At 49.1% G+C, this 71,392-nt stretch overlaps 2 protein-coding genes across 5 annotated transcripts in view; one reads left to right on the top strand and one right to left on the bottom strand.

Moving 5' to 3' along the window:
- The window catches only part of ZFAND1 (zinc finger AN1-type containing 1), a 19,342-nt gene extending 7,344 nt beyond the window's left edge, over positions 1–11,998 (bottom strand). The window contains exons 1-6 of one of the 4 annotated variants that reach the window (XR_014793255.1): positions 10,205–10,481; positions 7,909–7,951; positions 6,912–6,951; positions 1,922–2,049; positions 1,749–1,840; positions 621–742 (exon numbers count right to left, since the gene is read on the bottom strand). Coding sequence is in view for 3 of the 4 variants with exons in the window: in XM_084865032.1 (XP_084721158.1) it covers positions 621–742; positions 1,749–1,840; positions 1,922–2,049; positions 6,912–6,951; positions 7,909–7,951; positions 10,205–10,445 (666 nt within the window). In the remaining variant the exon portion in view is untranslated. Of the gene's footprint in view, positions 1–620; positions 743–1,748; positions 1,841–1,921; positions 2,050–6,911; positions 6,952–7,908; positions 7,952–10,204; positions 10,515–11,873 lie in introns of those variants that run through there. The other 3 variants (XM_084865033.1, XM_084865034.1, XM_084865032.1) reach the window with 3 other exon arrangements.
- A 16,999-nt stretch (positions 11,999–28,997) lies between these two features.
- On the top strand, positions 28,998–66,405 carry CHMP4C (charged multivesicular body protein 4C). Its single transcript, XM_084864966.1, has 5 exons — positions 28,998–29,342; positions 57,931–58,108; positions 60,252–60,366; positions 63,747–63,900; positions 64,066–66,405. The coding sequence occupies exons 1-5, from the start codon at positions 29,153–29,155 to the stop codon at positions 64,128–64,130; spliced, it is 702 nt and encodes a 233-aa protein (XP_084721092.1). The 5' UTR covers positions 28,998–29,152; the 3' UTR covers positions 64,131–66,405.
- The last annotated feature ends 4,987 nt before the right edge of the window (positions 66,406–71,392 follow it).

Below are 71,392 nucleotides of genomic sequence, written 5' to 3'. Positions count from 1 at the left end.
TGTTTCAATCTGAGGGTCTCAATCCTTCAGGGGTTATAAAATCAGTATTCTTTAAAACAAAATAGAAAACACCAGTGTAAGGTTAGGTAAAACTGTGTTAAGGTATGTATGTATGTATGTATGTATGTACTGGGTTGCTGTATAAAATGCAAATTATATTACGGCTTTTTAAAGAAACTGTCCTAGTGAGATGTTATTTATATACACACAAGGACATTCACTGTTGAACAATATATAATACCGGTAACAAAAAAACTTGGAAAAATTCTGAATATTGTTCAACACAAGAATGAATAAATGTGGTATGTTCATACTATGGGATATGCAGTTATCACAATGAACAAACTAGACTAAATGTGTCAACGTGGATAAATGCTAAAAACATGATGCCAAGTGAAAAAGAAAAAAGAGCTGAAGAAGGATACGTATGGCTCCCTGCCATTTCTATAAAGTGAAAATCCTCACAAAATGATGTACCATTTTTTATGTAGCTACACACCTGTAACACCAGGAAATACACACATCAGGTTCAGGTTAGTTGTTATGAGATGGGAGGGAGGAGCAGAGAGGGGCTTTAACCGTTTGTAAACATCTTGTTTTTCAAAGTCTCCAAGACCCACCTGGGGCAGTGACTTCTCCCCGGCAGCATGCATCTTTAACTTCATCAGTGCCACCTTGGCAGCTGTTGCGCTATTTTTTGCACCCTTCCGTCGCTTATTCGCTGTCTCTCCTGTCTTGGAATCTAAGAAATAAAAATAAACTTATAAACACATAATGTTTACATTATATTTTCTAGACTTTTATTAACTGTTAGGGGCCCAGTGCATGAATTCCTGCACCTTGAAAGGAACTGTGGGTTGCAAGGCTGCAGTGGGCACAGGGTGGGTCTTTGCCCATCCTCCACGATTAATTTTTTATGGCTCTGAAACAAACAAAAACTACATACAATGAAGCTGCATAGAGACAACATAATGTGTACGTTATTATATTTAAAATATTGACAATCTCCACATCAAAACCCTTAGCATGGTGCTGCTTTTCAACTTAAGCTGATTTAATCACTAACATTTCTACAGAGAACTTTAAGTTTTGGTTATAGAAGATTTTATTGAAGGTAGTGTCCTTAAGAAAGAATGAAAATTCTGCTGAACTAACATGTTAGCAGAGACTGGTTTACTGTATAGATATACTGGAGGAATGATGCATGAAATTCACTCAAGAGTAGATCTTCCTTCCCTGGACTGCCAGCACTAGCTTCCCTCTGTCACCTGGGAACCAGGCTTCTCTCCAGCACCGGGGACCCGGGACCTGGGCTTCCCTCTGGCTGCCAGCAGGCACCGGGACCTGGGCTTCCCTTGAAGGCCCCGCTTCATCCAGAAGGTGGTCCAGTGTAATTAGCATATTATGCTTTTTTATATAGAGAGATTCTTTCCTGGTACCTCAGACTGTAATAGCATTCTTAGGACAGTAGACTAGGCTTAGAGACTACAAACTACTACTTTAGCCCTGTGGAACCATTTCTAGCTGTGATGGTTAACCAGCTAATCTGAGTGGCCGAGCAGGAAAACATCTGGCCTTGTGAGAATACTGTTGCAAGAATATCATCAAAATAGATTGCAAGTTGCAGCCCACAGGGGCTGTTAGCAATGCCTTCCATACTGAAAAGCAGACACTAGCAGCAGGAGCTTTGGAACTAATAGGTAGATAGCAATACAGAAAGCAATGAAACAAGTTTCCTGGGTACTTGCCAATAATGTCTCTAACAAGTTTCTGAGTGGCAGCCATGCGTGGCTTAGGGAGTTCCAGTTTTTCACATTCATGATCTGACTGGTGACGGTGTCTGTGAGCAGAAGAGTGACACCAGTTCAAGTACTTGCATACAAATTAAAGCGATACAGAGTGGGATGATCTGAGTGATCACCTCAGGCAAAAGTTCTTCTCACAGTGAGGACAGGTCACTGGCACAAGCTCTTTCTCCGCACAGCCCTTGAACGCACATGGGTAAGATGCATGTGTATCTGCCTTCAGCCTCTCCTTGACTACAGACACCTGAAAATGTAAAAAGGGAGAAATTGGCATATTTCACATGGAGAATAAGTCAACAAACCTACTTTGGAAGGCAGGATTCATATTACTACTACTTTAACTTATAAGAGCAACTTAGATGCTCCCACAAAACAGATTACGTATAGCACATGTGTCAAACACAAGGCCCGCGGGCCAAATCCAGCCCGCCAGGCCTTGCAATGTGGCCCGCACCGCGCTGTCATCACTGCACTCCGCTGTCAGTTTATGACATTGTCAGTTTATGACTGTTCAGTAAACCATTCGGCCCACAATTTAGGCTGGATTTTAGATTTTGGCCCCTTCTCTGATTGAGTTCGACACCCCTAACGTATAGTAAATATTTGTGTGAGAAAAGATTGTGTTGACTGTTATACATTTTTATAAACTTCCTACTGTGGTATATTTATCTTCTAAATCAAGTTAAGGTGACTATTGAGTTACTCTTTATAATTTTAGTCTTCTACTTTGTAACGGTCCAACACAAAGATGCCCCATACTGACATGCTCAGGGAGTCACCCCAACACTAGTCCTCAATGGCAAGTTTACCTATTTTCACACCAGTTTTAAGTAGTTAAGTATATATAAATGAGCACTTAAAATTACGTTTATGGCCCTAACCGGTTTGGCTCCGTGGATAAAGCATTGGCCTGCAGACTGAAAGACCCCAGGTTTAATACCGGTGAAGGGCATGTACCTTGGTTGCAGGTACATTCCCAATAGGAGGTGTGCAGGGGGCAGCTGGCAGCCAGAGGGAAGCCCAGGTCCCGGGTTTCTCTCTCATCAATGTTTAACTCTCTATCCCTTTCCCTTCCTCTCTGTAAAAATCAATAAATTATATTTTAAAAATTATGTTTATCCATGATATAGAGGGTTAAAGACAGTTTTCATAATGATACACTGCTCGCAATGGTTTAATATTCTATTTCCAGCAAACATCACATCAGAAGAAGATGAGGTTTTATAAGATGAAAGAAAAATCCAGATCCACCAGTCTATTGACTACAGGTGTCCCCCACTATGCAAAAGTAGCTGAGCATTCCTACCTATAAAACTACATACACGGAAATGGCGCAATCACCATTAATTACATGGAAAATGTCTTCACTGTTCCCAGACCCCAAAGGGGGTCTCCCAGATGCTCAGACACGATTGAAAGCTGGAGCCCTAACGCGGAGATGCTGAGCACGGGGCCGGAGAAGGAGCTTGGCCGCCGCTCTCACAGCGCAGGGCGAGCTGCCTGCGCAGCGAACGGCTCACGGCAAAACAAGCGCCAATGCTGTTTTCACTGCTCCCCTTTTCTGGAAAAGTGAAAGCCTTTCTGGATCTCCTTAGGTTAGCACCAACAGATACTAATGTGGGTCTTTCATAAAGGCGAAGGGGCTTAAAGTGAACTTTTGAAAATGGGGAAGGGTATTAAATAACTACGTTTCTAGAGTTAATGAATTTAGAGATATATTATAATTGCTTGAAATCCACAATCAAAGACACTCTTCCATATAAACAATAGCTGCATCTTGTTGGAAATGATTCAACTATTTTTCCAAATTTGTTCCCACAGTTTCAAGGTAAATGATTTTTCTTCACTATTTTAATTGAGATCCAATTGAGAGACATTAAAAGAAAATCAAATGGATATAACGTTGCTGAGGAGAATCCAAGATGGCTGCTCGGGTAGGCACCTAGCCGCAGCCGCACGCAACAATTTCAATAAAATACAACTAAAATATAAAATGGACAGTACCCAGAACTACAGGAAAGTCAACTGACTGGAAATTCTACAACAAGAAGCAAGGAGAAAACCAGAAGGAGGCTCGGAGGAGCTGTAAAAGCCCAAGGTACGGAGACACGCGGCGCGCGGAGAGGACGGAGCCGGAGAGGAGGGAGGCCGAGTGCCTGGCTGGCGGTCCCTAGCGGAAAGGAGATAAACACTCCGACTGTGCTGGGCCCCCGACTGCTCTGAACCCCCGTTCTAGGCCAGACCCCGGGGACCCAGGCTCATCCAGAGGGAGCTGGGCTGTAAGGCGGAACCCCGGGAAGCGGCGAAAGGTCCCAGAGGCGCACACACAGCGCGCAGAGAAGGGCTGGCCGGCTGTGCCGTAGGACTGCCCTGGCGGGAAGGAGACAGGCTCCAGACTGCTCTGAACGCCATCTCCAACTCCACTTCCAACTGAACTGAACCCAGTTTCGGGCCCATTGCTAGAGAGCTTACACTGTTTGGTAGCAGGCGAAAATCGAGGGCACCTTTCTCTCAGAGGTGCTTGCAACAAGTACTGAAGGACCCGGAGTCTCAGGAGTCGCATAGGGCGGGGCTGACGGAAGCCGAGGCTGTAGGCTCCACCCTGAAACCCCGCCCCATCAGGAAAGCTGCCTTCGAAAATGCCTAAACCAAATAGATCACAAACGAAAGAAATGGAGGACAAAAAGCGACTGGATATAGAATTCAAAACCACACTTATAAGGTTTTTCAAGAGTATCCTAGAAAAGGCCGATAAAATAAATGAGACCTATGAGGATATGAAAAGGGATCAACAAGAAATAAAGAATACATTGTCTGAAATAAAAAATATTCTACAGAGTCCTAAAAACAGAATAGAAGATCGCAAGAATCAAGTCAAAGATTTGGAACATAAAGAGCCAGAAGACACTCCTCTGCAGAAGCTAGAAGGCAAGAGAATCCAGAAAATTGAAGATAATGTAAGAAACCTCTGGGACAACTTCAAACGATCCAACATCAGAATCATGGGGTCCCAGAAGATGAGAGAGAGCAAGATATCGAAAACATACTGAAAGAAATAGTGACAGAAAACTTTCTCCACCTGGGGAAAGAATTGGACTTACAAGTCCAGGAAGCACACAGAACTCCAAATAAGAGGAATCCAAAGAGGACCACACCAAGACAAATCATAATTAAGATTCCAAGAGCAAAGGACAAAGAGAGAATATTAAAAGCAGCAAGAGCTAAGCAGGTGGTTACCTATAAAGGAGCACCTATACGATTGTCAGCTGATTTCTCAACAGAAACCATGCAGGCCAGACGGGAATGGCAAGAAATATTCAAGGTGATGAATAGCAAGAACCTACAGCCAAAAATACTCTACCCAGCAAAGCTATCACTCAGAATCGAAGGTCAAATAAAGAGCTTCACTAATAAAAAAAAGCTAAAGGAGTTCATCACCACCAAACCAGAATTATATGAATTGCTGAAGGGGATTCTTTCAGAAGAGAAAGTAAATAAAGATAAAAATTATGAACAACAAATACGTAACTATCAACAAGTTAATCTAAAAACCAAGGAAATTAAAAAAAATCTGATGAACAATATTAACTGTTGAATATAATAGAATCAGAGGTATGGAAGGGGAGTGAACTGATGATTCTTGGGGAAAAGGGGGGAGGGGAATGTGGGAAGAGACTGAACATAAACTGTGCACCTATGGATGAGGACAATGGGGAGTGGGGAAAGGGCAGAGGGTGGGGTGGGAAAGGAACACTTGTAATAATATGAACAATAAAAATTTATTAAAATAAATAAATAAATAAATAAATAAATAAATAAATGAAAATAAAAGAAAATCAAATGGTATCATAAGAAAAAGGACAGCACAGGGCAGATTTACAAGTTGCATAAAAAACATCAGCATGTTTCTGTGACTTAAATGGGATTTTTCTCCCAGTTAACCCTGTGTAATACCAATAAGTTGGTTAATTTTTAGTTCCCTCAAATAAATCACTCAACTTCGCAGGGCCAGACTGTGACTGAAGCCATTTAACCTTCATTTTCTATAACGGAGAGAGCAGAGGTAAAGTCCCTGTGCTTGGCAAACAGCGGGCAAGAATCCGTGTCCCCTCAGAGTGTGAGGCAGACGCATCCTTCCAAACAGAGAGAGTTCACTTTACCTTCCCGCCTCTCCTGACCCGAGGGAGGTAGGGCACTTGTCTGACTGTCACATGTGAGAAAGTGAGCTCAGCTTTCTCTTTTTCCTCTTGGAACCGAACTTGGGAGTCCAGGAGACTGGCGGGTCCAGCACTGCTGGGACTGGCAGGCAGTGTGCCTAATCCTGGCGTTCTCTGCAGACCTACTGGGCTCTCCTCACCAAGCCTTACCATTCTCCCTGTCCTTTAGCAGTAACACAGACATTTTGGTTTCTGTCTACCAGCCACTTTTTAGCTCCCCATGTGGTCAGAATTAGACTGGAACTGGTGGGACCACAGGTTTGTTCCAGGTGGTCTAAGGCTGAGCCAGAACAATATGCTGTCACCAAATCCTCCCACCAGGCACCGGTGCAAAGGAACGAGCGGAGGACACTGGCAGGGTGCACGAGGGCGGCAATTCCGTTTCAGATCGCAAACAGGGAGCCTAGAGCTGCAAGCGGCCACCCAAACAGAACTGGAGTGTAAAGAAATAAGAATTATGAGACTAAAAAAGTATAAATACCAAGTGGACTAACTTCTTAAAAAACTGAGAAAAATAATATAAAGCAAAAACAATAATTTGCATAATTAGCTTAGTATGCCAAATTTTAATCTGCTGTACACTGGCTGGTTTGAAACCTCTTCAAAATTGGAAAAAGCCCAGCTGGTGTGGCTCAGTGGTTGAGTGTTGACCTTTGAACCAGAAGATCACAGTTCAATTCCCCAGTCAGGACACATGCCAAGGTTGAGGGCTAGATCCCCAGTAGGGGACGTGCAGGAGGCAGCCAATTAATGCTTCTCTCTCATCATTTATGTTTCTCTCTCTCTCCCTCTCCCTTCTCCTCTGAAATAAATAAAAATCCATTTTTAAAAATTGGAAGAAAAGTACATAAATACAAATGTGAGTTATGAGAGAGAACTATTAACATACCTCAGAACAGCCGTGTGACTCTTTGCTTCTGTGCTCAAGGCTTAAATAATTAAAAAAAAAAAAAAAAGTGTTTACTTAAGTGCAATTAAATAATATAAAGATAACTGCAATCTGAGATATTTCAGTTGTTAGCATCCTTAAGATTACATTTATGCTACATTAAGAACTCTACAAATAAGGATAAGCTGAAATACCAGATAAAGATAGAGCATCTGTTGCCTCAAAAGGCTTAAAACATAGTTGTTCAACTTCCATATGAGAAAAAACAGTTCGCCACTCTAAATTACCTTCACTCTGAGTGCTTTCAGGTGTGTGAACTGATAAAAAAAAATCTTTTGATTCCTTTTATTTCTTAAAGACCATCAATAATAAAAGGTCAAAAATGTGCTCTAGTTCTAATTTTAAAATATGCACTACTTTAATTTTATTAATTAAAATAAAGAGTATAATCATTAACTGGATATTTTCCACATTTCTTATATTGTGGATATGTTCTTTTCTTGTGATTAAGACACAAATACAACTTTTACATACTAAATCACAAATAGCCCAGCCAATGTGGCTCAGTGGTTGAGTGTTGATCTATGAACCAGGAGGTCCCAGTTTGATTCCGGTCCTGGTGCATGTTGGGGTTTCAGGCTCAATACCCGAGGGGGTAGAAGTGGGGAGTGCAGGAGGCAACCAATCAATTATTCTCATTATCGATATTTCTATCTCTCTCTCCCTCTCCCTTCCTCTCTGAAATCAATAAAAATATATTTTAAAAAAATCACACAGATAATGCCATCTAAGAAGTTTAAAGATTAGCTAAATATATGCACAAGAAATCAGAGCCTATGACTAGTCTATTTTTTCCAAGTGTTCATTTTACCATAATGAACATTAACTATCAATGGCTAAAGTAAGAGCTATTTTACATAATTCTGCTGTTCAGAAGTAAATCTCATATTACAAACATCGAAGTTACTTTCAAATCCTGTACAAAAACATAACTTACCAAAATGTTCCTGAACAACCATCACATACGAATGGAAGAAAATCTAAAATTGAAGGACAATGTTATAGGTACTGGTCAGTATTGGGTTTTGATTTCGTTTTCTTAAGCATAGAGAATCTGCAAGTACTGCACTACCTCCATCGGAGAACTTTCCTTTTTGCCAATATCCTAATGTAGCAGGTAAACAAACGCCATCACAACCTTATGTCCTCTGGAGAATGTTACTAGGTAATCAGGAAACAAATGTTACTTAGAGTAGCATGTTAAATCCAAAAAAATGTTCTGTTTTTTCAGTTTGTTTTTGTTTCCCAGACTTAGTAAGTGTTGCTTTTGAGGACTGCATTTTGCAAAATTCCTGAATTTTAAGGGAAAAACCTGATTTCAATTCTGATTCCACTATTTACTAATTTAGCAATACTAAGCAAGTTACTTAACAGTAGAACTTTGGAGATTTTATATATAAATATATTTTATAATATATACACACACACACACACACACACACACACACACACACACACACATACACACACAGACACACACACACAAAACCAGAGCTATTATTAGGTATGTATATAGGTCTGTATGTATATGTATCCTATCTAATAAAAGAATAATATGCAATTGACCATCACTCCAACACACAAGATGGCTGCCCCCATGTGGATACAAGATGGCCACCACAAGATGGCCAGCAGGGAAGGGCAGTGGGGGCAATCAAGCCTGCAGGGGAGGGCAGTTAGGAGTGACCAAGCTGGCAGAGGAGGGAAGTTGGGGTGACCAGTCCTGCAGGGGAGGGCAGTTAAGGGGGGACCAGGCCTGCAGGGGAGGGCAGTTAGGGGCATTCAGGCTGGCAGGGGAGTGGTTAAGGGATGATCAGGCTGGCAGGCAGAAGCAGGGGCAATCAGGAAGGCAGTCCTGGATTGTGAGAGGGATGTCCAACTGCCCTTTTACTAACTGGGCAGTCGGAAATCCCTCGAGGGGTCCCAGATTGGAGAGGGTGCAGGCTGGGCTGAAGAACAACACTCCCCCCCCCCCTTGCACAAATTTTGTGCACTGGGCCTCTAGTGTGTATGTATATCTATACCTTATGCTATATCTACTTCACAGGGTAATTATAAAGACCAAATGATATACATAAAAAGTATGAATAGTTAGAAAGCAACTATAATTCATAAGACAATTACAACACTTAATTTGTCTTGAATAGTCTCTGAGAAAAATATTGTGGTGACTAGGTGGAGATGTTTTTAAAGAAAGCCCAGGAATTCGATAGATTGATGGATTGATACTGCAAAATTTAATCCTGAATTGTGTTTTTCCTTACTGTTGAGGAACAATTAAGTTAGTATTAACTAACTAACTACATAAATAACTACATTAGGAACAGAATTTTTGTAAAGCACATGGAAGTATCCATTCCCAGATGTGACAACTATTAACCACGGATACAATCAGTTACTCTCTAGAATGTTTTCAATGTACTTCATATTAAATTACAGCTAAAGTAAGACTGGTTATATCAAATCACACCACTTTTACAAAATGAAAACAAAAGATACTGCCCTTGCTGAAACCGGTTTGGCTCAGTGGATAGAGTATCGGCCTGCAGGCTGAGGGGTCCCGGGTTCGATTCCAGTCAAGGGCATGTACCTTGGTTGCGGGCACATCCCCAGTAGGGGGTGTGCAAGAGGCAGCTGATCGATGACTCTCATCAATGTTTCTAACTCTCTATCTCTCTCCCTTCCTCTCTGTAAAAAATCAATAAAATATATTTAAAAAAAAAAAAAAGATACAGCCCTTTAGAAAAAGCTACAATTTTCTTCCAAAGATCTCTTCCTGCAGGTCATCTAATTTGAAACAGAAAGAAAGGATCTTATAACCGAAAAGGACCCTGGGTAATTGTGCTGTGGGCCAAGAGTACAGTTCTTCCTTCACCTGAGAACGGGCTCAGGGAACAGTCCCTGGGGCTCTGGCTGCATGACTCCATGAGCGTCTCATACAGGAAAGTGTGTATACATTTGTCAGTGAGACAGACACAGAAACTGCGGGTGTCTCTTTCAAATTGGAAAAAAAGTACCCATTTGCTATTTTGAGACTTCTAGTGACTATGTAAACATTAGATACAAATCCAGAGGACTCAGGGGGGAGAGTGAAATCAAGGTAATTTCCTGGTGCCTGACACCATCTTTCTATCCATCAGGAAGCTAACAAAAATTTTAATACTCACACTCCAAATTTTAACTGCTGCCCACTAGTCCAAGAGTGAGGCCTTGGCCTCACTTCAGACACTCACACTTTAGAAGACCCCTGAGGTTGGCAAGGAAGCCGAGCATCTCACAGACGGTAGATGAGGAGGACTTATGAGGGTTAATCAGGCACATAACCCAGGAAAAACCACCGGCTAAGCTTCCACATGAAAGAGTGCAAGGAGGCTGCTGGAGGGCTGGGGCCCGCAGTGGAAGGTACAGAGCCTGGAAGCAACAAGGACCCAGCGGGACGTTGTCCTTCGCCCAGCCCACAGCAGGTACACTCATCAGCGGGCACTCCCACTGATCGGGCTGAGCCTGTCCTCTCAACAGGGACTTGGTGCTGCCACCAGGGGCTGAAGCTGCAACGTGAGGACACCCATTTCCACCTCCTGCATGTGAAACCAGGGACCCAGGCCACAGGGGACAGTGCACATGCCAAACCCAGGGACCCAGGCCACAGGGGACAGTGCACATGCCAAACCCAGGGACCCAGGCCACAGGGGACAGTGCACATGTGAAACCCAGGGACCCAGGCCACAGGGGACAGTGCACATGTGAAACCCAGGGACCCAGGCCACAGGGGACAGTGCACATGCCAAACCCAGGGACCCAGGCCACAGGGGACAGTGCACATGCCAAACCCAGGGACCCAGGCCACAGGGGACAGTGCACATGCCAAACCAGGGACCCAGGCCACAGGTGACAGCGCACATGTGAAACCCAGGGACCCAGGCCACAGGGGACAGCGCACATGTGAAACCCAGGGACCCAGGCCACAGGGGACAGTGCACATGTGAAACCAGGGACCCAGGCCACAGTGCACATGTGAAACCCAGGGCCCCAGGCCACAGGGGACAGTGCACATGCCAAACCAGGGCCCCAGGCCACGTGTGACAGCGCACATGCGAAACCCAGGGACCCAGGCCACAGGTGAGGGCGCACATGCCAAACCCAGGGACCCAGGCCACAGGGGACAGCGCACATGCCAAACCCAGGGACCCAGGCCACAGGGGACAGTGCACATGCCAAACCCAGGGACCCAGGCCACAGGGGACAGTGCACATGCCAAACCCAGGGACCCAGGCCACAGGGGACAGTGCACATGCCAAACCAGGGGCCAGGACGGAGCCTGCGGTGCGCTGTCTGTTTCAGGAACTCGCTACGGCCGGGCCACCCCCTGCACGGCTGCGGTGGGCTCTGCGGTGGGCTGTGCGGCCACGGGCCTCGGCTCAGGGGACAGGGCTCCATTGTTATTAATGCTCTGAAGTGCCGCTAACTCCAGTATGAACGCGGTCCTAGCCAACCAGCTGCTTGTAGGTGGTGGCGGCTGGTGACAGTCGGAGTACAGGGGACCGAGCTGGGAGACCACCACCCGGGGGCAGCCGGAGGGCAGAGCCCCCTGGGGAAGCCGGTAACCGAAGGGCCTTCGCCCAGAACTCCTCGGGAGGGGCCCAGGGACCCAGGCTAGCACTCACTCCCCGCGGCCTCCGCCGGCAGCAGCGGGCTACGCTGAAGTTGGGGCACGAGAAGCAGTGCCAGGGCCGGAGGGGAGCGGCGAGCGCCCTGAAACCCAGGTGCACGCCCAGGGGTGCCCGGGTTCCCATGGGTTCCATGCCACGGAGGCCACGCGTCTGCCTCCCACAGAGACGCTCCGCCCAGGCCGCCCTCCCGCCGCCCCGGTCCGTGGGGCAGAGCTGGGGACTCCGCCATCACCTCGCTGCCGGCAGTGCTCCACCTGACAGTGCTGCCCGATGTCCAGCTCCGCCATCGCTCCCGCCGCTGGGGCGGGGCGGGGCCACGGGCGCGGCGCCTGCTGGGAACGTGGGGAGCCCAGGGGCGGAGCCTGCAGGTGTGTGGGGCGGGGCCAGGATCTGGGGGCGGGGCCACGGGCGCGGCGCCTGCTGGGAACGTGGGAATCTCAGGGGCGGAGCCTGCAGGTGGGGCGGAGCCAGGATCGGGGGCGAAGCAGGGCCTGCAACTGGAGGCAGGGCCTGCAGCTGGGGCGGAGCCAGGGCCGGAAGTGGCGCAGCTGCTCTGTTTAGGGCAGTGTTTCCCAACCTTCTCTCATGATGAGAATCACCTGGTGGAGTTGTTAAAACACAGATTCCTGAATCCCAACTAAGAAGTGCTAAACTAGGATTTTTGGGAACATATAGGTAAAATTGTATACTTAACTAGTGCTCTAAGACAGATTTTATATACAGAGCACTAAGTTAGGTATGCAATTTTACCTATATGTTCTCAAAAATCCTAGTTTAGCACTTCTTAGTTGGGATTCAGGAATCTGTGTTTTAACAACGCCACCAGGTGATTCTCATCATGAGAGAAGTTTGGGAAACACTGGTTTAGGGTGTCGGAGTGTTTGCGGTTTGTCCCCGAGTCTACCCAAAGAGGGCAGGTGCCCGTCCTTTTCCAGGACCGGAATCATCAGTCTTTAAGGGAATGCTCAGCTCCCGCCCTGAGGATCACGGAAGGTCTCCCTAGGGTTGTCTGTCACTGTCCTTGTCACTGGGACTAGCGCAGCGCCTGGCACAGGTGTTTGCAAGAGTGAGTCAGTGACGGAGACAACGCGGCTTGTGCGATTCCCGACTCGTCCTACACCAGTGTTACTTGATTATATAGTTTAAAGTAAATGCCCTTTGAAAGGGAGACATTAGGCTTTTTTATAAATAAAGGTTTCTTTTTCTTTTTATTTTGCCTTTTTAAAAATTCTGGTAGAAAAAAAAGTCTCTGGCTCCCTAATGCATAGGGCACCGTAAAGGCCCTTCGATAGAGAGTCCAAACTCGCCGCACAGCCCCTGCAGCGGTGGATACCTTTGGGATGCAGGAGGGAAGGATGCCTTTGGGATGCAGGAGTTGGCTGCTTGATGAGCCACTTCAAAGGCACAGAGGAAGGAGAGGCTGGCTAGATGAGGTACAGATGGATGCCATTCCCAGTGACGTGACACGAGACGCCAGTCAGAGTGCATCAATGACGAATCAAACTACTCATGACAGGGACTGGAAAAGTAGCCAGCGCCTCCTTTGTGACCTTGGGCATTCCAGTGCCCGCTGTATGACCTTGGATTGTCCCTAGTCAGTATTCATTAGGAAATAGGTATCATTACTTCAGGGCTTGCTCTTGAGTAACTCTATTTAAGAAATCCATCTCTCACTGTCTTGGATCTCTGAAAACACCTTAGATTAGAGCTGGAAGCAAGTTAAGGTATCATCTAGCTACCTCAGCCTCCTTACCTGGATTTTGTTTGTTTATTTTAGCTCGTGGGTCAATCAATCAGTGGTTAAGTTTTCTAGAATTTTACTGTTCATTACAATTTACTAAGTAAATTCTAAGTAAATTCTAATTTACTAGAATGCTCTAGATAGGTGGCAAATATATATTTTATCTGTCCTATCATAATGAAAAAAATGTTTTATTGTCTAAAGTTTTACATATGTCTCCTTTTTCCCCAATTGAACCCCTCCCCCATTCCTTCCCAGCCTGGGCAAGCCCCCACCGCCCCAGTGTCTGTGGTTATGCTAATATGCATGCATACAAGTCCTATGGTTGCTTTCTAACCCCCCCCCCCCACCACCACCTTTTGTCTCTAGATCAATCTATTCTTGTTCATCAGTTTATGTTGATCATTATATCCCACATATGAGTGAGATAATGTGATAATTATCTTTCTCAGACTGGCTTATTTTGCTTAGCATAATGCTCTCCATTTCCATCCATGGTATTGAAAATGTTAAAAGTTCCTACTTTTTTACTGCAGGGTAGTATTCCATTGTGTAGATGTACCACAGTTTTTCAATCCACTCATCTGCTGATGGGCACTTAGGCTGTTTCCAAATCTTAGCTATGGTAAATTGTGCTGCTATGAACATAGGGGTGCATATATCCTTTCTGATAGGTGCTTCTGAAAATACTTTTTATTTTTTCGGTTCACTTAGCCTGGGGGTATAGGTATTAAATAATTAGAATAGCCCAGATTGCAGTTGCTAGCTTTTCCATCTCTGCTTAGTCTCCTTTTCTGACTTCTCTCTAGGTGCTGCTTAAACATGCCCGATTCCCCAAAATGTTGTCCTTGGTCCCTTTATCAGCTTCCATCCTCATACAAAGAAAACCCCCATGCTTCTGGAGGCAGCTAGAGAGGCATGAGCAGAGCAAGGACGATGGGCCAGGTACAAAGGTCACCAGGGTGGAAAGCCCCTGGTGCCTAGCAGTGGGTGAAACTGGGAAAAGAAGGACCTCACCCCAAGTGACCTTTCCTCCCCTCGCATGTTGCTAATCATGTGGGTTAGACCCCCCCCCCCAATCCCTTAGAGGGGGGATGAAAAGGGAGCCAAAGAATAGCCCTTAAGCATTAAGCCCCCAGGGCAATGTGGTTCTGACCCACATTAATGCATTTAGGCCTCAGTTGTGTTTCAGCTCAGGACCTGGAAAAACAGCACAACCAGACAAGCCTGACCTCAGGGCCAGCTCAGTGACCCAGGACTCCTGCCCTGGTGCTGACCAGTCCGTGGAGACCGAGATCCTGAGAGGGCATGCCTGGAAAGCTGACACGGAGTCTATGGAGATGCTCCCCTGGGACCGCTCCTAAAATACCCTCCCTGGAACCATTAGGATGGAGGACCCAGCGCTCTCCCTCCAGGAGTGCACCCAGCCCTTTCCCATTCCTCTCTCCTTCCCCCTCCTCCCCTGCCCCCACCCCTGCCCAGGCAGATTAGCAATACCTTCCTCTCTCCTAAGCTCCATGGCCTCTCCTTTTGCCTCTAACTTGTTTCCTGAGCCCATTTCCCTACCACTCACTCTATTTACCTCTGCGGCTTTCTAAATAGACTTTCTCTTTTAGCTTGAGTCTTGGCTCTGAATTCTTTCCTAGCCAGAACTCAAGTACTGAGGTTGTTGAACCCCGCCCGGCCTGACCCCACAAGTCTAATGCCTGGTGCCCCTCTCCCTGTTGCCAACAGCTCCAGAGACTCCCACCCCCATATTCCCAGCCCCACTAACCTTCTCCCAGCCTGGAGGTCTGGGTTTCCATCCGTCGGAGAGGTTCGGCTAAGGGAGGTACGTGGCGTCCTTTGTCAAATGGCATGCTTTCCTGCCCTATCACCCCTCCCTGAGGAAAGCAGTCCCCACCACCTCTCCTTTCTCACTTCTCCCAGGAAGCACCCACTGGACTGTCAGTTGTGCCATGGAAATGTCTCTCACACCTGCACTCTCCAATTCTCCTGCTACTTCCCCCGAAGCACTCCCTTCCTTCCTCCACTGGTTTCCATTATTGATAGGACTCCTTCGCTCAGAGAGGAACTGCTTTATCGGCAGCCCTTCCCACAGGCTGCGGCACTCACTTCCCACTCTCCCACCACCTTCCTACCATACCTCCCAGCTTGGTTCCCTGAATGTTCTCTTTACCATAATTTCCCACTTCCTTGAGCATGACAGTCGGGTGGAGTGTTTGTTAATACAGCTGCCTCTGCCCGACTCCAGGTCTGATGTACAGGGTCTGGGATGGGTCCAGGCAAGCTACATTTAAAAACCCAACTTTAAATTGATTCTTATCATCATATCAGTTTGGAACCAGATTTTCCTCTTGTCCCACCTTCAGAGTGTGATTTGTTATCCTTTTGTCTGGAAAGTCCTAAGGCATCGGCAATACCAGGTGCCTGCTCTGGTAGCACTGCCATGCTCTTTCCTTACCAGCGCTAACCAGAGCGCACCACTGATCTGACCCGAAGTCTCCAGTGGCTTCCATTAGCGTCTGTGCCGCGTCAATGCAGCAGGTGTTTGGGCATCTGTTGCATGTCAGGTACTTGTCTAGGTCTGCTACAGAAGACATGACCCCCAACCTCCAGGAGCTCACATAGTCTATAGAGCAACGTCTCTACTTGGCACTTAAAGTCTTTCAAATCTTGGCCCAACCTACCTTTCCATCACTCACTATCTCCCACATGCCTCCTTCTATTCTGTGCTCCCTATGGCCACAGGCCCTTTGCATCTGCTGTTCCTTCTACTTGGAATGCTCTCCCCCCCACTCCCCCCAATCTCATTTGTTTCTGGTTTTCCTTTAGCTGCCACCTCAAGTATCTCTTCCTTAGCAGTCTCTGTTCTCCCTTTACTTGCACAATCAGCTGTTACTATAGTCTCTTCCTATCTCCTTCAAGCATTTCTCCCAGACAGGACTTGGTATTTGTTTGTATGATTTTTTTAAGTTTGTTTCCCTTCTAAGATGTAAGCTCCATGAGGATAGGGACCATGTCTGCTTTTGCTGTCAATTGTAGTATAATTTGCCCAAGTCTACTTTTTAGATATCCAATTTTTATTGTTTAAATGATTTTTCTTAATTCTATGCATGAGCCAAATTGAATCATTACAGGTTTACTATAGATGCCCTTGGCTTTCCCACCTTTGGGTCTCCTGCTGCCTCCTCAACCATGGAATGTCCTTTCTTTCATCTACACAAATCAAATTCCTACCCAAGCTGAGGACCAAATTCACATTTCACCTCCTCTCCGGGACTTTCCCTGACTCTTCCCACTGTGAAGTAGCCACTCCTTCTTTTGGACTCTCAGGAGTTGCTGGGAAGCAAGAGCAACAGTAATTAATATAAATGGGACAATCAGAAGGCTGAATGGGCTCTTTGATATTCACAGGGTGAATGTCTGCATTTTATTACCTACTGCTGATGACTCAATGGCCTAAAGCAAACTCCCCAACCTAATAATCTTGCTGTTTACCAATCATCACCTTTGGCATCTCTGTTTGCATTCCTAAAAGGCAATTGTGTATTCTAGTAAATAAAAGATGGAAACAGAGACTCAGTGGAACTTAGTCCCTGGTACCATGATCATAACTGTCTTCCCCCATAGTTTCCAAATTTATATTTCTTGTCTTGTGTATTAATTTGTGCCGTCAGCTCTTTCTCTCGAGGCCACGTGGACCGTGGCTTCACACTCAGTAATTTCTAAATTTTATTATAATTGGGGAAACCAAGATGGTGTCCTAGTTAAGCACCTAAGCTGCTGCCTCGCACAACAATTTCAAAACACAACTAAAAGACAGAACAGACATCATCCAAAACTGCAGGAAAGCTATTGGAGTGGGAAATCTACAACTGAAAGAAGGAGAGAGGCTCACGGATCAGGGGAGCCACAAAGTGCTGAGGTAGGGAGATGCTTATGTGCAGAGAGGAAGGGCGGCGAGTGCCTGGCTGGTGGGAGGGGAAAGGAAGCCCCGACTGCACTGAACCCCAGTTCCGACTGCACTAAACCCCAACCCCGGCCGAAACCCCATGGACCCAGGCTCATACGGGTGGAATCTGGACTGTAGAGAAAAGCACCCGGAGACTTGGAGACTGAGAGACTTGGGGGAGCTGGGAGCCACAGCGGGAAGGGTCTACAGTCGAGCGCGAGTGAGTGCATACAGAGAGGCCTGAACGCGAATTGCCACAACCGCTCCATAGTGGAAGGAGTCGGAAGCTCCAGACTACAGAGACCCAATCCAATTCCAGGCGAACCCCTGGGGCACCCACGCTCTTACAAGGGGAATCTGGACTGTGAGGCAGAAACTCAGGGGAGCTGCAGAAGGCAGAGGTCTGAGGCGCGTGAACAAGGGCAGGACTGACGGGAAGCCAAGACTGTCAGCTCAGCTCTGAGACTCCACCCCATCCAAGCTGAGCACAGAGGCTTTTGCAATTTTACAAGTCTGATTCTATAAGACTTTCCAATACAGAAGGTATCCCAGTGAAGACACAGCTGATACTCACATCCAATTGGCCTGGAGGTCAATTCCTCCCAGTGATACCAACAACAATCAAGACTTAACACAGAACCCCAAACACAAGACTTAACACAGAACCCCAAACAAGAGGAAACCAAAGAGGACCACACCAAGACACATCATAATTAAAACGCCATGGGCAAAAAACAAAGAGAAAATCTTACAAACAGCCAGAGAAAGTTAGTTACCTATAAGGGAGCACCCATATGACTATCAGCTGATTTCTCAACAGAAACTATGTAGGCCAGATGGGAATGGCAAGAAATATTCAAAGTGATGAATAGCAAGAACCTACAACCAAGATTACTCTACCCAGAAAAGTTATTATTCAGAATGGAAGGGCAGATAAAGAGCTTCACAGATAAGAAAAAGTTAAAGGAGTTCACAGTATTATATGAAATGCTGGAAGGTATTCTTTAAGAAGAGGAAGAAGAAGAAAAAAGATAAAAATTATGATCAACAAATACATATATATCAACAAGTGAATCTAAAGATCAAGTGAATTAAAAATCTGAAGAACAGAATAAACTGGTGAAAATAATAGAATCAGGGGCAAAGAAAGGGAGTGGATTGATAATTATCAATGGTTAAAGCAATATGTTCAGCAAGGCTCCACAGGAGGACACTGTCATTTTAGGCCTGTGCCACAGCTGTGAGAATGTCTCTTTTGGTTCGGACCATGTGATGTTCCTGAGAGAGAAAGACAGTCATTCTACGGAACAGTCCCCACTCCCTTGGTGCTGTTAGCAGGGATATATGAATAAACACCCCACATATCAGAAACCAACCAGCCAACAGCTTAGTATGTCTATTAGTATAAAGGGGGTGAGGGGGTAAATGTGAAATTATCAAAACAACTCATATTGTAGATATTAGATACTGAAAGACAATAGTCAAAACACCCCAGTAAAAGTCAGACATTTGCCACTGGGAACTACTGCAGCAAACTTTAGAGAAAACATCCCTGTCAGTATCCTTTTTCCCAGACAGTGGGTCCTGGTATGTGACTTTCTTCCCAAAACGAATGGAATAATCTATATATATAAAAGGCTAAGTGATTGACCGTATGTTAAGTCTGACAGTCCAAGCAACCAGTTGGTACATATGACACACACTGGCAATTTAAAAATAAATGTTGACTTGCACATGCATGATACATATAAAGCTTTCACTGGCACCAATCACATGCATGTGTTTCAATCTGTCATTGTCAATCATGAATTCAGTTGACACTTCTATTATAGAGAAAGGGCAAACAGCACTATTAAAATATTTCTTCTAATTAATTTCCTTTCAATGTGCACGAATCCGTGCACCAGGTCACTAGTTCTCTGTATTAGCAATAAATGTCTCAACTCCTACTAGGCAAAATGTAAAGATCCGTTCCACATAGATTCCTCCCCTGCCAGCTTCAGAGCAGTTGAGGGATGAGAAGCATGTCTCAGGGTCCCATCCATTTCTCCTCTGGTTGGTCCATCGTCCCTGCTCTGCTCATGTCTGTCTAACTGCCACCACATCCCCCCTCAAGGAGCTTGGCTCTGAATTCTCTCAGAGAAAAGGGATGCAGTGTCACTTCTGTAGATGCTTTAGCTGAGAAGGGATGAAATTTTCTTTCAGAGCCAAGAGATCCTTGCTTTCTGTCAGAGGGACATTGAAGCCTGGGCACAGAAGGAGGTGGCAATGGTGCCTAGAGGTGGTATTCCCTGAGTATGAGTAGGGCTTGTAACCTAGTGGAGACAAACTTTACAATAAATGTTAGTTTTATTAGGGTAAAAGCTAGAGATAAATTTGGGATCTAGTTCAATTCACAGATGAAAAAAAAATAAAGTTTTGAGTTTAATATTCACAACTGTGTGTTATAGAGTCTACTGAAACACAATTTCCCCCCTAAAATCACCATCATTTTTATGAAGGAGATAAATTAAGACCAATTTATATTTTGTATTATGTCTAGTTTTAATTTGGCCTGATTGTTTGCATGAACATAATAAGAATAGCAACTGGTCATATAGGCTTTTTTTTTTTTTTTTTAATTGCTTTGCTGGAATCTCATTATTGAGCTTTAATTGGCTCCCCAGAGCAATGAAGCTGAGCCACCTAATTGCCATCAGGTTTTCCTGCAATACCCATAGAATTAGGCAAATTCCTCACATTCTTGAGGTTCCAAAAATGTCTTGGGGTTCTTCCCTTGCCATGTCTTAGGAAAGCAACCTTTGTTCTTTACCTGGAAAAACTGCGATGACCCACTGACCAAGCAAGGTACCAGCCTATTTCTTCAAGGTGCTCTTATTGGCTTCAAAGTCAGTCTTCATTCCTTAAAGCTTTCTGGTGACATCCAGAGTCAGGGCATGTCTCTTTCAGACATGACATTCCAGTCTTGGTTAATAAAACCACAATTGGAAACTGGTCTTATTGAATTCATGCAAAGAAAGTATTACCATGACTCACTCATTAAGTATTGCCAAAGACTGGAGGTGTAGGGTAAGGAGAAAAATAGGTAATTTACCAAATAGCTTTAAGAAAAGAAACAAGTTTCCTTATGTCTGAAAAACAAAAATTAAAAATCAGGAGTACCCTCAACAAAAGTACAAAAACTACATAATAATTTTTAGTTAATTCAGTCCCATAATCAATTCTTTGTTTCTCCTGATTTTTCCTGCCAGTACTTCTATAGACCCAGATACTCTACAGAGTTCTAATAATTTTCATCCAGTTCGAAGGGGATGATCTGAAAATATCAGTCTTTCCTTGGATCCCTCAGAAGTCATAACATTTTCCCAAATGCATTATGACAAAACAGTGACTATCTCTAAATAACAAGAAGAAATTTAAAAGGACAGGGTTATGGATTTTATTAAAATGCAAATTACATGGAATTTTGTCCTTTCTACAAAACACAATATTCCAGAATAACAATTAGAGCATATCAAAATCTATTTTAATAATGTGCATATAAGTAGAATATAGTTATTATTTATTTAGATGACAAAGTTTCCCATGTACCTTAAGCAGAAAATTTTCTTCATAAAGAGAAAACAATTCTTGAGGCATTCCAGGGCCTATTGGAATGGCCTAAAGTCAACTCTATGTCAAAAATAGTTTCTTAAAATTCAAACCCTGGGAAGGTTGTCAAACTTTTTTGACCAAAACATTACATATCATCATTATTATTATGAAACAGTATTAGACTATTTATTCATTCAAAGTGACAAAAGGGTGTTAAACGCAAACATAGGCTAGCAAAACTTCAGTTCCCACAATTAAGATCACCTTTTATAAGTAATTAAGTACCTGATTAATATAACATAATATATAACGATTTTAATAATTTATAGAACTTTTGCTTCCTGTGCAAAATCTGGAAAAATTTTTCTGCTTAAGGTACATGGGAAACTTTGTCAAATAAATAAATACTAACTATTAAAATAGATTCTTGGAATCTATTATACAAGATGGAATCTTGTATATAAGAAGAAATATTATCTTCTTTCAAAATAGAAACAGGACACCCCCTAAAGTAAATAAATGAGTACTCACAAAAGGAGGGACTGGGACATTAGCCTTAGAAGCTTACTTTCACTAACCCAGCACAGCAAGTGAGCTTTGCTTCTGAGAGGCACGAAGTCCAAACAGCAGAGACAGAGGATTCCCTGTGTCCATAAAACAGCAAAGAGTAAACTAAGTCCCCAAAAGATAAGAAAGGAAGCAAAGAACATTTTTATTTTATTGATTCTTTTACAGAGAGGAAGGGAGAAGGATAGAGTTAGAAACATCAATCAGCTGCCTCCTCCACGCCCCCTACTGGGGATGTGCCCACAACCAAGGTACATGCCCTTGACCGGAATCAAACCTGGGACCCTTCAGTCTGCAGACCAATGCTCTATCCACTGAGCCAAACCGGTTTGGGCACAAAGAACATCTTTAACCAAAGTTACATCACAGACAGACCAAACTCTCACTAGCTAAGCATTTCAGGCGTCTGATGCCTTGAGAAGGAGAGCAGGGAGGGTCCCCCAAGATTAAGAATTCTTGACAGCTGCTGGAAGTTCCTGCGGTCAATGCTATGGGGTAAGCCTGCTACAAGCAGGCCCCCCCCCCGCCCCCCCCCCCCCCCCCGCACAGAGTGAGATATGCCCCGTCTTTAAATAATTAAACCAAACAACAAGGAGACACAGAACAACAATCAACAGACACCCTTATTTATGATATTTATAGGTGTGCACAACTTACAGCAAGAGCCTCACACCATGTGTTCCCAAACACTAATCTCTGCTCCCAGGTGAGGATAATTAAGAGGGAGGCCAAGCAGCATTGCAGTAAAACACCTTCTCTCCCCCATGCCCCTCCTGCCCCCCCTCCCATCGGTGGATAAGCATAAGGACCCAATCTTTTGAGATCAGGCCACCAGCACCCATCATTGAACAATTTAAGCAAGCTCACAGGCTAAGTTACATCAGGCAAAAACCGCTCTAATATACTAGTACAATGTTTACAACTGTGCAAACCCCACAGACAAGAGCTTCACACCATGCTCCTTGTCTGTCCAGCCACAGACATCTCAGGATGCTCTGCGTTTAAAGAACCACCAGAGCAGAGCAATGTCTCTATCCCAGAGGGGACCAGACTAAGGGGAGGAGACCAGGCAAGGACCTCTGGATGCCCCGTGCCACCAGTTCTTAATCAGGCTCACCCAGTAAATGCACGCCTTCAGCCAGATGAGAGGCAGCAAATGCTTCTCGGGCCGTATAAATGTGCTCGATTCCTCCCCCTGCACCCCGGGACCAGATTACAGGCAGTAGGGACTGATGGGCCGAAACCGGTTTGGCTCAGTGGATAGAGCGTCGGTCTGCGGACTGAAGGGTCCTCGGTTCGATTCCAGTCAAGGCCATGTATCTTGGTTGTGGGCACATCCCCAGTAAGGGGTGTGCAGGAGGCAGCTGATCGATGTTTCTAACTCTCTATCTCTCTCTCTTTCTCTCTGTAAAAAAATCAATAAAATATAATAAAAAATAAAATAAAATAGGGGCTGGGTGTTGTAAAGAACAGATGCCTCCTGGACTAGATTATTTTAGCCAATAGATTGTAAATCTTTCCATAATGATTGGCAGTTCTCTGAAGAAGGATGGACTGCATTCTGATGGAGCTCCCAGGTCTAAGGAAGTACAACTCTCAGTGAGGCTAGAATGTGCTTTCTCTAATCAGAACAGAGCCATCATGTTTAACAGATGATTAAAATCCTATATAATAAAACCCTAATATGCAAATCGACCCAACAATGGGCATGACCAGTCACTATGATGCGCGCTGACCACCTGGGGGCAGACGCTCAACACAGGAGCTTCCCCCTAGTGGTCAGCGTGCTCCCACGGGGGAGTGCCGCCCAGCCAGAAGCCAGGCTCAGGGGTGATGAGCACAGTGGCAGTGGCAGTGGTGGGAGCCTCTCCTGCTTAGGACACCCCCCAAGGCATCCGGGACTGCTTGAGGGCGCAGACCGGGCTGAGGGGCCTCTCATTTATTATAATTATAGTTAATTTCCAATATTCTACGTCTGCCCTTAACAATGTGAGGATGGGTGGGTGGTCGGTAGCATTTCATGAAGGGGCTTGAAAAGTCGGCGGGGGGTGGGAGGTGGGGTGGAGGAGAGGAGGAAGGTGTTGAGCCTGGCTTACTCTGCAGAGAGACAGCAGCAAGGTCAAGGTGATCCTGGGAGGGCGGGTGGAAGTGGACTGTGATGTCTAGCAGAGAGCAGAGCGAGTGGGCGCAGGTGCTAGCAGTGGTGGTGGTGGCCAGGGGTCAGGTTTTGCAGTAGTGAGAGCCCATGGGCTTGCTGATGGGTTGGATATGGAGTGTGAGAGGAAAAGAGGGGTCAAGGGTAACTCCTAGGCCTCTGGCAAAAGGAAAGCTATAATTATTTTTTTAAAAATATATATTTTATTGATTTTTCACAGAGAGAAAGAGAGAGGGATAGAGAGTTAGAAACATCGATGAGAGAGAATCATCCATCAGCTGCCTCCTGCACACCCCCTACTGGGGATGTGCCCACAACAAATGTACATGCCCTTGACCAGAATCGAACCCGGGACCCTTCAATCCCCAGGCCGAAGCTCTATCCACTGAGCCAAACAGGTCCCCGTGGACAGCTATAATTATTAACTGAGAGATAAACTATGTCTTCCTTAATTAAGTCCAAAATTACATGGGATTGTATTCAGACATAATGAAACTCTGGAGGGAAAGGATGGTGTAAGAATCAGCTTTGAGTAGGTTATGCTCAGTAAGGTGACATTACAGCAGAGCTGCATCTCATTTTATATCCTTTAAGTAGTTGGCTTAAAAAGCTTTTTACAGCCAAATCTGTTCCCCCTTTTTTAACCAGTTTAACTTTTTTTTTTTAGTCTTCACTGTATTATAGATGTCCCCCTTTTCATCCTTACCCCCATTCCCACCCCCACCCCCAACCCACCCCCTGTTCCTGCCCTGCTCCAGGCCTTCACTATCCTATTGTCTGTGGTCTTGAATTAGGCAGATATGCAAACAAAACCTATGGTTAGCCAAAACCGGTTTGGCTCAGTGGATAAAGCATCAGCCTGTGGACTGAAGGGTGCCAGGTTCGATTCTGGTCAAGGCCATGTACCTTGGTTGCGGCACATCCTCTGAGGGGTTTGTGCAGGAGGCAGCTGACTGATGTTTCTAACTCTCTCTTCCTCTCTGTAGGTGAATCAATAAAATGTATTTTAAAAAACAAACAAAAAAAAAACCTTTGGTTAGTCTCTTCCTGCCCCTTCCCTCTGAGATTCACGAATCAGTTCTGTTTCCATGCCTCTGGTCCTGCTTTATTCACCATTTTATTGTGCTCATTAGATTCTGTCTCTGTCTGTCTGGTCAGGGAGGGACAGAGGTAGAAACCACAGGAAGAGCTCTGCAGGAAAACGCAGTCCCAGGCACCACAAACCTTCATTACCGAGTAGGGCAACCCACCTTTTATTTTGGAAAAAATTATTATTTTTCATAATAACTACCTTTGTACTCATTATCGTGATTCAGTATTATATATGATGAATATCTGGTTCTAAGAAACAGAACTGCTGATGGAAAGAATGTGTACATTCTTGTTGAGCTGCTTAATAAATAACTACTTGATGATCGTTCTGCAGTGTGTTTAAGGGGCAATTCTTCGGTTGCCTCAGAGAGTTCACGTGGCATCCTAAAAATGGATGTAATTACAAGGGGTGGTCAAAATGTATCAATTAGCCTGACGCTATGGTCTTTTTAACCGATCTATAAATTTCCAATTTCCTTCACCATCTTAAGGCGGTAAATCACCCTGAACAAGACCATTCTTCTGCACAACAGCCTCCTCATTAGCTGAGATCAATTGAGACCAGAAAATGAAAAATGTACCAGATGCTGAGAACTCTTTATGAAACCACATTTCTGGGGTGAGTATTGAATGAAGATTAATGTGTTAGTTTTCAGCTTCTACATCATTGATTTAAAAATTTATTCTCTATATCTTATTGTTGGATTAAGCACTGATATATATTTGGAGGGTTTGCTTGCATGCAAATATTATCTTTTCCCTCCTGAAGTTATGCACTAATGGAAGGGAATGGTTTTTAATTCAAATGTATCTCACTTTGCATACCACATGCATCTCTGAAAGTAGTAACCATTAAATTCGGAAAAACTGATTCCTTTTTCTGTTGAATTATAAATTAATGATTAAACACTTGTTTCAGTCTCTGATTGGTTTTCATTTGCTCTACAGCTAAAATACAGGATCCCATTGGCACATCATGTGGACCCTGGACTCTGTTGGCCTCTGGAGGCCTCTCACAGCCCAGCTTCCGGCCTTCCTTTGAACCATAGGACTTCAAACTCAAGATTTTGGCATATGTTGTCTAAAACTTAAATTCGCGGACACTCCAAGCTTTATTGTTTTCCTTTACATAACACCTATAATACATTGCTTCCTTCCTTCACTGTCTGTCTTCCCCTAACTGAAGGTAGGCTCCCAAAAATGCAGGGGCTGCTCTGGCTGGTGGCTCAGTTGGTTGGAACTTTGTCCCATACACCAAAAGTAAGAGACTGGACAAAAATCATATATACCTATGGATGAGGACAGCGAGGGGGTGGGGGGGAGAAAGATAAGGGCAGAGGGTGGAGTGGGGACCAGGTGGAGGGGAGTTATGGGGGGAGGGGGAGGGGAAGAGAAACAATTGTAATAATCTGAACAATAAAGATTTATTTAAAAAAAATAAAAAAGGTTGCAGGCAGGTACAGAAGGCAACCAGTCCATGTTTTGCTCTCTCTCCTTTCCTCCTTCTCTAAAATCAATAAAAACATATTTTTAAAAAAAAGAATGCATGGGTTTCAGTCTTTCTTTTTTCTCTGTGAATCTCTAGAATCTGGGACAGTGCTGGACATACAGCACACACTCGGGAAAAAGGATGTTACTGCTATTGGCACAGGCCAGTGAGCCAGGACACGGGGGCAGGGAAGCAGACCCACAGCTGAGCACACTGACAGCAATTTACCGCAGTGGCAGGTCACCTCCCTAGAGGACATCTCAGCCTCAGTTGCATTTCCGTTCCACACCCAGAAAGCAGCAGAACCAGGTGGGGAACACCAGGACCAGTGGCAATGACTGACTACCCGCCAGTTGGTGGAGACCACGCCCTGGAGGAGCACACCTGGAAAACTGATGAATATTCTGCTGAAACCCTCCCAGAGGCCTGTCAGAAGATTCCTGCCTACAGAGAGAAATAAAAGCCTCAGTGAGCTCTCTCCCTCTGGGAGCAGCTCCCCCACTTTCTTCTCCCCCTTTTCCCCCACAGGCAGGCATCTCCTAAACCACAAGGGACCCCAGAGGCTTGCAACCTGGGGAGCACTGGGCAGCGCGGGTCATCGCAGGCCAGCGCCCTGAACCCGTCCCCAAGGCCCCTTTTCTCTGACTTCCCAGAGAGCTCGGGCAGCCCGGCCTCGGCTCTGCTGCTGCTTCTAGACTAAGCCCTTTGTGTTTGACATCTGCAGCTTTCACAACTGCTCCCTCACGGCCACCTGGACTCTGTGAAACTTCCTGCATGAAGTGAAGAACCCCACACACTACAGGCAGCCCTGGGCAGACCCGCTCAGGGCCAGGCCCCCATCCCAGGCACCACCTGGAAGACAAGCTCTCTGGGCAGACTTCCTTGTACTGCCTGCACCTTTTATAGAGATTCACTCAGTGAAGGCGTTCAGCTAACCAGCAATGGGAGCCTCAGCAGAAAACGTGTTGCTTCTCATCTCTCCAGGGCCTAGAGTCTAACAGACAAAATATGTTCCGAAACAGTCACAGACATTCAATCATAAACTACAACATTCCTACAGTTCACAAGATTAGAGCAAAGTATGTGTTCCAGAATGAGAAGGAAAACCCCTATTTTGTAAAAAACTGCTGTTTGGAATTTTCTGCTCTTAGATGGCCTCTTATTCTAAAAACGTTTGCTTTCTAGTCTGCGTTAGCCTGTTTGAAGAACAATGAAGATAAACTTAGCTGTCTGACCTTGTAGGCCGGAGACTAGATATGCCCATACTCTCAATGCCATGCCAGGTGCATTTTTTAATTGGATAGAACTGTGTTGTTTTCAAGGCCAGCATGGAGCTAATCACTAAGTGCACATAGCTGGCTCTTTAATAAAAAGGGAAATTCTGCTTGTAGCCTTGTTTAGAATTTGAATTCATTTTCTCTAAGCCCATCTCGAGATGAATAAAGTGAGTTTCTCCAAACTCTCCTCCTGCGTTGTTTGATTGTTTGGGAACTCTGTAACAAGATCACAGGTGCCTGGGATGGCCCGGGGAGTTGGTAAGAAGGGCTGGCCATGGTGACAGGGGAATGAGGAGCTTCTGTGCCGTCTGTGTTAGACACAAACCAAGGAGCTCCTATATATACAATGTCTGGTTTCTTTGGCAGAATTTGACGCTGGCTCTCCCGGTGCCAAATAAAGAGGGTCGGCTTGCTGCTTGTGTCCATACGATGGCAGACGAACTGGTTATTGACCCTGGGCGTCAAGGTGTATTTACCACAGTAATGGATGCTTTTCCCCCTGAGACAAGCAGTGCTTAGCGAAGGATCACAAACAGGTCCCGATGACGTGGGTGTTGTTGCTCCCACAGGCCGTTGTGTGGGGTACACACAGCCCTGGAAAACCAGGCGCAGACTCCAGTCCATGTGCACTTTGGGGGTGTGCTCGCGCTGCTGGCCGCGGTCACTGCACACACTGTGTCCTTCCAGCTTACCACGCCCTCAGAGTCTCCGAGATGGGATGAGAGCGAGCATGGACCAGAGAACATGTCTTTTCACTGGGACTTTTCTCTTTTTCTCACTGAGTGCCTCTAAGGCCTCTGATACATGGGCAGCTTCTTACAGGTGATGGCTACACTAACCGGCACGCTGAGGGCTCGGCTTCAGGACAGAACCGAACGCAACAACCACACTCACTGACGTTCGGACAGAGAGACAGCCACTCTCCAGTCCCAGCTCCGTAAGATGAGGTAAGGATGACGGGAATGACCCATGCGAGGAGCGCAGAGCACTCCACCTGCCCACATTCCTGCTCTGCAGAGACAAGCCCGGTCAGACCTGCTGCTCCCAGAGCAAGCGGCTCCATCACACCTGCCACTGTCATACCCACGGGACACACACCTGGATCCACATACCTGAGGTTCTTATTCACAAGGGCAGAGACTGTGCAGGGACGCCGAGCACACTCACTCACACACACACACACACACACACACACACACACAAGCACAGGCGTGGAAGGAGGCGTTTTGTTTACCTGGGTGTCCCAGCACACACACACACACACACACACACACACACATACACACACGCCCCCACAGGACCCTGGGACATGGGTGTGCTGACCTCAGCCCCAAGCACCCCAGCACGGACGAAGCCATAACTTCGCGGCAGCACCCGGAGTTCTGTCCTCCTCCCTCCCCAGGCACCCGGAGTTCTGTCCTCCTCCCTCCCCAGCTCCCCAGCTCCGCAGGCCGGCGGCGCCCGCGGCCACGTCCCAGGAGGCGGCCCCTCCCCGCCCCTCCGGCCGCCCAGGGCGGGGCGGCGCCAGGAGGCGCCCAGGGGAGTGCCACCTGCCCCGACGGCTTGTTGATCCCGGAGCCGCCTGGACGGAGGTCGGAGGCAGACCCAGGACTGGCCCGGCGCGGCCCCGGCCCGGCCGCCATGAGCAAGTTGGGCAAGTTGTTCAAACGGGGGGGCTCGTCCCGGGGCCGCGCGGCGCCCAGCCCGCAGGAGGCCCTGGCGCGGCTGCGGGAGACGGAGGAGATGCTGGGCAAGAAGCAGGAGTACCTGGAGGCGCGCATCCGCCGCGAGCTCAGCCTGGCGCGCGCGCACGGCGCCCGCAACAAGCCAGGTAGGCTGCCCGCCCCGCCACCCTGCCCTCCTGCCCCCCCTGCCCACCTGCCCCCCTGCCCCCCAGCCCCCCGGCCCCCCGGCCGCCCGCCGCCCCGCCGCCCGCCGCCCGCCGCCCGCCGCCCCGCCGCCCGCCGCCCCGCGAGGCACCTGCTGGGCGCGGGCTGGGCCCCGGGCAGCGGCTGCGCTCCCAGCCCGTCAGGGCGCTGCGCTGGGGCCGGCGCTCCTGGCGGGCAGGGTGACGGAGAGAACAGCACTGTAGGCGATATTGAAGACTCAAAATGCATGCAAAAAATCTCACGATGAACAAACTATCAAAATTCTAAATAAAAGTAAGATCGGTGTTATTGATCTTACCCCCACCCCGCCCCCACCCCACTTTCGTTGCTGGCTCTTTTGTTTTGTGCTTGGCACTTCTTTATTTAAAATTCTTTTTTTCCCCTTTTTTAAGTATCTGCTTTGTTCAATATGGATTTTTTAATTCACTCACTTTGAGTTTTAACTATAGGGCACGAAAATATTATTTATCTCAATGACTGCAATTTTGGGTGGTCCCTTACATTTTGCTCCTGGCTGGCCTCAACACTAAGTGTCAGGTTTTCTCCAGTGTGTTTGCATATGGAATCACACACTTCAACGTGCACGTAAACCTCCACTGAAGTGCATTCTAGTACATTCTGGTGTACCAGGTGCCCCCGCTGTGGAAGACTTTGATCGGCTGTCGTGCAGTTGAGACATTATAACAACCACAAAAAATAAAAGTCAGGGAATTAATTATTAAATTTGTTATCACTGGTTTTTGCCACCCTCGAGGGACTTTGAGTTGATAACAATGCCTAGTGTTTCTGTTGGACCTTGAACCCTTTATTCTTTGCCAGCGTTCATGGTTTCTTCATGGTACAGCTCTCTGTATAGAGGAGAGATCTAAACAGCTCCTGTGGAACATATAAAGCCCAGCGAGATGATCAAGGGATTTGCTCTTATTACTCAAGGTCAATGACAGACCCAGATCTAGAGGTGGCCACTCAGGACTCTGCTCACCACCAAACCTGGACTTGTCTCCTTAAGTCTTAAAGAGCCCTGGCAGATGGACTCTTCCGGGACAGGCACACTGTCTCCTGGGCAGACCTCAGAACCCTGCTGCTCCCATAAAAATGCTTCCTGATACATCTGTGCCCATGATCACCAACAGTAAGAAGGCCACATTTCATTTTTCTCTCCTAACTGTCCCCCTTTTCACCATAGGATGGTCTGTTTTCCAGTGAAGTGCTGGTTCCTATTTTTATTTTATGCCTGAACATATGAGGGGAGGTTATTCAATGTGGTTTCTACGCCAGATCAGGCCCCTGGGGCTTGCTGCAAACTCACCACCCTGTCCCCTGGCCTCCTCTCCCCTGTGACATGTACCTGCCGTTTTCGTGGTGTTAGTCAGGGGTTTTGTTTCTTTCTTTTTTCTTTTGTCATCCATTTGGATCTGTAGAAAGCTTATTTACAGTCCTTGCTCAGGAAATATTGGTTTAAAAAAATCTGGAAAAAAAATTGAGTATCTGCTTCTCAGAAGTGATAAAAAACATAGATTTGCTTTCAGAAGACAAAAGTGTAAAACAAACATGGAAATGTTCTCCAAATGGCAATTCACTAAAGTGTATATGACTAGAGGTGACAAAGACACAAAAAATGTTAAAGACAACACTAAGAACATCAGCCCAAATCAGCCTTCAGTCAGAGACATTTCAGACGGATGCCAGTGCCAAGTGCAAATCAGCGATGGGTGTCAGGAAGCCATTTCCTCTTTGTCCTGCCTCCTCGGGGACTTCTTTGTGCTGCCCAGCCTGTCGGAGCTTGGGAACAGGAAGAGGCTGGTGAGCAGAGCTCATCTGTCATCTGAACTATGGGAAGAATTCGATCAGACCCAGTTCTGGAAGCACTGTCAATATCCTCATCACCAAACAACCCAGATCATTTCCTATTCACATAGTTACGGACTGCCCTTAGCCACCAGGGACTATTGTCACACACACACAGGAAGACCAGGATACTTGGTGCTAAATGGACTTGGTTTGCTCAGTGCCAGTGCTTGAATGACCATAATTTACATGACAGCCAGAGTGACTTCACGTATGTGCAGTTAAGCTTTAGCTTCTAGAGGTGGTTGGCCAGCTAACATGCTGTCAAGAACACTAGTTGAGTAGCCAACTAGTATTGTATAAGGACCATACTCCTGGCCGGTACAAATTCTTCAGGGGTCTATTTCTCTACAATAACATTCAGCTTTCTGAATGTCAAAAATGGTTTTCTTGGTAAAATGAGTAACAGATGTTAGCATAAGAAATGTGAGAAATGGAAAAACATAGAAAAGAAACCAGATTAATTGAATATGAAAACATGTGAGAAATGGGGTCTCACTGGTGAAGTTGTCAGAAAGCCTTCCTTGCTGCCACGGAGAACAGGTGATCAGAAGGTGTCGGGTGGATAACTAACCTCACCTTAGGGTGGTCCCTGAGGCTCCATCTCTGCTCAGAGCCCCGTCACATCCTGGTTCGGGTGGGTCTCACCTCCTGCAGAGGACAGCACCCTGCCTGGGGATGGGGCTGTGTCTTCAGTGAGCCTCAGTGTATTGAACCTAAAGAGACGGAGAGTTGGGACTTCATTGAGGTCATGGGACCCGCCGACAACGTATGTTTGTTTAATGCGTGTGCCTGTAGAACTTGGCCTGAGACATGCCTTCACCATAACATGTAGCAAGGCTGTGCAGCGGTAGCGAGTTCTCACTTTGGACCTCTTCAGCAGTTACTGTAATCCACCAGAGAGACCCCCGGTCTGCGTCACCAGACGGGCGTGGCGACGTCATGATGCCCTCGGCTGCTGATCTAGAAGAGGAATGCCTGGAGCAAGGCTTATAATTTGGTTAGAAATTGTGTGGTCAGACAGCCTCAGTGCAGTTTATTCGGATGGCGACGGAGCTCTCCTGTGTGACAGCTGGTCACCTGTATGTGACGAGCACTCTTTCTGTATGTGCCTGGAGTGTTGTCCACTGCTGAGCACCGTCCTCCAGAGCAGTGTCAGTCCTGGCTGTGCGTTAAGTCCTCGCGAAGCCTGGGCCCCACCCCATGGGTGCTGACTGACTGGCTGGGGGCGGCGTGGGCACCGGTGATTCTTCCCTGTGTCCTAGGTAGGTAGGTGTTAGGACCCTGAGCCCACAGTCAGGTCACTGAGGCAGAAGGCCACACTCTCTTATCTTACGTTGTGCCCTCACCTTTTCATAGCCTGGCACCCATGGGCACTGATAACATTTGGATATTTCACTGGCCGGTGGCCTCTGCTGACCCCGCCTGCCGTATGGAATGATGGGACACCTAGGGGTCACTGTTCTAACCTCCCGATGGGTGTGTGTGTGTGTTTGTGTGTGTGTAATGCCACCGTGTAACACCATGAAGAGATAGAGGGATTTTGCTGAAATAGAAGATCCCGGTCCGATCTTTTCATATTGGACAGGGAATGACTTAGTGTCAGAGTGATGAGCAGGGTGTCCCAGAGGCAGCCTGGGTTTGAGTCCCAGCCGGGCCTGCCATGGAGCACTGGTAGCTGTAGACATGCACAGAGCCTTGCTCAGCTTCCTCTTCTGCATCCCGGAGGCGATGGTGAGGCTGATGGCGGAGTGGGGAGGACGATGGTGTTACTGTGGGGAGTGGGGAGGACGATGGTGTTACTGTGGGGAGTGGGGAGGACGATGGTGTTACTGTGCGGAGTGGGGAGGACGATGGTGTTACTGTGCGGAGTGGGGAGGACGATGGTGTTACTGTGGGGAGTGGGGAGGACGGTGGTGTTACTGTGGGGAGGACGATGGTGTTACTGTGCGGAGTGGGGAGGACGATGGTGTTACTGTGGGGAGTGGGGAGGACGATGGTGTTACTGTGGGGAGTGGGGAGGACGATGGTGTTACTGTGCGGAGTGGGGAGGACGATGGTGTTACTGTGCGGAGTGGGGAGGACGGTGGTGTTACTGTGGGGAGTGGGGAGGACGGTGGTGTTACTGTGGGGAGTGGGGAGGACGATGGTGTTACTGTGGGGAGTGGGGAGGACGATGGTGTTACTGTGGGGAGTGGGGAGGACGGTGGTGTTACTGTGGGGAGTGGGGAGGACGATGGTGTTACTGTGGGGAGTGGGGAGGACGATGGTGTTACTGTGCGGAGTGGGGAGGACGATGGTGTTACTGTGGGGAGTGGGGAGGACGGTGGTGTTACTGTGGGGAGTGGGGAGGAGGATGGTGTTACTGTGGGGAGTGGGGAGGACGATGGTGTTACTGTGGGGAGGACGATGGTGTTACTGTGGGGAGGACGATGGTGTTACTGTGCGGAGTGGGGAGGACGATGGTGTTACTGTGCGGAGTGGGGAGGACGATGGTGTTACTGTGGGGAGTGGGGAGGACGGTGGTGTTACTGTGCGGAGTGGGGAGGACGATGGTGTTACTGTGCGGAGTGGGGAGGACGATGGTGTTACTGTGGGGAGTGGGGAGGACGATGGTGTTACTGTGGGGAGTGGGGAGGACGGTGGTGTTACTGTGGGGAGTGGGGAGTACGATGGTGTTACTGTGGGGAGTGGGGAGGACGGTGGTGTTACTGTGCGGAGTGGGGAGGACGATGGTGTTACTGTGGGGAGTGGGGAGGACGATGGTGTTACTGTGGGGAGTGGGGAGGACGGTGGTGTTACTGTGGGGAGTGGGGAGGACGATGGTGTTACTGTGGGGAGTGGGGAGGACGGTGGTGTTACTGTGGGGAGTGGGGAGGACGATGGTGTTACTGTGGGGAGTGGGGAGGACGGTGGTGTTACTGTGGGGAGTGGGGAGGACGATGGTGTTACTGTGGGGAGGACGATGGTGTTACTGTGGGGAGTGGGGAGGACGATGGTGTTACTGTGGGGAGTGGGGAGGACGATGGTGTTACTGTGGGGAGTGGGGAGGACGGTGGTGTTACTGTGGGGAGTGGGGAGGACGGTGGTGTTACTGTGGGGAGTGGGGAGGACGATGGTGTTACTGTGGGGAGGACGATGGTGTTACTGTGGGGAGTGGGGAGGACGATGGTGTTACTGTGGGGAGGACGGTGGTGTTACTGTGCGGAGTGGGGAGGACGGTGGTGTTACTGTGGGGAGTGGGGAGGACGGTGGTGTTACTGTGGGGAGTGGGGAGGACGGTGGTGTTACTGTGCGGAGTGGGGAGGACGGTGGTGTTACTGTGGGGAGTGGGGAGGACGATGGTGTTACTGTGGGGAGTGGGGAGGACGGTGGTGTTACTGTGCGGAGTGGGGAGGACGATGGTGTTACTGTGGGGAGGACGATGGTGTTACTGTGGGGAGTGGGGAGGACGATGGTGTTACTGTGGGGAGTGGGGAGGACGGTGGTGTTACTGTGCGGAGTGGGGAGGACGATGGTGTTACTGTGGGGAGTGGGGAGGACGGTGGTGTTACTGTGGGGAGTGGGGAGGACGATGGTGTTACTGTGGGGAGTGGGGAGGACGGTGGTGTTACTGTGGGGAGTGGGGAGGACGATGGTGTTACTGTGGGGAGTGGGGAGGACGATGGTGTTACTGTGGGGAGTGGGGAGGACGGTGGTGTTACTGTGGGGAGGACGATGGTGTTACTGTGCGGAGTGGGGAGGACGGTGGTGTTACTGTGGGGAGGACGATGGTGTTACTGTGCGGAGTGGGGAGGACGATGGTGTTACTGTGGGGAGTGGGGAGGACGATGGTGTTACTGTGCGGAGTGGGGAGGACGGTGGTGTTACTGTGGGGAGTGGGGAGGACGATGGTGTTACTGTGCGGAGTGGGGAGGACGATGGTGTTACTGTGGGGAGTGGGGAGGACGGTGGTGTTACTGTGGGGAGTGGGGAGGACGATGGTGTTACTGTGGGGAGTGGGGAGGACGATGGTGTTACTGTGGGGAGTGGGGAGGACGGTGGTGTTACTGTGCGGAGTGGGGAGGACGATGGTGTTACTGTGCGGAGTGGGGAGGACGATGGTGTTACTGTGGGGAGTGGGGAGGACGATGGTGTTACTGTGCGGAGTGGGGAGGACGGTGGTGTTACTGTGGGGAGTGGGGAGGACGATGGTGTTACTGTGGGGAGTGGGGAGGACGATGGTGTTACTGTGGGGAGTGGGGAGGACGGTGGTGTTACTGTGGGGAGGACGATGGTGTTACTGTGCGGAGTGGGGAGGACGATGGTGTTACTGTGCGGAGTGGGGAGGACGGTGGTGTTACTGTGGGGAGTGGGGAGGACGATGGTGTTACTGTGGGGAGTGGGGAGGACGATGGTGTTACTGTGGGGAGTGGGGAGGACGGTGGTGTTACTGTGGGGAGGACGATGGTGTTACTGTGGGGAGTGGGGAGGATGGTGTTACTGTGGGGAGGACGGTGGTGTTACTGTGCGGAGTGGGGAGGACGATGGTGTTACTGTGGGGAGTGGGGAGGACGATGGTGTTACTGTGCGGAGTGGGGAGGACGGTGGTGTTACTGTGGGGAGTGGGGAGGACGATGGTGTTACTGTGGGGAGTGGGGAGGACGATGGTGTTACTGTGGGGAGTGGGGAGGACGGTGGTGTTACTGTGGGGAGGACGATGGTGTTACTGTGGGGAGGACGATGGTGTTACTGTGCGGAGTGGGGAGGACGATGGTGTTACTGTGGGGAGTGGGGAGGACGATGGTGTTACTGTGGGGAGTGGGGAGGACGATGGTGTTACTGTGGGGAGTGGGGAGGACGGTGGTGTTACTGTGGGGAGTGGGGAGGACGATGGTGTTACTGTGGGGAGTGGGGAGGACGATGGTGTTACTGTGCGGAGTGGGGAGGACGGTGGTGTTACTGTGGGGAGTGGGGAGGACGATGGTGTTACTGTGCGGAGTGGGGAGGACGATGGTGTTACTGTGGGGAGTGGGGAGGACGGTGGTGTTACTGTGGGGAGTGGGGAGGACGATGGTGTTACTGTGGGGAGTGGGGAGGACGATGGTGTTACTGTGGGGAGTGGGGAGGACGGTGGTGTTACTGTGGGGAGTGGGGAGGACGATGGTGTTACTGTGCGAAATGGGGAGGACGATGGTGTTACTGTGGGGAGGACGATGGTGTTACTGTGGGGAGTGGGGAGGATGGTGGTGTTACTGTGGGGAGTGGGGAGGACGGTGGTGTTACTGTGGGGAGTGGGGACGATGGTGTTACTGTGCGGAGTGGGGAGGACGATGGTGTTACTGTGGGGAGGACGATGGTGTTACTGTGGGGAGTGGGGAGGACGATGGTGTTACTGTGGGGAGGACGATGGTGTTACTGTGGGGAGTGGGGAGGACGATGGTGTTACTGTGGGGAGTGGGGACGATGGTGTTACTGTGCGGAGTGGGGAGGACGATGGTGTTACTGTGGGGAGGACGATGGTGTTACTGTGGGGAGTGGGGAGGACGATGGTGTTACTGTGGGGAGTGGGGAGGACGATGGTGTTACTGTGGGGAGTGGGGACGATGGTGTTACTGTGCGGAGTGGGGAGGACGATGGTGTTACTGTGGGGAGGACGATGGTGTTACTGTGGGGAGTGGGGAGGACGATGGTGTTACTGTGGGGAGTGGGGAGGACGATGGTGTTACTGTGCGGAGTGGGGAGGACGATGGTGTTACTGTGGGGAGGACGGTGGTGTTACTGTGGGGAGTGGGGAGGACGGTGGTGTTACTGTGCGGAGTGGGGAGGACGATGGTGTTACTGTGCGGAGTGGGGAGGACGGTGGTGTTACTGTGGGGAGTGGGGAGGACGGTGGTGTTACTGTGGGGAGTGGGGAGGACGATGGTGTTACTGTGGGGAGTGGGGAGGATGTTGTTACTGTGGGGAGTGGGGAGGACGGTGGTGTTACTGTGCGGAGTGGGGAGGACGATGGTGTTACTGTGGGGAGTGGGGAGGACGGTGGTGTTACTGTGGGGAGGACGATGGTGTTACTGTGGGGAGTGGGGAGGACGGTGGTGTTACTGTGCGGAGTGGGGAGGACGATGGTGTTACTGTGGGGAGTGGGGAGGACGATGGTGTTACTGTGGGGAGGACGATGGTGTTACTGTGGGGAGTGGGGAGGACGGTGGTGTTACTGTGCGGAGTGGGGAGGACGATGGTGTTACTGTGGGGAGTGGGGAGGACGATGGTGTTACTGTGGGGAGGACGATGGTGTTACTGTGGGGAGTGGGGAGGACGGTGGTGTTACTGTGGGGAGTGGGGAGGACGGTGGTGTTACTGTGGGGAGGACGGTGGTGTTACTGTGCGGAGTGGGGAGGACGATGGTGTTACTGTGGGGAGTGGGGAGGACGATGGTGTTACTGTGGGGAGGACGATGGTGTTACTGTGGGGAGTGGGGAGGACGGTGGTGTTACTGTGGGGAGTGGGGAGGACGGTGGTGTTACTGTGGGGAGGACGGTGGTGTTACTGTGGGGAGGACGATGGTGTTACTGTGGGGAGTGGGGAGGACGATGGTGTTACTGTGGGGAGTGGGGAGGACGGTGGTGTTACTGTGGGGAGTGGGGAGGACGGTGGTGTTACTGTGGGGAGTGGGGAGGACGATGGTGTTACTGTGGGGAGTGGGGAGGACGATGGTGTTACTGTGGGGAGTGGGGAGGACGATGGTGTTACTGTGGGGAGGACGATGGTGTTACTGTGGGGAGGACGATGGTGTTACTGTGCGGAGTGGGGAGGACGGTGGTGTTACTGTGGGGAGTGGGGAGGACGATGGTGTTACTGTGCGGAGTGGGGAGGACGATGGTGTTACTGTGGGGAGTGGGGAGGACGATGGTGTTACTGTGGGGAGTGGGGAGGACGATGGTGTTACTGTGGGGAGTGGGGAGGACGATGGTGTTACTGTGGGGAGTGGGGAGGACGATGGTGTTACTGTGGGGAGTGGGGAGGACGATGGTGTTACTGTGGGGAGTGGGGAGGACGGTGGTGTTACTGTGCGGAGTGGGGAGGACGATGGTGTTACTGTGGGGAGTGGGGAGGACGATGGTGTTACTGTGGGGAGTGGGGAGGACGATGGTGTTACTGTGCGGAGTGGGGAGGACGGTGGTGTTACTGTGGGGAGTGGGGAGGACGATGGTGTTACTGTGCGGAGTGGGGAGGACGATGGTGTTACTGTGCGGAGTGGGGAGGACGATGGTGTTACTGTGGGGAGTGGGGAGGACGATGGTGTTACTGTGGGGAGTGGGGAGGACGATGGTGTTACTGTGGGGAGGACGATGGTGTTACTGTGCGGAGTGGGGAGGACGATGGTGTTACTGTGGGGAGTGGGGAGGACGATGGTGTTACTGTGGGGAGTGGGGAGGACGGTGGTGTTACTGTGGGGAGTGGGGAGGACGATGGTGTTACTGTGCGGAGTGGGGAGGACGATGGTGTTACTGTGCGGAGTGGGGAGGACGATGGTGTTACTGTGGGGAGTGGGGAGGACGATGGTGTTACTGTGGGGAGGACGGTGGTGTTACTGTGCGGAGTGGGGAGGACGGTGGTGTTACTGTGGGGAGTGGGGAGGACGGTGGTGTTACTGTGGGGAGTGGGGAGGACGATGGTGTTACTGTGGGGAGTGGGGAGGACGATGGTGTTACTGTGGGGAGTGGGGAGGACGATGGTGTTACTGTGGGGAGGACGATGGTGTTACTGTGGGGAGTGGGGAGGACGGTGGTGTTACTGTGGGGAGTGGGGAGGATGGTGTTACTGTGGGGAGTGGGGAGGACGGTGGTGTTACTGTGGGGAGTGGGGAGGACGGTGGTGTTACTGTGGGGAGTGGGGAGGACGATGGTGTTACTGTGGGGAGTGGGGAGGACGATGGTGTTACTGTGGGGAGTGGGGAGGACGATGGTGTTACTGTGGGGAGGACGATGGTGTTACTGTGCGGAGTGGGGAGGACGATGGTGTTACTGTGGGGAGGACGGTGGTGTTACTGTGGGGAGGACGGTGGTGTTACTGTGCGGAGTGGGGAGGACGATGGTGTTACTGTGGGGAGTGGGGAGGACGATGGTGTTACTGTGGGGAGGACGGTGGTGTTACTGTGCGGAGTGGGGAGGACGGTGGTGTTACTGTGGGGAGTGGGGAGGACGGTGGTGTTACTGTGGGGAGTGGGGAGGACGATGGTGTTACTGTGGGGAGTGGGGAGGACGATGGTGTTACTGTGCGGAGTGGGGAGGACGATGGTGTTACTGTGCGGAGTGGGGAGGACGATGGTGTTACTGTGGGGAGTGGGGAGGACGGTGGTGTTACTGTGGGGAGGACGATGGTGTTACTGTGGGGAGGACGGTGGTGTTACTGTGCGGAGTGGGGAGGACGGTGGTGTTACTGTGGGGAGTGGGGAGGACGATGGTGTTACTGTGCGGAGTGGGGAGGACGATGGTGTTACTGTGGGGAGTGGGGAGGACGATGGTGTTACTGTGGGGAGGACGATGGTGTTACTGTGGGGAGGACGATGGTGTTACTGTGCGGAGTGGGGAGGACGATGGTGTTACTGTGGGGAGGACGGTGGTGTTACTGTGCGGAGTGGGGAGGACGATGGTGTTACTGTGGGGAGGACGATGGTGTTACTGTGGGGAGTGGGGAGGACGGTGGTGTTACTGTGCGGAGTGGGGAGGACGATGGTGTTACTGTGGGGAGTGGGGAGGACGGTGGTGTTACTGTGGGGAGTGGGGAGGACGGTGGTGTTACTGTGCGGAGTGGGGAGGACGATGGTGTTACTGTGGGGAGTGGGGAGGACGGTGGTGTTACTGTGGGGAGTGGGGAGGACGATGGTGTTACTGTGCGGAGTGGGGAGGACGATGGTGTTACTGTGGGGAGGACGATGGTGTTACTGTGTGGAGTGGGGAGGACGATGGTGTTACTGTGGGGAGGACGATGGTGTTACTGTGCGGAGTGGGGAGGACGATGGTGTTACTGTGGGGAGGACGATGGTGTTACTGTGGGGAGGACGATGGTGTTACTGTGCGGAGTGGGGAGGACGATGGTGTTACTGTGGGGAGTGGGGAGGACGGTGGTGTTACTGTGCGGAGTGGGGAGGACGATGGTGTTACTGTGGGGAGGACGATGGTGTTACTGTGCGGAGTGGGGAGGACGATGGTGTTACTGTGGGGAGGACGATGGTGTTACTGTGCGGAGTGGGGAGGACGATGGTGTTACTGTGGGGAGTGGGGAGGACGGTGGTGTTACTGTGCGGAGTGGGGAGGACGATGGTGTTACTGTGGGGAGGACGATGGTGTTACTGTGGGGAGTGGGGAGGACGATGGTGTTACTGTGGGGAGGACGGTGGTGTTACTGTGGGGAGTGGGGAGGACGGTGGTGTTACTGTGCGGAGTGGGGAGGACGATGGTGTTACTGTGGGGAGTGGGGAGGACGGTGGTGTTACTGTGGGGAGTGGGGAGGACGATGGTGTTACTGTGGGGAGTGGGGAGGACGATGGTGTTACTGTGGGGAGTGGGGAGGACGATGGTGTTACTGTGGGGAGTGGGGAGGACGGTGGTGTTACTGTGGGGAGGACGATGGTGTTACTGTGGGGAGTGGGGAGGACGGTGGTGTTACTGTGGGGAGTGGGGAGGACGGTGGTGTTACTGTGGGGAGTGGGGAGGACGATGGTGTTACTGTGGGGAGTGGGGAGGACGGTGGTGTTACTGTGGGGAGTGGGGAGGACGGTGGTGTTACTGTGGGGAGTGGGGAGGACGATGGTGTTACTGTGCGGAGTGGGGAGGACGATGGTGTTACTGTGGGGAGTGGGGAGGACGATGGTGTTACTGTGGGGAGGACGGTGGTGTTACTGTGGGGAGTGGGGAGGACGGTGGTGTTACTGTGGGGAGTGGGGAGGACGGTGGTGTTACTGTGGGGAGTGGGGAGGACGGTGGTGTTACTGTGGGGAGTGGGGAGGACGATGGTGTTACTGTGTGAAGCTTTCTCAGTGCTCTGGAAGTGGCAGCCAGTGTGACAACAGTGGCTGTTTGTCAGGCTGGAATCAAGCTCCACTTACGGCCTACACTGTGTCTGCAATAACGGGGACAACCACCCCTGTGTGAGGGGAAGACTGTGCACCCTGAGGACAGCAGGCTCTTCTCTGCGTCGCGGGTTCGCAGCCACCTTTGTGGCCTCCTCAGGAACCTCTTCCTGGCTGACCCGTCCTCACCAGGCTGGTCTGGGGGAGCCGGTGCCCCCAGGACACCCTGCAGGGTCTCCCTGCGACCTGAGGGTGAACGCCCCTCAACTCCCACCCCAGTGCCCCTCTCCCTCCCCCCAGGCCCCAGCTGAGCAACAAATCATGGAGAAGGCTGCTGGGCCCCAAGTCTGCTGGGCCCCAAGGCTGTTGGGCTGACGGAGAAGAAAGGTCGGGGCAGCGAGGAAGCTAGTTTAGCCCAAACTCCTACGTTACATGCGACTGCAGGGAAAGCCGGCGCCCAGGCCTCTCCCCTCTCCAGCTTCCGTTTGAGTAAGAGGCCTCTGTGCCTGGGCATTCTGGGGGCACCTGGGCATTGTGGGGGCACCTGGGCATTGTGGGGGCACCTGGGCATTGTGGGGGCACCTGGGCATTGTGGGGCCCGGGGCGGTGTGGGGGCGCCGGGCGGAGTGGGGGCCCCTGCTGTTCTGTGGGGAGGCTGAACCTCCTTTCAGAGTCCTGGCTCAGGTGTTGCCCTGGGCGCCTTGCTGGACTCTCTGGGCTTTGAATTTGCTTTTTATTGCCTTCGGGGAGCTGATTTCTGCCATCTGGACCCTGGGCCCCGGGACTCGGTGCGGAGAACCAGAGCTGTGTGAGCAGGTGCAGTGCCAGGCCGGGAGGGCAGCGCGGCTCAGGTGGCAGCCAGACCCGCTGCAGGGCCCCAGCAGGAAGGGCCCTGGGGGAGGGATCGCTTACCTGGCGACCTCCTTTCTCAGGGTTTCCAAAACGTGTGCCTCCGGTCACCTGGCCGCGGTCCTGAGGATGCTGGGGAAAGGTGCAGCCACCAGGCATCCCCTCTTCCCTACCGCCCCCATTCCTCCGCCTCCCCCCCCCCCCCCCCCCGGGGAGGGGGGTGCCTGGACAGGAAGCCCTCCCTGCCCTCCTCCTGTTTATCAGCGAGGACCTGCCCAGGGTTTCTGACCCGTTCTCCCTGGAAACCAGGGCTCACGTGGCCCCGTGGTCCCAGCCCTCTCCGGCGGTTCAGTGACAGCGGAGCATCCCAATAAAGTGCGGTGTGGCCTCCGCTTCTGGCCTTTCCTACCGCACTCTGCTCTGCGACCGGGACAGAGTGAGGTGATTCCGGGCACAGTAACACACCCCTGTCTGGGCTGTCTCTCCTGGAAAAGACAGATCCAGGGAAATGGGACACTCCTCAGCCCCCCCCCCCCTGCTCCCTCCCCAACCCGGGGAGCCCCTGCCTCCCACCCCTCAGTAGAGGACCGAGCCTGGGGCCCATCCGCACTTCCTCTGCCCCCTCTCCCCTGGGCGCCCTGCGGATGGACTGTCACTCACTGTGGTCAGGAGCCTCCTCCGCACCTGCTCATGCAGAGGCCCCTCCCTGCTTTCCCCGCGGGGTCTGGAAAGAGTTAAAATGCCAGCCAGGTTGCCCCTCTTCCTGGTATGAAACCCACTTGTGAAGCTGGCACTCGGGATTTCACACATATTTCTATGACATCTCTTATTTTCGGTTGCCTTAGACTAAAGATTTAAACGTTTTAAGTGTATGATGTACACTGTTTCTTTAGTGGAAGCAGACACAGGTTTGATGGGCGGCCTTATTGTGTGTGTGGCTGTCAGTCTTTAGTCTGTTAGAAATAGCGGGAAAGACAGAGCGCGGGAGAGCTCGGCCTGGGCCCGGGCAGGCCAGCTCTGCGGGCAGGAGGCTGTCCCAGGGCCGCGGCCCAGGCCGCAGTGAGCGAGCGGCCAGCGGTCACTGCCCCTGCAGCCCCCGTCTCTCCATTCCCACCGCTGCCCTCTGGGGCACCCGGAGCTCCTCCCAAACCGCTGCCGTCCCACCAGTGCTGCTGAGGAGCCGGTGGGTGTTCCAGCGGCAGGTCACCCTGGGAGCTTTTAATTTATTTATTTTAAAAAATAGATTTTTAATTGATTTTTTACAGAGAGGAAGGGAGAGGGATAGAGAGTTAGAAACATCGATGAGAGAGAAACATCGACCAGCTGCCTCCTGCACATACTGGGGATGTGCCCACAACCAAGTACATGCCCTGACCGGAATCGAACCTGGGACCTTTCAGTCCGTAAGCTGATGCTCTGTCCACTGAGCCAGACTGGTCAGGGCCTGGAGAGCTTTCCGCAGTTCTGTTGTGAGACACCTGGAGGCTCACAGCTTGGCTGAGGGTTTTGCTGAGAGCGGGTTCGCAGGACGGTGCGGGCTGCCAGTGAGGACGTCCCCGAGGTTCGTGTGGTGTTCTCGCCTTCGTGAGCTCCTTTGGCTTCTGTTACCGTCGTCGTCTTGGCTTTTCCGGGGACACCGCAGGCTGGCGTGTTTCTGGTCCGTGGGCTCGGGGTGGACAGCTGACTTCTGAAGGCAATGCTACTGCATCTCCTGTGACGGATCTTACTTCGATCTGCCTTTCTCCTGTGAACTTGGAGCAGCATTACAGACATTGGAGCATTCATTTATTCTTCTTACCGTAAATTCCCAAAACCGAGTGAGAGAGCACCGTGTTCGCAAAGAATAGGATTTCCCTCGATGCTTGCTGTTTTGCTTATGGAAACCGTTTGTATGGTCCTGTTTAAAGCAGCCAGAGCTCCTAAACCTGGACGGTGGCTGCTCCAGCCCACGGCGAAGCCCTTCACCCAGGTGTCTACCTCGTGGGCATTTTCCGGGAGGGACGAGGCGTAGCTAGAAGCCCACACCCATCCACTCTGGGCCTCCTCCATCAACCCTTCCTCAGCCTGGCAATCTACAGACCCTCAAAATGAAGGAAACCCAAAAAAGCAACAAGAATGGTGATTTTAAAATTACAGGAAATGGGAAGTTGATTATTTTCTGTTAAATTAAGTCAGGAATCCTTGCAGTAAAAGTTAAATTCTTTTTAAAAAAAATATATATTTATTGTTTTTTTTTTACAGAGAGGAAGGGAGAGGGATAGAGAGTTAGAAACATCCATGAGAGAGAATCATTGATCACTGCCTTCTGCACACCCTCTACTGGGGATGTGCCCACAACAAAGGTACATGCCCTTGATTGGAATCAACCCGGGACCCTTCAGTCCTCAGGCTGATGCTCCATCCACTGAGCCAAACCGACTTCGGCTAGAAGTTAAATTCTTTATTTAAAAATTAAAATTTAATGCCAATCATTTAATTTAAATGAAATAAAGTTTACAGTTTTATATTTGGCTTACCTATAAATTTAGAGGACTAAAATTATGCATCCAAATATTTGACAGGCTCTTAGGACATTTTCTTTTTTATTTTAACATGAATTTCTAGAATCTCTTCATTCTTCCACACGGGGTATATGCCACCTGGCCATACGGGTGTGTCTTATTTGCTCAGCAGTAACATTGTTCCTGTTCGGTGCACAGAGCTGTTTACACAACCAATTCTTTCCATGTATTTTATGCCTATGAAGTGAAAGCAAATGTTTGGAGCCTGAGTATTCTAACTCAAAATTTCTAAAAAACGGCAGCAAGAAAAAAGTATGATTATGTTAAATCAATATATACATATTTTAAAGATCACAAATACAAGCCTATGATTTTGTGAGCAGTTTGGAAAATTCTATTTCTGTAAGCTCTCTTGATTTATTGGGTATTGTTCTTCTACTTATATTTGAGAAATTAAAGAACATTATAGTTCACACCAGTCTCATGATAAACCTCTTCTTAAAGAATGTCTGATAGCAGTAGTCATCATGAGGACAGGAGCCATGCTTGCGTTTCTTGAGATTTCGGTAATAGGATCTCAAAGGAATAATCACACAATTACAGACACTGAGAGCCACAGGCAGCTCCAGGGTTTTCATTGGTTGGTTCTCAGGGGTCCCTGCAAGCCATGGGCACAGCGGTAGGAATATTACTGCATCAGACGAACAGGAAACATTGTTTACAAGTAGAATATCGAACCATATTCTAGAACACACACACGTGCAAACATACACATATACATACACATACACACACAATATAAAATTAAGCATAATCTTTCTGGAGATGGGAGGGAGCGCTGATCACTCTCCTTCTAATCTTTTATACTTTATAATATTAATAATCACCCTTTATTTTTTTGGTAAAATATTTAATTTATTAGTTATTGACTCATAATTTTCTAACAAATTTAACATAATTTAAATATTTATTTTAACATATCTCCATATAAAAATGGTTTTCCATTCTAGAACAGAAATCCAAGGCATTTTATGACTGGTTGAATTTATAAGATCAAATCCTGTTAAAGGTTTTTTAACAATTTTATTGACTGTGATTTTTGTTCATTAATTTCATCAATTATTATTATATTTTGAGGGGAGGAAATTTCTTATTCAACTTATATGTGTGTGCTGAAAAAATCTTAATATTGTCTACATTATATCCAAAGGAGTTTATAATATCTTATGCAATGCAGTAAATAACATTTTTGCCACAACAATTTGCTATTGTCATTTCATGAAATTTGCTGCATACCTTTTCTCTTTCTTTCTCTCTTTCTTCCTTTCATATTGTTGATAGTATTACAGATATCTCCCATTTTCTCCCCTTTACACCGCTCCTCCCAGCCCCTTCCCACCCCCAGATCTTCACCAACCTAGTGTTTGTGTACATGGGCTATGCATACAAGTACATAATTTCATTGGTTTATCTCTTCGTCCCCCCAACCCCACTGTGAAGTATGTTGGTCTGTCCATGCCTCCCTCTTATTTTGTTGGCCAATTCATTTTTGTTCATTAGATTCCACAGATAAGTGAGATCATGTGGTATTTGTCTTTCTTGGATTGACTTATTTCAGTTAGCATAGTATTTTCCAGGCCCACCCATGCTTTCCCAAAGGGTAATTGATCCCTCTGTTTTATAGCTGCATGGTATTCCATGGTGTAAATGTCCCACAGCTTTTTATCCACTCATCTCCTTACTGATGGGCACTTGGGCTGTTTCCAAATCTTAGCTATTGTAAATTGTGCTGCTATGAACTTATATTTGAGAAATTAAAGAACATATATTGTATATTGTCTCAGATTGGTGTTTTGGGGTTTTTAGGATATATTCCCAGAAGTGGGTCAAATGGAAGTTCCGTTTTTAATTTTTTGAGGAAGCTCCACACTGTTCTCCACAGCGGCTGCACCAGTCTGCATTCCCTCCAGCAGTGCACGAGGGTTCCATTTTCTCGCATCCTCACCAGTGCTTGTCATTGTTGGTTTGTTGATGATAGCCATTCTGACAGGTGTGAGGCGATATCTAATTGTCGTTTTAATTTGCATCTCTCTGATGGCCAGTGACTTTGAGCATCTTTCTTTCTTTTTTACAGAGTTTAGCCCAGTTCCTGGCTTGCTTACAGCAGTAATCCTCTCCCAAACGCCCTTCTCTCAGCCTGTCCCTCACCCCCTGCAGGCCCCTTGTCACTGTTCTCCAGGCACCTGCACCGCTGTCTGGTCACACGCCACCGCCGCGTCTTCCTTTAGCTCCCCGTTTCCCCTTCTCTGGCATTTGGTGTTGATGACATTGCTGTGACCAGCTCAGTGCTGAGGATTGAGTCTCTGATTCCCAGTGGCGCTGGGCCTTGAACTTGGCGGGCTTCAGTGCGGGAGGTGTGGGCTGGTGCCTGCGTCCTCAAGGTCCCCTGTGGCACTGTCCCCCACCCTCCAGAGCTTCCACCTCCTCTGTGCATCCACTGCCCTGGAGGAGAAGGGTGTGACTTAGCACACAGACCCAGGCCCTGAAACACAGTGAGTGCTTACTTAGCAAATGCTCCTGAATGAGGACTGGGACTGAAGACCCATTTCCTCCTTGGCTCCTGTAGCCTCTGCCATTGTTTCTGCAGGGGCCACCGGGTGCTGGGCGGGCGCTAGATCCTCAGTGTATCCCGTCCCATGGCTGACAGGAAAGGGTAAGGAAAATGGTTTATAAAAGTGACGAGGGCCAGGGGAAATCATAGCGGGCCAGCTAAATGATAATAGAATTTTCTAGAATCCCCCAGCTGTTTCCATCTAACCGTGACTTGGAAACACTTTGGTCTTTATCCCATTTGTGAAATGCTCAAGATGACGGGTATCCAGATTGTGCTCTTCCAGAACCAATACCAGCTGCGCAGACGGAAAGCAGCGTTGGGTTGACGAAGCGATGTGGATGTAAGAACAGGGCTTCCATGCGAGTTTCTCACCTAAAGCAACAGGATGGTGAGACTTCCTAGGGAAAAGCTAGAGACGGTGGGGTATGACGTTGTGGTTTTATTGTGTTTTAAGCACCACGGTTGCTCCTGCGAGCCTCACCTAGTCCTTCCGGGAGTGTCCTGCCCGGACGGGAGGCGGCCACACAGTCTCCTCTCTCAGACAGGCTGTCTGCAGGCATGGGTGTGATGGCTCCTCAAAGCTGCTTGGTTTTTGCCAACGAATGCGTCAGCGATGCAGGCCGCACACACCCCGAGAGAGAGGCAGCAGGTTGACCTTGAAACCCAAGATGCCCCACTCATTGTGTGAGCATGAAGCTGCTACGCTTTTCTGCTTTTTGTGCTTTTTCATCGGTGACGAAGCCTCCCTCTGGCAGTGCTGTGCAGCAGAGTTGCAGGGGGCTGGTTGGATTTCATCGAGGGGGTGATTCTCAAGTTTCAGTCCCAGTTTTGGCGGGGGTGGGGGGGAGGCTGGAGCGAGGGCTCTTCCCAGCCCCCTCCCCCCCCCACCCCGCAGCCGAGACTCCATTGTCCTGTGACTACAGTGCTGAGGGCTGCTCTGGGCCGGGAGACAGCCCCACCCTGGCTGCTTCTCCACCTCAAAGCAATACAGTGCGCGCCTTTGTTGGAGGAAGAATGCCAGTCTCACCTGGTGCCTTCATGCCACAGGGAGGGGGAGGATTAAATTGCACCCTGTCCACGGGCTGAGGGACTCGCTGCAGACACGTCCCCTTTTGCCTAACCCAGAGCAAGGCTGGATTTGCAGGGTTCGCTGCGTGTCTTTGGAAAAGTACAGCTGTTACTCTCCCAAATCGTTTATTAGAAAACAAAGCCAGAGCCTGTCCAGCCTGGGCGGGGGCATCACCGTTTCAGCAGCAGCAGCGCCTGGAGGGCGCCCCCTGGGGCAGGTCCGCTTTTTGGGACAGACATCTCTTGTCTGAGTGCCTGCGAGAGGCTCCCGGTGCCTGGCAGAGGTCGCCAGATGCATCAGGGGTCCTGGGCCAGGTCCCGCCGCGCAGGAACACGGGTTTTGCTCACACACGGTTCTGAGTGAAAAGGGTAGATCAGTTTCTGAACGAGGGGATTTTGCATGCAAATCCGACCCCCGGCTCCTTTGAACGGTGGAAGCCACAGAGCGTGTTGCCTCCGCGAGCTCAGGCTTGTGTCCTCGCGTCACAGACTTCCCATCAACGCCTTCCTCTCAGGTGGGAAGACAGAGAAGGCCTCTCCCTGCCCCCCCACCAGCCCACTCCTGCCCTGTGAGCGGAGGACTCCCTGGGGCCGCTCTGTAGTCGGTGGGGTGGTAATCACAGTGTAAACCGAGATCTCAGCTCTGGGTGAACGTCTTGTTTCTCCCAAACGTTTCGGAGGGCAGAAATCATCTGTGAACGTAGGTGTTTAAGCTGTGCCCAAACCGGCCTGGTTAGGGTTTCTGATGAACACTGCAGGGGTGGGCATGGGACCCGGCTCCCACACCCTGGGCTCTGACAGCCCGTGGCGGAGGGAGGGTGGTTCGGGAGCCCCCGGCATTCCATGGTCACTCACCACCTGCGGCCACCGCACTGGCCACTCTGCGTGTTATTTCATTTAAGCCCAACAGCCCAACGGCTGTATCTCCTTTCCCAATGCATGACTCCTGGGAGGCCACAGCCCTATGGCTACATGGAGCCTGGACTTCAAAGTGGGCAGCAGCCTCCAGAGTACAGTGTCCTACTGGTGTCATTCAAATGGAAGAGCGCCCCTAAAGACAAGTGAAGGCCCCGTGCCAAGGTCACTGCGCACAGTGAAGGTTCACATCAAGGTCACGGCGCACAGTGAAGGCCCCACACCAAGGTCACTGCACACAGTAAGGTTTACACCAAGGTCACTGCACACAGTGAAGGTCCCACATCAAGGTCACTGCGCACAGTGAAGGTCCCACATCAAGGTCACTGCACACAGTGAAGGTCCCACACCAAGGTCAGTGCACACAGTAAGGTTTACACCAAGGTCACTGCACACAGTGAAGGTCCCACATCAAGGTCACTACGCACAATTATGGTCCCACAGCAAGGTCACTGCGCACAGTGAAGGTCCCACATCAAGGTCACTGGGCACAGTGAAGGTCCCACATCAAGGTCACTACGCACAATTATGGTCCCACAGCAAGGTCACTGCGCACAGTGAAGGTCCCACATCAAGTTCACTGCGCACAGTGAAGGTCCCACATCAAGGTCACTGCAAACAGTAAGGTTTACACCAAGGTCACTGCACACAGTGAAGGTCCCACACGTAGGTCACTGCACACAGTTATGGTACCACACCAAGGTCACTGCCCACAGTGAAGGCCCCACACCAAGGTCACTGCACACAGTGAAGGTCGCACACCAAGGTCACTGCGCACAGTGAAGGTCCCACATCAAGGTCACTGCGCACAGTGAAGGTCCCACATCAAGGTCACTGCACACAGTAAGGTTTACACCAAGGTCACTGCACATAGTGAAGGCCCCACACCAAGGTCACTGCACACAGTAAGGTTTACACCAAGGTCACTGCACACAGTGAAGGTTCCACATCAAGGTCACTATGCACAATTATGGTCCCACAGCAAGGTCACTGCGCACAGTGAAGGCTCCACACCAAGGTCAGTGCTCACAGTGAAGGTCCCACACCAAGGTCACTGCGCAGAGTGAAGGCCCCACACCAAGGTCACTGCACACAGTGAAGGTCGCACACCAAGGTCACTGCAAACAGTGAAGGTCCCACACCAAGGTCACTGCAAACAGTGAAGCTCCCACACCAAGATCACTGTGCACAGTTATGGTCCCACACCAAGGTCACTGCACACAGTGAAGGTCCCACACGTAGGTCACTGCACACAGTTATGGTACCACACCAAGGTCACTGCCCACAGTGAAGGCCCCACACCAAGGTCACTGCACACAGTGAAGGTCGCACACCAATGTCACTGCGCACAGTTATGGTACCACACCAAGGTCACTGCGCACAGTGAAGGTGCCACATCAAGTCACTGTGCACAGTGAAGGTCCCACACCAAGGTCAGTGCACACAGTGAAGGTCCCACACCAAGGTCACTGCACACAGTGAAGGCCCCACACCAAGGTCAGTGCGCACAGTGAAGGTCCCACATCAAGGTCACTGCGCACAGTGAAGGTCCACACCAAGGTCACTGCACACAGTGAAGGTCCCACATCAAGGTCACTGTGCACAGTGAAGGTCCCACACCAAGGTCAGTGCACACAGTGAAAGTCCCACACCAAGGTCAGTGGGCACAGTGAAGGTCCACACCAAGGTCACTGCACACAGTGAAGGCCCCATGCCAAGGTCACTGCACACAGTGACTGCCCCACACCAAGGTAACTGCGCACAGTGAAGGTCCCACACCAAGGTCACTGTGCACAGGAAGGCCCCACACCAAGGTCACTGCACACAGTGAAGGCCCCATGCCAAGGTCACTGCACACAGTGATAGTCCCACACCAAGGTCACTGCGCACAGTGAAGGTCCCACACCAAGTCCAGAGCACAGTTATTAATTGGTAATGGTGGTATGGAAATGTAGATCTGATGACTTCAAAGCCTCATCCTTTATAGCAAATTGGATTCCTTGATTTTCAGAAATTAATCTAAAATGAGTTCTTATTAGAAAGGGTAGCATACTTTTCAGTAGAGACTTTAACATTTTTGTTAAAAAATAAACAAACACAAAAACTGGATCAATCAATAGGTCCAACTAAGTGTAGAGACTAAGCCAGCCTGATGGACCGGGAGGGGCACACCTCGCACCTCCGCTCTGGCTGTGGCAGGTGAGGTGCTCACTTGGAGTTTAGTTGCTGCGGACTCTGTGGAGAGTACTGAGTCCTGCACCTGCTGAAGGGTGGAGCTGTCTCCTATGTATGTACCGGTAGGGTGAGCTATGGTGGGAAAACCCGGGTAACCTGTGGCTCAGTGGTCTCAGAAATAAAATGCACAATCTCATTAGTGAAGGAGTGTTGTATGAATTGCTGTTATTAATAATAATATCTAATTGCCAAGATACTACCATACACAGGGACTATATCAACTGTTTTACATAAATTATCACTAATTCTGAACATCACCTCCCCTGATGGGGATTTACCTCCCCATTTCCAGAAGAGCAAACTGAAGCTCCGAGAAGGGAATGACTTAGCCACAAGCACACAGCTATCAAGTCGTGGAGGAAGGACCCACAGGCTGGCTCTGAGCCCACACTGTCCAATAGGCCATGTTGTCATACTGGGTGCACAGAATTACCAGACTTATTCACTTAACGTTCACTCACTACATCTTCTGTACTAATGTCTTCTCTTGGAGCTTGTGAGTGTTACTGACATAAATCACATTATGTACATAAAGCACATCCGCTTGGTACACAGCAAAAGTCAGTCGGTGCTGGTTTTTGTTATGTACTTTGTTGGCCAAGTGCTAGGGATTGGGGAATTGGGAGAATAGGATACTGCCTCCCAGGCAATGGAATAAATAATTCTATTTATTATAATAGAATAATTCTAATCAGTGTGGGGAGGTGGAGGGGAATAGATTTTACAAATTAGTATAACACAGTGGGATACATGCAGCAGCATCCGCGGGCCCAGGCGGGGCGTTCGCACAGGGGCCAGGCGGTCACTCCCGCTGTGAGGGAGAAAACCCACAGCGCCGATCACTAATGCGAGGAGCCTCTGCAGAGTGAGATTGTGAAAGGCCTTCGTGCCAGATGACTTTACAGAGGCTTGTTTTTGTTCTTTCCGAGGAAAGGTTAAGCAAACAGAAACTGTTCTATAAATAAAGGGTAAGTACTGTTCAGCGAGAACTTAAATGGTGGTGTGGCGTCTGGGAGGGAGGCAGAGCAGAGCCACCGCAGTCCGCAGGGCAGGGAGGGGGGTGCGGAAGCAAAGCCACCGCTCAGAAAAGTGTCCACCCCCCAGATGAAGGCCTTTCTCCGGGACTGTGGGCACCCCCAGCCTGTCTGCCTGCTCCCTGCCCCCTGGAGCAGCTGCCTCCGGCATGCCCTCCCACTCCTCCTGCAGAGCTGTGGGCAGCTCCCTTTCAGAGAGAGGCCGCAGGGGAACACACCTCTGTATACAGAAGGGGCACATCTACGAACACTGACTATCCTAGTGTTACATTTATACATATCAACCTATAACACAAGTTCAGAAGAATTTCGAGCAAAGGTCATTGCATAAAAAGAAACATCAAGGTATGCAAAGCAAACAGCTGAATCCAATAGAAGAAAGATATGTAAGAAAATTTAAAAACGTTAAAAACAAAACGTATATTAGTATCTTCAGGGAGGGTCCAGAGGCCATTGTGTTATAAGGCAAGAATGGCTGCCAAATAAATGAACAGCTAGAAGAAAAAGTTCTTAGACATTTAAAACAATTAAAAATAAATAGGGTAAAAGAAAAACAATTAGAGCTGAGGACTAGTTAGTGATCTGGAATATAAAGTTCCGGAATTCTCCCAGGACACAGAACAAAAAGAGATGTTAATAGACCCAGGGCGAGACCCAAGGAATCTAGCATCCACTGTACAGGGATTTCAAGAGAGAAACAGAAAGAATGGTTTGGGTAGAGTCATGGTGTGGATAATAATATGAAAGTAAATAGGGATTTCAGAAGAAAGTAGAATTAACGGAAGGGAAAGAATAAAAAATCATTCCATGTAGTAAAGAGGTAATATGCAAATTAGCTCTCATGCTGTCACAAGTTGGCTGTGCCCGAAGCAGAGGGGGGTTCCTGTAATGAGTGATCAGCAGGGACGGAGGCTGTGTGGTGCCGGTTGGGGCAGGAGACCTGAGGCCGCGCTCTCCGCCTGCTGGGGCTTGACTGGGGACCTCAGGCTGTGGCCCCCCACCCCCTGGTGCCAGGCTGGAGACCTCAGGCCGCACACTCACCTGATGAAGCTGACAGGGGACCTCAGCCTCCTGCCCAGCAGGGCTTGACGGGGGCTTCAAGGTGCACCTCCTGCCCTGGCCTGGGCCAGAGAGCCTCTGGCTTTCCCCCTGCCCTGGCACCGGGCTGGGGGACCTCAGGCTATATGCCCTTCGCCTGGCGGGGCTTGAGAGGGACCTGAGGCTATCCGCCCTCCCCCTGGCAGGGCTTAATGGGGGTGGGGCCATCTGAGTCTTGGTCTCACATAATTTCGAGGCACGCATGGAGGGGGAGGGGGGGATTGATTTGACTCTGGGTCCCATGGCACACCCCAGACTCAATGACAGGAGGAAAATTTTCATATATATTTTACTAATTTTCTTTAATCTCTAACACTTCTGTTATAGAGAAAGGGCAAATAGCAATATTAAAATATTTCCTCTAATTCATTCCCTTTTAATGTGCACGAATTTTGTGCACCAGACCACTAGTAAAGAATGTAGTTTCCATAAGATGAAGGAAGATTTGACTCGTCAGAATAAAAATATGAATGAATGTTTACTTAGGTAAAGGAAAAAAAAAAAGGCAAATGCCTAAACCTATACTTATGCAATTTCCTAACTACAAAGTAAAGAAGAAAATCTTAAACGTTTCCAGAGATGAAACAAGCAAATTGTTTTTTTTGTGTGTGTTTTTTTTTTTTTATATATACAAAGAGATGAGCAGAATATTATTATAGTATTAAACTTTTGAAATACAGGATACCCAATGATAATAGAATATGTCATAATTTTTTTTTACTTTATTTATCTATTTATTTATTGATTGATTGATTGATTATGGTCTCACATAATTGTCCTATTCCCCCATTCCAATCCCAAACCCCCCTCCTCCCCAACCCCTGTTGTCCATGGCCACTGGCTAGGCCCATATGTATGCACACAAGTCCTTTAGTTGATCTCTTCCCCTTACTCCCATCCTCCCTTACTTTCCCTCTGAGGTTTGAGAGTCTGATCACTGGTTCACTTTCTCTGGGTCTGTTTATGTTGTTCATTATTTCCTCTAGATGTGTGAGATCTTGTATATCTTACAAGAAATACCCTTGTAAGAACCTAAACTGCAACAAGCCATAATGGTTATGCTGAGTGGCAAATGAATCAGTCTGTAGTGAGTTCCTTTCTGGGCCAACAGTTTTTAGAGTCCCAATTTCAATGCCAGATAGTTTCTTATGTGTACATGACATGCCAGCCATGATATTTCATATCTGGTTGGTGGACAAATGGTGGTAATGCAGGTCCACCTGTCTCTGGTTTGGTCCTGGGCATCCTACAGCAACCCATATGTCATAAAATTTAAAAAATATTCTGAACCTAGAATTCTGTAAAAATTCAAACTATCATTCAAATTTGAAACAAAATGAAGACATTTTCAGTCCTATAGGAGTTTAGAGAATCTATGCACCTTTTCTAAAAAAAACAAAACAAAAACAAAAACACTTCAGGAGTTATTTTGGTAAAAAAAAAAAAAAAGAGAGAGAGAGAGAGAGAGAGAGAGAGAGAGAGAGAGAGAGAGAGAGAGAGAGAGAGAAAGAGAGAGAGAGAGAGAGAGAGAGAGAGAGAGAGAGAGAGAGAGAGAGAGAGAAATCCAAGAAAACATGATATAGGTAACAAAAGCAATAGTAAGAAAATCAGTCATGCAAACACTATAGTTGAGTGCAAATAACTTTTGAAATTCTGCCTACCAAGCTTAATACAATTGCTAAGAAAAGTTTCCTTAAAAATTAAAAAGATAATAATAAACAACTAGTGATCACCTGGGACTAATAACACTGCAGGTTATTTTAATCAGACATAGGAAAGTTTTGGGGGAAAGGAATCTTTTTGAGAACAATAAATTATATACTAACTAGAGGCCCGGGATTCATGCACCAGTGGGGTCCCTTGGCATGGCCTGTGGGGATCAAGCCAAAACCAGCAGTCCAACGTCACCTCTGCTCCCACACATCCTGGCCCCACGCCGTCTGCTGGGTTGCACCCAGTCAGTCCCAATAGGGAGAGACTTGTGCCGCCACAGCGGCACTCACCAGCTGTGAGCCCTGCCTCTGGGGCCCATCAGTCAGCTGAGCAGCACTTCTGCTGTGACAGAGCACTAACCACAGGGGGCAGCTCCTGCATTGAGCGTCTGCCCCCTGGTGGTCAGTGCTCATCATAGTGACTGGTTGACAGGTCGTTCGGTTGCTTAGGCTTTTATATACATAATTTTTAACAAGGATAAAAAACTTAATTTTAATTATATGTGTATATTTTAATACAAGGATATTTATTTGAAGAATAAATTCAGTATATGTAACTATCCAACAAATTAAAGGGGGAAAATGTACAAAGAAAATTTGACCAATTTACATAAAGACAAACAAAAAGAAAAACAAAACAAAACAAAAAACACACCAAAAGGATGACAGTAAAAAAGACTATATTAGGTAACATATCAGTTATAACAATAAATAAGTAAAAGTTAAAATCTTACATTAAAAGATAGAGACTATCTGACTGGGTTAAAAACAGTCACACAAATACCCAACTATATGCCAACTTTAATAAGTTTACAGAAAGAGCCAAATATAAAACACTTTTGAAATAGAGGCCCCCATAAAAATTATTAGAGGCAAATTGTAACAGAAAAAAACCTAAAAGGTTGATTTAAATATAAAACAAAATATACTTTCAGGCAAAAAGAATGGAACAGAGAGTGATACTTCTTTACATTTTAAAAATATTTATTGATTTGAAAGAGAGAGAGAGATAAGGTAGATAGAAAGAGAGATTTGTTGTTCCATTTATTTATGCATTCATGGGTTAATTCTTGTATGTGTTTTGACCTGGGACAAACTTAGACCTTGACATATCGGGACAGTGCTCTACCTGGTCAGAGCAATATTTCATATTGATCACCAATAAAACTGAACAAGTATAATGACTACGTGCACCAAACAAAAAGCATTGGAATAGATAAACCAGACCTATTGTAATTCCAAGAAAAAACTGATCAAAACTGAGTTAGAGCCTTCCCTCAGAAATCTGATGCAATAACTTACATGTTTCACTCCAAAACCATTAATCCTTGAGTTCTTTTGCCAATTCCATTTAATTATCTTCATAGAATCATTCCCTGGCCACGCTTTCCCTGCACTCTCTCCAAATGAATTATCACAACTCACATTTTAGGGCCTGTTTTTGGGTGCCTTCCAAGTTGCATAGTCAAAAGAACTCTTAGTTTTGTGATTTCTGAATGGAGCTGATAAGGTTGTTTGTTAAAATGCTAAGGGCAAGGTATGTACGGATTCTTTGTCTGAGGGCAACACTCTTTCCGCTCACCAATATGCCAGCTAATCCTTGAGTGAGACTCTAGGATTTCATGGGGCTCATGTTCCTGGTAACCTTACTGCCATCTCATAACCATTTCAGACCCAGACGGCAGCTCCGCACCCTGGGTATGGGGCAGCCACTCACCATTTACCTTCGAGCAAGCCACGCTGCTTTTTTAGGTTCCCATGAACTTGTCTTTGAAACAAGGAAGCAGGGCTAGAATAAACAGTCGTTAATTTCTTCCTCTTCAGTTTTATTTCTTTACTAGAGGCTGCTGCACGAATTTGTGCATGGTTGGTGTCTAGCTGGCCCACCCTGATCCGGGCCAATCAGGCCGGGTGGTTGGCTTCTGGCCCCGGCCCCTGGTTGAACTCCCGGTTGAACTGGTAGAACTGCCTGTCGAGGGGACAATTTGCATATTAGCTTTTTATTATATAGGATTGCATGATTTCTATTCATATTTTTATGCCCATTCTTTGTTTTTTTTCTCTCTCTCTTTTTTGTGTTTTTTTTTTTTTTAAAAAAAAATATATTTTATTGATTTTTTACAGAGAGGAAGGGAGAGGGATAGAGAGCTAGAAACATCGATGAGAGAGAAACACTGACCAGCTGCCTCCTGCACACCCCCTACTGGGGATGTGCCCACAACCAAGGTACATGCTCTTGATCAGAATCAAACCTGAGACCTTTCAGTCCACAGGCTGACGCTCTATCCACTGAGCCAAACTGGTTTTGGCTCATTCTTTATGTTTTTTAATCCAGTGTCTGTGGTCTATTTTATGGGATGTGAAAAGGGACTTTTCACCCTCGGACACTTGCCTGTCTTGGGAAGAAGAGTAACAGTGAGAATGTGTGAGGGGAGGCCCTGGGCGCAGGCACTGGAGGGGCACTTGCACCCCGAGTTTCTCCGCTCCCTCTGGTTGTCTCCTGCCCGTCGGTGCCAACAATGCCCGGTCCTGGGGTGGTGCTGCGCGAATGCCTCTGGAGGAAGTGCCTGGCTCTCCTTCTAAGTGTGGCTTCTCCCCTGTTTAGCTGCGCTGCAGGCGCTGAAGAGGAAGAAGCGGCTGGAGAAGCAGCTGTCGCAGATCGACGGCACCCTGTCCACCGTGGAGTTCCAGCGGGAGGCCCTGGAGAACGCGCACACCAACACCGAGGTGCTGCGGAGCATGGGCCTGGCGGCCCGGGCCATGCGGGCGGCCCACGCGGACACGTGAGTGCCCCCTCCGTCCCACGCCCCCTCCGTCCCCGCCCGCAGTGTGGGGAGAGCCAGGTGGGGATTCCGGCAGGAGCGGCCTGTCCTGTGGAGGCTCTTGGACACGTCAGAATGGATGGTCCTTCAGAGAAAGATTGGAAGTCCCAGCGGTAGGAAACAAAACAGAACCAAACAAAACTGCATGACCATGACAACGAGAAGGACCTTCCTCCTGTCCATTAGATTTCCCAGTCGCCTCACCGACGCTCCGCCGGTGACTTTTCGTTAATAAATCAGAGGCTTAGAGTCAGCATCTGGCACTGTTAGACACAGGCCGGTGGTGGTCACCCTCGTGGCATTCCGAGGGTGGCATCCAGAAAGCGCTGACAAGAACGCTGGTGCCAGGCTCCTGGGGGCGGGCAGGCTGGGCCTTCTGCTCTGAGCAGGTGCACCAGGCCACCCTGACACTAACCAACACAGAGTCATAGCTGCGGGCATGGTGTGGGGCTCAGACTTTCCGAGTGAGGGTCCCAGTTCCCCTGCTGACTGTCCCGGGCAAGTTACTTTGTCTCCCCTATATTCCCTTTTTTTGCCTGTGAATCGGGGACAATGCTACTTCTTATGGATGTGGTTGGCAAACTGGGGCTTCGAGCCACATGTGGCTCTTTGGCCCCTTGAGTGTGGCTCTTCCACAAAATACCATGGCCTGGGCGAGTCTAATTTGAAGAAGTGGCATTAGAAGAAGTTTAAGTTTAAAAAATTTGGCTCTCAAAAGAAATTTCAATTGTTGTACTGTTGATATTTGGCTCTGTTGACTGGGTTTGCCGACCACTGCCTTATGGTTATTGTGAGATTCAATACGATACCAGATATCCAGTGCTTAGTCCCTGGTAGGAAGTAAGCCATCCCTAACCACAGTCAGCGTGGCAGTGGGGCTGGCGGCAGTTGCTGGACGTTGGCACGGGAGTCAGTGCCTGGGACTGACCCTCGCTGAGTAGACGTGACAGTGAGGCCGAGCCCCACGCCTGAGAGCGGCTAGCGCCGGCCGATGCAGCCGTTCCCACGGGGCCACCGATTTGATGGCTTCAGCAAGCCACCCCCCCACTGCCAGGCCGAACCCCTGCGGCGGCTGCTAACGGTGCCAACTGTGCACCGCATCGCAGGGGGCTCGGCAGCCTCAGCCCCTGTGCTCGGCCCCGCACCGCACTCCCACATGCCCTTTCTGACATAGGTTCCCCACGTGTTTGCTATAGAAAGAACTGGGAATAAGGGGCAGAAGCAGAACAGTAAGTGTGTTGTTACTTACTTTGTGGAGATATGTCAGAATACTCAGCGCTTCCCATGTGCAGAGTCTGAGAAACATTCAAAAGGTTTATCCCACTGGGAATCAACATCCCAATGAGGAGCCCACTTTCCTGGCGTCCACTCAGTTTGCAGTGGCGGCTTCACAGCTGGAGGGGCGACTCGGTTACAGGGTCCGAGAGCGCAGTCGGAGATGGGCACTGGGCCCTGGCCGCTCAGGTCGGTGGTGGGGGGCCCGGGGCTCAGGGTCTTGGAGGCAGCTGCCCGCTGGGGCCCGTGGCGCTGCACCCCGGGCAGCAGGGGCGGGTTCTGAGGGCTTCCCAGGCCTGCGCTGCCCTCCCTCTGACTCCTCAGGGCAGCCAGGCTGTGCTGCCCTTGGGGGTCAGGATGGCAGAGCTGCCAGGCGTCTGGCAGAAGGTCCTCTGGGCTCAGAGCTGGCCTGGGGGCTGCTGGGAGGTGGGGCGGCTGAGAGCTCGGTCTCAGTCATGCGGCACTCCATTTCTTGCAGAGGTGACACAGAGAAGCACATATTTAAAGTTTACATATGCACTGCCAGACAAAGTTTCAATCTGGGTCTACAAATACTGTACATTATAAAATAACCTGCTCATTCGTGACTCCCAAATGTGATGGCTGTTTCTTTAGTATTTTAAATGTCTGTGCTTATGCAGAGTTATTTTTTTTTGAAATGCAAATTATTTTTTAAAGTTGATACATAATATCATTTTTGTTACCCTACAGGAATAACTAGGAGTTTATATTAACTTGACTCATGTTTTTTCACTTGGGAGTATAACTAACTAAATGCTTAATCGTAGAGTGAGATTCTAAAACGTTGCCGCCGAATATGCTTCCCCAGGGACTTGAACAAAATAGACGATTTGATGCAAGAAATCACGGAGCAGCAGGATGTCGCCCAAGAAATCTCCGAGGCGATTTCTCAGCGCGCGGGACTCGGCGAGGACTTCGATGAGGTGGGAGCGCGTGTGAAGGACGGGAGGACAGAGCGCACGGGGGGGGGGGGTGGTGAGAGGGGTGGAGGGGTGGGGGGGTAGGGGGAGAGGGGGATGGAGAGCTTGGCTACTGGGCAGGCAGCTCCCACCGTCCACAGCAGACGGCTTACTTCCTTGAGTCTCATCAAAGGATAAGTGATACTTGATAGGAACTACTTACGAGGGAAATGAAGTGTTGGTAGCTCTGACTTAAAGGGAGATTAATAGCGTTTGGCAGACGGGCCCAATCAGGTTTCTAGCTGTGAAGGAAGAACAGCCCATGGTTCTGTGACGTTAGACTCCCGCGGCGCCTAACTGGCCCGTTGGGGGATGGCACCTGCACATCTGGGCAGACGAGGCCCACAGCACGCGTGTGGCTGGGACACGGGAGGGGAGTTCCCTCCCCTCGCTCCTCAGCTGTGAAACGCATGGGCGTGGACGGGCGTTGGGAGCACATGGACGTGGACGGGCGTTAGGAGCACATGGGCGGGGACGGGCGTTGGGAGCACATGGACGTGGACGGGCGTTAGGAGCACATGGGCGGGGACGGGCGTTGGGAGCACATGGACGTGGACAAGCATTGGGAGCACATGGACGTGGACGAGCATTGGGAGCACATGGACCTGGACGGGCGTTAGGAGCACATGAAGGTGGACGGGCGTTAGGAGCACATGGACGTGGACGGGCATTGGGAGCACATGGACGTGGACGGGCGTTAGGAGTACATGGACGTGGACGGGCGTTGGGAGCACATGGACATGGACGGGCATTAGGAGCACATGGACGTGGACGGGCATTGGGAGCACATGGACCTGGACGGGCATTGGGAGCACATGGACCTGGACGGGCGTTAGGAGCACATGAAGGTGGACGGGCGTTAGGAGCACATGGACGTGGACGGGCATTGGGAGCACATGGACATGGACGGGCATTAGGAGCACATGGACGTGGACGGGCATTGGGAGCACATGGACGTGGACGGGCGTTAGGAGCACATGGGCGTGGACGGGCGTTAGGAGCACATGGACGTGGACGGGTGTTGGGAGCTCATGGACGTGGACGGGCGTTAGGAGCACATGGACGTGGATGGGCGTTGGGAGCACATGGACGTGGACAGGCGTTAGGAGCACATGGACGTGGACGGGCATTGGGAGCACATGAAGGTGGACGGGCGTTAGGAGCACATGGACGTGGACGGGCATTGGGAGCACATGGATGTGGACGGGCGTTGGGAGCACATGGACGTGGACAGGCATTAGGAGCACATGAAGGTGGACAGGCGTTAGGAGCACACGGCCCATGTGGGCTCATCAGCGAAGGGAGACCCTCCTGGGAGGCGGGGCGGGGCTGGGGCCGCCTGGCTCTGCTCCAGCACACACCAGCACACACCAGCACAGAGCTGGGACCGCTCCGTCCTCAGAATACACAGCGAAGACCTGGCTTCCCGCACCTCCTGGTGTAAACGCGAAGCGTGTGCTAAGAAGTTGTGGCTCCACAGGCCAGAGAAACGGTGTAGCTAGCAGTTGGGAAAAGTTGGCTTTCAGGCCAGATCCTTCCCACGGCCTGTGTTGGTGAGCCCCGAGCACCGAGGATGGTATCTGCATGAAGGACTGCAGGAACCAGCAGCATCTGGAACAGCAGCAGCAGAGAAGGCTGCACAGAGACCATGGCAGAGACCATGGTGGAGAGAGCTTGCCCACCCTAGGGAGACGAACAGGCCTCCTTAGGCTCCGGCTCCCAACACTGGGGCTCGGACATTGGTTACTACTCAACCTTCCATCCCTGAAGGACACGGTGGTACCTGCCGTCTGGAAGTGGGGAGGAGGAGGTGATTCTGTCATCCCATTGCCGAGGAAACGTCAGTGTCTCCGTGGTGCCGTTGGTACCTGCCGTAGGCGATTCTGGGCACGTTCTCCGCTGTGTTCTCTGTGACCGCATGGGCTAGACTTGCCCCTGATTGCTTTGTGAGAGAAACAGGACAGGAGAGTATTCATTCCGAAGGCACTCTATTCACAATGCCTGTGGAGAGCCACACCCCGCACAGCTCCGCTGGCCACCCCACCCCACACGTTCCTGCTTCGCTTCCTTTCCACGAGCACATCCCGCCGTGGTCAGCTTGCTTCCGGTCTGACGCACACCATCATCCTCAAATGTTCGGTTGCCTTAAGTATCTCCTCTGTGGTCCCAGTATTATCCCTCACTTTAATGCAGGATAATTGTCTGTTTATGGGCCTTCCTCCCACATTTAACAACAAGCTCCTGCAAGGTAGGAACTCCTGGTTGAACGTCGCATCCCCAGCTGTGAGTTCAATGCTTGGCCAGGAGTCCCTCGCAATCAGTTTGTTCAATGCTGAATGATCGGTAAATGAAGACTTCCTTTGGTTGGATATGAGACTGTCTTGGGTCATTTCTACAGGGAACAAGCTCAGAATTCTAATGGGGACAAATTAACTCAGCCTCTCAGCCTGTCAGGGGCTGGGTCTGTCAGAGGACGCTGGAGCCAGGTGACTGGACAGCCACAGGTCACTCCTCCCTGACATGGGTGACTTACGCTCAGTCTCCCAAGAGTGTTGCGAATCCAAGGTTCTTGGGACAGAGAGTGGCTCAGGATTGAGCTGGCCGCTCTGAGGCTATTGCTAACAAGGAAATGCAGGGTGCCTGCCTCGGGGTGAAGTTTGCTTAACCCAACACCTATCGGCTTTAGCCATTTAACAAAGAATCCTGTAACTTTTGATTCTTTTTACCTGCTGCACGTTCTGCTTTTGCTATACCTGTTGCTTATTTTTAATAACATTGACCCAAGTGAAAGGTTTCACAAATTCTTTTAAAAAAATATATTTTATTGATTTTTTTTTTTTTTACAGAGAGGAAGAGAGAGGGATAGAGAGTTAGAAACATTGAGAAAGAATCATCAATTAGCTGCCTCTTGCACACCCCCTACTGGAATCGAACCTGGAATCCTTCAGTCTACAGGCTGATGCTCTATCCACTGAGCCAAACCGGTTTCGGCAGGTTTCACAAATTCTTCATTTTTCACAGTAGGAAGGAAAAGCTGCATTGGAGACGGACAGGCGAGGTGTGAATTCCCTGGAAACTGGAGGCTTTATATTCCGCCCGCACACGTTACTTGCATAACCATTTGCTGGAGTATTGTAAGATTAGCTACGACAAATTTGCACAACCCCAAATATTCATTTTTTAATCATTGCTCAGTGTTGCAAAAGAGCCTTAGTCTTAAATAACTGTTCCGTCTCACTGGGCTCTCACATTTCAATGGGGCAGCAGATGTTCTTGCTGTTGTGTTTGAGGAAGCCCGTGGCTTGAAACACAAACTCGTAATTCTCCCTTCCTCCCGTGTTCAGGATGAGCTTCTGGCGGAACTGGAAGAACTGGAGCAGGAAGAATTAAATAAGAAGATGACAAACATCCGGCTTCCCAGTGTGCCTTCCTCCTCCCTCCCGGCACAGCCGGTCCGAACGCCTGGCCCCGCGGGCACGGCCGCCCGGCCCCGAGCAGGTGTGTCCCTTCCTCCATGACCTAACATAGGAGCCTGGCCCGTGTCCCTGCCCGCACTCCCTTCTGTTCCCTGAGTATACCCCTTTCTGTGCCTAACTCCCACCCGCTTTCTGTGCCAGCGTGCGACTGTCACCAGGTACTAACTCCCACCGCTTTCTGCCCCAGCACCGTCCCGGCGGGCAGGCGGAGAGGACGCAGACCTCCAGCACCTGGCCGCCTGGGCCTCCTAAACGGATGGCGCCGTTTGGACACCTGCATCGGTGAGCTGTACATGAGACATAAACCTATTTTTGCTGAGTTCAGACGTGCGTGGAGACCCTGTTTTATATTTGTGGATGACGACTGCCTTGCAGCCTCCGGAGTGAGAGGAAAAGAAGGGAGAGGAGTCAGAGGGGGCAGGGGGAGGGCTGCCCAGGGCCTAGGAAGACCTTGCACGATGGGGGCCTCTGCCTGCTCCCCGCTGAGCCCCAGGCCTGGGACACGCCGGTGCTGGCTCTGTGTCCGTGGACAGGAGACGGAAGTCTGTTCACATACAACACAGAACCGCTTAAAAGCCACCGGGAGCGAGGCGGCTGGCGGAGCTGGGGAAGGGACTCTGCTCTGTGCCCGCCCGCCCGCCCGCCCCCCCCCCCCCCCCCCCTGTGGCCATGGAAGATGCAAAGGCGCATGTCCCGGGGAGAGGCTGCAGGTGGAGACGCCCCTGCGAGTGTCACTGGAGTTTGGCCGTTTGAAATCTTAAAGGATCACCAATGGACATTTATTCCGCCACTGAAGCCAGGAAGGGGCCACGGATGCAGCTCCCGAACGTCTAAAAGCGCTAAGAGCTCCCACTGCCGCTGACTCCCGCTGTGACTCCAGTCCAGGCAGCTGTGATTCCCACAGCATTGCAGCGGAGCGTGTCCTAGGCTCTGCACCTCAATTTACACCGCAGCCTTTTCCTGTACATACATTAAAAAAAAAAAGGGCATTTTAAAGAATATCTTGAATGACATTTTGGCCTTTATTATTATTATTATTATTCCTAGAGGCCCAGTGCAGGAAATTTGTGCACTGGATGGGGGAGTCCCTCAGCCTGGCCTGCAGTCTTTTGTAGCTCAGGACCCCGGGGAGATGACTGCCTGTGAGCAGTCAGACACCCCTCTTACTGCCCAGGACTCCTCTCTCCTTACCCCCTGCCTGTTCCCTGCTCCTTACGCCCAGCTCGCTGTGCCTTACCACTGCTGCGAGGAGGGAGAGGCTCCCACCAGTCTGGCTTCTGGCTGAGCAGCGCTCCCCCTGTGGGAGCACACTGACCACCAGGGGGCAGCTTCTGCTTTGAGTGTCTGCCCCCTGGTGGTCAGTGCACATCATAGCAACCGGTGATTCTGGTCGTTCTGCTGTAACGATCACTTAGGCTTTTATTATATAGATTTTTAATCCTCACACAAAGATATTTTTTCCATTGACTTTTAGAGAGAGTGTAAGAGAGAGGGAAAGAGAGAGAGAAGTATCGATGTGAGAGAAACACATTGATTGATTGATTGATTGATTGACTCCTGCCTGAGCCCTGACCAGGTCCCAGGCTGGGGAGGAGCCTGCTTCTGCTGTACATGCCCTTGACTGGAGTCGAACCTGGGGCCCTTCAGTCTTCAGGCCGACACTCTATCCACTGAGCCAAACATGCCAGGGCTGGTTGTAATTATTTTTAAATAAAAGTATGTTGCATAATTGTGTATTGCCCATACTATGTCATGGACCATAAGATGATCTTCTAGTTCCCTGCATTCGCTTAGCAGCACAGTGGAGTGGAGAGAGCTGGGCGTGGAGGTGGGTCCTGATTCCGGCGCCTGCCCTGCCACTGGCACCTTCCAGGCCCCGGGCCTCTGTGTCTTCTCGGGGAAACCTGAGGGCTGCATGCAATGACCTCTGATGGCTCAGGCCTGCCACAGGCCCTTTGCACATGCAGTTCTTCCCGGCAGCCTTCTCATTGTCCACAGCACAGGTACAAACCCGACATAACATGCCCATTATCTGGGGAAGTGTTTCCTGCTGGCACAGACGAAATCCGGTCTCCCTGTTGGTGTCCACAGCACTTTGCTGTCTCGCCTCCCACCTGCCAGGGCTCCCGCTGGGTCTGAATTATCACTCAGTTACCGCGGTTCCTCCCCGAGGTCTGTGACCACGAGGCCGCGCTGCCTCAGTTCAGTGGGCCTCCAGGGCGCTCTGCAGGGCTCCTCGCAGGAACAGAGGGTTTTACACCTTCTGGGCCATGGCAGGAACTTGGTTGACCTTCTACCTTCAAAACTGGACAAAGCACATGAAACAGCAGTTTCCAGACATTGGCCAACAGGCATCGCCAGACTGATTCCTGAGAGAGAAACCAGCGAGGGGTCCTCAGTGCCACTGGTGCCTTAAAGGGGAGGGGAGCCCCAGAGCTTGGTGGGCTGAGGGAGGGAGGGAGGGGAAGAGAGAGAGAAAGAGAGAGAGAGAGAGAGAGAGAGAGAGAGAGAGAGAGAGAGAGAGAGAGAGAGAAAACGAACACTCTGGGGACCAGATGGGCAGAGGGTCCCTGCAAGTCCTGCTGGCACTGCCCTGCGTCCATGTGGTGAGAAATGACTGAGGTGCAGGAACCTCCAGGAAGGAATAGGCAGGCCCCTCCCTGGGCTCACACAGGCTGGGGACAAGTTGTGTGTGTGTGTGTGTGTGTGCGTGTGTGTGTGCGTGAGTGTGTGTGAGTGTGTGTGTGAGTGTGTGTGTGTGTGTGTATGTGAGTGTGTGTGTGTGTGGTGTGTGTGTGTGAGTGTGTGTGTGTGTGTGTGTGTGTGCGTGAGTGTGTGTGAGTGTGTGTGTGTGAGAGTGTGTGTATGTGTGTGTGTGTGAGTGCCCACAGCCTCGGGGGAGAGACCCCCCAGCCTGGGGCATCAGGCTGAGTCCTCAGAAGGGTGTGGCTCAGTAGTGAGGTCAAATGGTGCCTGACCAAGGCTGCTCCGGAGCACCCTGAACATGTAAAAGCAAAGGTCAGAAGAATGAAATGACTCCAATTCTCCCAGGACACACCCCTGTGGTTTAAAGGAACATAAAAGCTAACAAGTGACAAGAACAAAACAACTAAAGTAAAACCCTGGCACCCAAACCTTTGATTTTCAAAGACAGTATAAAAGGAACAGGTGCTATCTCATTAGTACTTTTATAATGTTTCACGTTGAAATATTATTTTAGATATATTGGCTTACAGAAACTATTCACATTTATTTCAGCTGTTTTTCTTTTCCTTTTTAGACTGGATATTTGGAAATTAAACATTGCATATATGGCTTACATTATATTTCTGTTGCTTAGCCGTGGGCAAGAAGACAGATTCCTCATTATCGATGAAGTGCACAGATAATTTGAAGTACTAAAATGACAAATTGTTAGAAATAAAAAAGATTTTTCAATAGGTGACATCTTATTTTGAAAAGAAAAATGGTTTAAATAAAATCATAATATTGCATCTCTGTTGACAGCGAGGAGAGAGAAAAGGTGTAAGAGTAAATCCTCCTCAGATGGAAGAGCATTAAAAACAACAAAGGCATTAATCTGACCCGCAGGTGTTTCCAGCAAGCCAGCCTGAGCACAGAGGGCTTTTGTACATCCGGGAGGTTGGCCACTGATGGTCTCAATCCATCACCTGTTCCTCAGGGCAATGCTGCCAGCTACTCTGCTGTATTTTGTATTTTTTAAATAAAGTTTTCCAATATAGCCGTTGGGTTCTTATATCCTTTTTGGCTGTATGAAACACATTCCAGATAACTTAAGCGACAGACTTGGATTTCTTGGAAGTGACTTGGAAATGCTTAAAATGCAAATCTGGAGCTCATGGGATCCAGAATGGGGAGGGGCGGAGGGAGGGGAGGAGGGAGGGAACTCCACCTTCTATCTGAGGAGCCAGCCAACTGTCGGGAAAAGTGAGCAATATGTGATTCTGTTCCAGAGTCAAGTTCTAGAGCCAGAATGTTTCATAGGCCGAGCGTGGCTCATGGAGCTGCCCCTGGAGTGAGCCACCTGGGAGAAGCAGGAGCAGGGTTGCTGAAGCACCATCCAGGCGCCCTGCAGAAGGGGGTGGATGCCGGCCACCTCAGACCTGACAGCGCCACACCAAACAGAGGGTATCCGCTCCACACTGAGGACATTAAAGCAGAACCGCAGCCTCTCTCATTCTGGGCAAATGGTCTGAGCTCTCGTTTACAGTAGAAATTGGAGTTAGCAAATCCTTTATATAACACAAGGGTAGGTGTCTTGTGAAAACAAACTGGATAATGTGTCTAAGTTAGCAATCCAAACAACAAGAAGACAAAAAAAAAAGGCAAAACCCAGGAAAGCTGAGGCTAATGAGGACATCTTGGTGCCGATACATTACGGCCGTAGGGAACAGCTTGATGAAATCTAAGTCCATTTTAATTCCATCTCCCCACATCCTCTCCTCTGTTCCCTTAATTTAAAATAGATATTAACATTTGTGCTGGAGAAAGCACTTCTTAAAAGAGCTAAGAATCTTCTTCGGACTTCAAATTCACTTTGCATAATTTGTTTTTTGGCTTACTGGAAGTTTTACTGAGTTTATGGACAAGACATTGGGGCTGCTTTTCAGAAGAAAATGACTTGGTATGCATCCAGGGAGCACAGAGAAGGCACAGCAGTACAGCTGCTATTTAGAAGAGAGATGCCCAAACACTCAGCGAGTGGGTACCACCTCTGACGATGAATGGCTCTGGAAATCTCTAGTATCCACAGGCTCCTGAAGGTTATTTACACACCATTCTTCAGCATATCAGGAGGATTCCTTTCAGCAGAAAAAACACTCCAGTCCAGACCTCTCTGAAAGGGTGACATGTATGTAGTTGATTGTTTTTACATATGTAACATGTCTGTAATCATATCAAATGTATGTATACCTATGTACAATACAAATCATACATACTTTCTATTTGGATACCTGTCATATACTCTTTGAAAATTTGCCACTCACTGCCCTCCATAACATTCCTGCATTTCCATAATCCCAACTCTTTTCTTCTTAGATGATTTGGTCTTCTTCCTTCCCCAAAAATGTTAATCTCTTCTTTTTTAATCTTGAAAAGATTTGAAAAGTTGTTGAAAGTGTTACATATGTCCCCCTTTCCCCCCATTGACCTCTTCCAGCCTGCCCCTGCCCCAGGCCTTCACCCCCTTATTGTCGGTGTCCATGGGTGATGCATGTATACAAACAAGTTCTTTGGTTATCTCTTCCCACCAACTCACCCTCCCCTGCCTTCACTCTGAGACTCCAGTCTGTTCCATGCTACAAATGCGATTCTTTTCCACATTTCCCATAATTTAGCTATTTGCTGTCTCTTCCATCTACATTCTTCATAGACCTCATTTTAAATTATAGCTTCAACTATTACTTTCATGGGAATGAAGTTCATATATAAGTGTATTCATTCAGTCAACCAATATCTACTAAATATTATCAATATATGCTGAACTCTGAGCGAGTGTGGGAATAGAAGTTTAATAAGAAATGGTATATTTCTGTCCATGGTCTCTATCCCAGGCTCCAGTCAACTGGAAGTTAGAGGTTTTCTCATCATTTCAATATCAACATGTTTGTCTTAAAGTCTATTTTGAATAGTATTGATATAGTCACTCTAACTGTCTTTTGGTCAAAATTTGCCTGAAGTATTTTTCTCTTTTTTTAAAATTTTCAGTCTGGCTCTGTGTTTGACTCTAAAGGCAGTCTTTTGTTAATAGCATATAATTGGCATTGCTTTTTAAATCCACTCACCAAACTCTTCCTTTTAATTGGAGAGTTTAATCATTAACATTTAATGTAGTTACTGTGTCTGCCATTTTGCTTTTTGTGTTCTATATTTTTTATGTCTGTTTTTCCCTCAATTCCTCCATTATGTACTTCCTTAAGCAAGTTAGTAAATAAACGTTAAATATGTCCTAATGTAACATTTTAATTTCCTTGTAGTTTCTTCTAAAATATAATTTTGAGTTACTTTCTTAGTGATTTCCTTGAGAATTACAAATACCACCTTAATGTTTAACAAATTAATTCAAATTAATACCTGTTTATTTCAAAAGTAAACAAAAACTTGGCTCCTACATGTCTCCATCCCCTTTTATACTGTATAAGTTACATCTTTATACATATGTGCCCATCAACTTAGACTTACAATTATTGCATCCTATACTTGTCTTTTAACTAAAATTGGAAAAAGGAGGAATAAGGAATAAAAGCACATGAAGCTGCCTTTTATATTTACCAATGCAGTTATCTGAACTGGTGTTCTCCATCGCTTTGTGTTGGTTCGAATTCCTATCTAAAGTCCTTTCATTTAAGCTGGAAGGAATCCTTTAAGCCTGTCTCAGAGGGCAGATTTACTGGCAATGAACTCCCTCTATTTCTGTTTATGTGGCAATGTCTTAATTTCTCCTTCCTTTTTTAAAAAGCAATTTTGTCAGATGTACAGTTCTTGGATGAGAGGGTTTCCCTCTTTCAATATGTAATTCCACTACCTGCTGGCCTCCATGGTTTTGATGAGAAATCAGAAGTTAATTTTTGATAATATTTTTTACATGAGCCTTTCTTTTTTCTGCTTTTAAGATTCTTCATCTTTGGCTTTGGATCTCTTAGAGTTTTTCCAACTTGGAGTTCATCGAGCTTCTTGGAGGTGTTCATTCATGTCTCTTACCAAATTTGGAAAGTATTTGGTCATTATTTCTTCAAATATTTTTTCTGTCCCTTTCTCTCTCTCCTCTCCTTTGGGGAGTCTCATTAGTTATATTTTGTATGCTTGATGATATCACAGAGGTCTTTCAGGATGTGTTAATTTTAAATTTATGTTTCTTTGTGCTCCTCAGACTAAATAATTGTAACTGATCTATCTATAGGTTCAACAGTTTTTTCCCTGCCTACTCAAATGTACTGTTGAATTCCTCTAGTGAATTTTTCATTCCATTTATATTTTTCAACTTCGGAACTTTCATTTAGACCCATTTTAGAATTTCTTTCTCCTTATTTATATTTCCTATATCAGTTGAAGGTGCCTCATGTCACCTTGGGAAGTTTCTAAATCTCTGTGAGGCTGAAATTATTTAGTGATATAATGGGAATACTACCACTGGTCTCACTGGATTGTCATGAGAATTCAATGAGAATATGTATGTAAAGTTAGGGCAGTCCCGAGTACAAAGTTAAGGCTTAATAAATCTTTCATGCTCTTGTCAATTCTCAAAGCAACAGAGGCACTTTCAGTATCAATTATCACCTTGTGTCATATGCTAAAAAAAACAAACCTGTAGATAAAAAAATTGAGTGCAAAGGGTCTCATTCAATATTTGATTTTGTTTTAAAAACATGGTTAGAAAGAGGTATTAACAGTATTAATCAACAGAGACAGATCATAGAGAGCAGGCAGACAGTTCTTGTGTGGGGGGTGTTAGGGTGGAGGGATTGAGCAAAAAAAAAGTAGAAACAACTAAT

This window comes from Pipistrellus hanaki, assembly GCF_964339955.1.
Source record: "Pipistrellus hanaki genome assembly, chromosome: 17".
Classification (NCBI taxonomy): Eukaryota; Metazoa; Chordata; class Mammalia; order Chiroptera; family Vespertilionidae; genus Pipistrellus; species Pipistrellus hanaki.
Note: the sequence above shows the minus strand (reverse complement) of the source record. Positions and strands in the feature narration are given on the sequence as shown.

Bases quoted from the DNA above. Each gene is read 5' to 3' on its own strand.
- CHMP4C (XM_084864966.1), top strand. From the start codon at position 29,153: ATGAGCAAGTTGGGCAAGTTGTTCAAACGGGGGGGCTCGTCCCGGGGC. The intron at 58,109-60,251 runs GTGAGTGCCCCC...ATGCTTCCCCAG, and splicing joins CGGGCGGCCCACGCGGACAC to GGACTTGAACAAAATAGACG. The intron at 60,367-63,746 runs GTGGGAGCGCGT...TCCCGTGTTCAG, and splicing joins TCGGCGAGGACTTCGATGAG to GATGAGCTTCTGGCGGAACT.